The sequence below is a fragment of the Hemiscyllium ocellatum genome, chromosome 16, assembly GCF_020745735.1.
Source record: "Hemiscyllium ocellatum isolate sHemOce1 chromosome 16, sHemOce1.pat.X.cur, whole genome shotgun sequence".
NCBI lineage: Eukaryota > Metazoa > Chordata > Chondrichthyes > Orectolobiformes > Hemiscylliidae > Hemiscyllium > Hemiscyllium ocellatum.
Genome location: NC_083416.1, coordinates 51,711,760 through 51,783,848, shown reverse-complemented (window position 1 = coordinate 51,783,848; position 72,089 = coordinate 51,711,760). Strand labels below are relative to the sequence as shown.

At 41.5% G+C, this 72,089-nt stretch overlaps 1 protein-coding gene across 2 annotated transcripts; it reads left to right on the top strand.

The window, feature by feature from the left end:
* Positions 1-31,942: 31,942 nt before the first annotated feature.
* slc25a48 (solute carrier family 25 member 48) lies at positions 31,943-68,295 on the top strand. Of its 2 annotated transcripts, XM_060837256.1 has the most exons (7): positions 31,943-32,034; positions 32,708-32,751; positions 32,903-32,974; positions 33,079-33,334; positions 43,672-43,941; positions 63,998-64,131; positions 67,323-68,295. In XM_060837256.1, exons 1-7 carry the CDS (start codon positions 31,986-31,988, stop codon positions 67,425-67,427), a joined length of 930 nt encoding a protein of 309 aa, XP_060693239.1. In that variant the 5' UTR covers positions 31,943-31,985; the 3' UTR covers positions 67,428-68,295. The 2 variants fall into 2 exon arrangements, with proteins under 2 accessions (XP_060693239.1, XP_060693240.1); XM_060837257.1 differs by lacking the exon at positions 43,672-43,941.
* The last annotated feature ends 3,794 nt before the right edge of the window (positions 68,296-72,089 follow it).

Below are 72,089 nucleotides of genomic sequence, written 5' to 3'. Positions count from 1 at the left end.
ATAACCACTCACGCACCTATCCAGATTGTTATCCACTCCTTTGTCTGTCCAACTGCTCTTCTCAGTCATGTTGCAGCTGTACTGGACATTGGTTAGGCCACTTTTAGATATTGTGTGCAATTCTGATCTCCTTCCTATTGGAAGGATGTTGTGAAACTTGAAAGGGTTCAGAAATGATTTGCAAAGATGTGGCCAGGGTTGGAGGATTTGAGCTATAGGGACAGGTTGAATAGGCTGGGGCTGTTTTCCCTGGAGCATCGAGGCTGAGGGGGTGACCTTATAGAGGTTTATAAAATCATGAGGGACATGGATAGGATAAATAGACAAAGTATTTCCTCTGGGGTGGGGAAGTCCAGAAATTGAGGGCATAGGTTTAGGGTGAGAGGGGAAAAATTTAAAAGGAACCTAATAGGCAGCTTTTTCTACAGAGGTTGGTACGTGAATGGAATGAGCTGCCAGAGGAAGTAGTGGAGGCTAGTACAATTGCAACATTTAAAAAGCATCTGGATGGATATATGAATACAAAGAGTTTGGAGGGATATGGGCCGGGTGCTGGCAAGTGGGACTAGATTAGGTTGGGATATCTGGTCGGCATGGATGAATTGGACCAAAGGGTCTGTTTCTGTGCTGTACATCTCTATGACTCTGCTTGGGCTCCATCCCTACCTATCGCTTACTCTTATCTCCTCCCCCCAGTCTATTCTGTGCAAATAAACTGGCATTTTCCTAGCTACCATCAATTCTAAAGAAGGGTCACTGGACCAAAACATTTACTGTGATTTCTCCCCACAGTTGCTGCCTAACCTGCTGAGCTTTTCCAGCACTTTCTGTTCTTGTTTCTGATTTGCAGTTTCCGTAGTTCTTTGGTTTTTAGGTAGTTAGGGATATCAGGTGATTGTGAAAAGAATTGTAGTGTTAGGTTCTGAAAGGGTTAATACTGTCGAGAATATTAAGCAGTTCCCATTATGGTGATATCATGTGAACTTAGGTAGGAGAGTAGCTCCAGGTATTAAAGAGATATACTTACCAACTAGTTCTCCCTGAATCTTCACAACAATGTCTATTTTATCATTGTATGTTGTAAATGATTGCTATCATGCCAGAAACTACACCTTGTATGAAACTGGAGGCTCCTTTCAGTAAACCACCAATTGGTTTTCCTCTATCACATTAAATTGGTCAGGTCTTCTAGATGCCAACATAGCAGGAAAATGGAAGCCTCAAATGGACCAGATGTATCTATCACTTTTGTGAAAATCCAACATACAACTTGCTGTGCAATGGTGCTGATCCTTGTGAGCTTTGAAGGAATTCAGACATAGATGATTATCTATTTGTACGGACAGTCAGTGACATGGATAGCTGAACATTCAAAGAGCCTACAGAAGAGAAATTTGTGTCGTGTTTAGGCAAGACAGAATCTACAGTCATTGGCAAAATGGAAAAATATTGATCTGGTAAGTGATTAACCAGAAGCAAATGTGAACTAGAAGCTCCTTTTGAGCTGGATCGTTAATCACACCAAGGCAGCTACAGATTGCATCGGTCACCAATGAACTGTAGGAACCCTTCCAAGTTGACGTTCAGCTGGAAATTGAACAGGTGTCAGAGGCTCTGTCAGTAAAGTTTGAAATCCTTCATAGGCATAGGGAAAAAATATTTAAAATATATGATATACATATAATCAATAAAGTCTAGTTGCAGGTGGAGTACTCATAGATCAGAGCAAGCATGTCTCTATTGTGGATCAGACCCAGCTGCAATAGAGAATATCGAGGCCAACAGAAGTAATTTTAAAATTAGGTTGTTGGGAATGCACTTGGAGTGTCACAAAGCCAAAGTTAAAACTATATCGGGGCAATTTAGAAGTTGAGCATTCAAAATCTAAAGGAAGGGAATTACTAAGGGTTGCAGAAGCTGTAGGATATCCATTAACTAAATCACAGTAAAGATGGAAAGGAATCATTGAGACCGCAGACATCATGGCTCATCCAGGAAAATTCCAAGGCAACAGGCATTATCACTGGCACTACAGGAACAAGATTTATCATATAAAAATGCACATGAGAGTTGGATTCATTCAGTAAAACCATTAGAGCATTGGATGGTTAAATCTGCAAGGTCAGAAATCACACAATATCAGGTTATAGTTCAACAGGTTTATTTGAAATTACAAGCTTTCAGAACACTGCTTCTTCATCAGGTGGAGTGAGCAGAAGCACACAGGCGCATTGTTTATCAGCAGAGCAATCAAAAGATCTGTAGGCAGTGGGATCCATTTGATAAAGCTGTTCAAGAAAATGGAAAATGGCTATTAGGCGGCAAATAGCAGAAATCATTCATTGTACAGTAGCGCCTTGACTTACGAACTTAATCCGTTCCGGGACCTGGTTCATGAATCGAAAAGTTCACGAACTGAATCAATTTTCCCATTATTTGGATATTTCCGGAGTCTTTTCTCTTTTGTGTCTCTTGGAGGTTGGTGATGCCACAAGAAAGCGATCCAGAGAAACTTGTTTTTTTCTTTGTTGCAGAATTTTCCGAAAATGGGACATCACATTGTCATTTAAAATGTTCACTGCTCTGTTGGTCACAGTTTTGTTAGGGTGATGCCTCTCAACAAAAGCCTGCACTTCATTTGCTACAAATGTCTTTGATTTGAACACTTGATACATCTTCCCTCTCTTTTTCCTCCTCTCCAGAATGCTCCTGCTGCATAACCTTCACCTGCTCCTGCTGCAATTCAACAAGATCTTCTGTGCTGAGTTCTTGTCTGTGGTCCTCCACCAGCTCCACCACATCATCCTCATCGACCTCCAAGTCCACATTTTGGCCCAGGGTCACAATCACGTTCACTACATTTACTGATGTCTCCTCCTCAAAACCCTCGAAGTCTCTCTCAGGTACACAATCTGGCCAAAGTTTCCTCCAGGCCGACTGCAACGTACGGAAAGAGACCTTGTTCCATGCCTTATCAATAAGGCTTATGCAGTGGAGGATATTGAAGTGGTCCTTCCAGTACTGACCAAGGGTCAAATCTGTGTCGTTGGTGACCAGGAAACATCTGGCGAACAGAGCCTTCGTATATAATTTTTTGAAATTTGCAAGGACATTCTGGCCCATGGGTTGGATGAAAGGAGTGGTGTTGGGAGGAAGGAACTTTACTTCTATGAAGTCGTATTCAATGTCCAAGTCTTCTTCCAAATTTGGAGGATGGGCAGGAGCATTGTCCATTACTGGAAGACACTTAAGTGGCAAATTATTTGTTTCAAGATATTCCTTGGCAGCTGGTGCAAAAACGTCCGTCAACCATTCCATAAAAATTATTCGAGTGACCCAAGCCTTGCTATTCGCCCTCCACATTACCGGGAGTTTAGCCTTCAACACGTTATTGCATTTAAAAACGTGAGGATTTTCAGAGTGGTAGACTAATAGAGGCTTAATCTTGCAATCCCCACTTGCATTTGCGCACAATAAAAGCGTTAACCTGGCCTTCATTGGTTTGTGGCCCGGTAGTGCCTTCTCCTCTTGGGTTATGTAGGTCCTTTTGGGCATTTTTTTCCCAGAAAAGTCGAGTTTCATCACAGTTAAAAACTTGATGTAAGACATAACCTTCATCTTTGACAAACTTATTGAATTCCTTCACAAAGTCCTCCGCTGTCTTTTTGTCCGAACTAGCCACTTCTCCATGCCTTATTACACTATGGATTCATTGATGAAATTTATCAAACCAGCCTCTGCTGGCTTTAAATTCTTCAACGCTAGTAGTACTTGTACTCAGCAGTGTCGCCAACAAATCACAGTGTATGTGTAGAGCCTTCTCGCAGATTATAGTCTCGTTAACACTGTCTCCAGCAAGCTCTTTTTGATTTATCCAAACTAATAATAATTTTTCAACCTCGTCTAACAATTTAGATCTTTGCTTCGTTAAATAGTCACTCCTTTAGCCACTTCAGCTGCCTTTAGTGCCTCTTTGTTCTTTAGGATAGTACAGATAGTCGATTTTGCCATGTTGTACTGCATAGCGAGATCAGAAACGTGAGCATCATTCTTGTGTATAGCTATTATTTCCTTCTTTGTTTCTACAGTAATACATTTAGGCTTCTTAACACACTAACACTACCACTTTTCACTTTCTTGGGAGCCATAATGAGGGCTAATTTAATGCAAAAAATGAAAAAAAAAGCATAAGAATGCTTGGACTTTGGATGTTCACAGAATTAAGAGTATTTAAAGTAAAACAAAAAACAATCACATTAAGAAAATTTAAGTTCAGTCATAGACTGGAGAGAATGCAGAATTGTAAGTCTCAGAGAAAATAGCAAAGATCAGAATTGCTTATGGCTAGATATTAAATCAGAATCTGAGCAAGTAAATACATTTTGTGTTCAATTGCAAATATGTGATGATTTTATAGCATGACAAAGCACAAAAGAAGATTTATTATAGTCATCAGAAGGTTTGATTTTGAAGCAAGATGCTAAGTGAAACAGAAATCCAGAAATGATACAGATCCATCCTAAGAAGAAAGAATAAACCATATCACAGGAGGTCAGCAGATTTCATTGAGTTGTCAAGGTGCAAAATGGTAACTTCCAGTACAGCTGGTTACTCAGAGTCAGTGTCAATGTTTTTGAGCAAGGGAACCTCACATGTACAAACATTGGCCAGATCCAAGGAGAATTCTTCAACTATAAAGCAAAAGGTCATCTCCAGAAGATGCTTAGAAATAGAACATAGTTACAGAGTAACACACGATCAAAAGATACCCACACAAAGAAGTTAATAAGATAGAACAGCCTAAAATAGAAGATAAGTAAGAGATATTCCTCACAGAAATAAATGATACAAGTCAAGCCTTTTGGAAAGAGGGTATTCAATGGACATCTCACTAATTTTCAGCTTGTTACAGGGTTTAGGGTCACTATATTATTTACTAGCGTATCAAAACAAAACAACTTTACAGCATATAACAGTAAATTAAATATTCCATGAGGTTTGGCTCCCAACATTAAAGATATTTTACAAACAATTCTGCACCACAAGGGCAACACTGGAGGAGTTAAACAGGTTACAGTCAATAGACAGCTGGCCAAGAAGCAGCCTTATATGTCATATTTGTTTAAGGGGCAGCCTGTCATGGAGCCACATATTAAGAAAATGTCAGAAAACCAAAAAGCAACTAAACAATATTTCATTTATCTTCCTGGACTTATGCTGGAGCTGAAAAAGAAGACATAATCCTCTGATTTAATTACATTGTCTTAAGAAAATTGTTTCATATTGTCAACAGGTTGGAAATGTGACTATGTAGGGGTGGCAGAAATGTTTTCCATTCCTTGTATTGCTGAAGGAAGTTCAGGCAGCAGGACTCAGCAAAGTTTGCAAGGAGATCCAAATGTGAAAAAAGCTGAAAGACAGTCTTCTCCATTTGAGCTCACCGAGTCATCCACAAAGGTCATCGGGACAACAAGGTAGCCTGGGTGCAAATTGTTATAACAGACTTGACAATTATGTCAGATGCTGAGAAGGAGCAAGTTTATATTGAACAACAAATGTCTTCATCTTACAAGGAAGAATAATCAGTACCAGAGACCATACCATGTGAAAAACAATCCTCTAGTGGTACAACTAGGAATGGAAATACATTAGGATCACCAGTAAAACAATCACAGGGGCAAAATGGAAATGTCCAACCAAATCAATGGGTTGAAGTACCAAACGTACTTACTTGAGCACAAGTTTATATCAATCTGAGAATAAGGATTTACATTAACAAATTGAAGATAAGCTACATGCAACTCTTTGAAAACCATTACTGAGATGGAATCACAAATGTACACAGATTCAATTTGATTAGTAGAGTGATTGAAAATTATGGGGAGAAAGCAGATGAATGGGGTTACGAAACATATCAGCCGAGATCGCATGATGGAGCAGACTGGATGGACTTCAATGACGCAATTTTTGTCCTATGGCTGATGGTCTTACAGATTTAGTTCATGATCATAAAGTAGTTGCCTGGCTCAGAGATCTGGGATGCTATCAAAAAGAAATTATTTGCTTCAGAAATCCAAGATATTGTAAAAAGAAAAATGCCTATTTCTTCAAGACAGTCACCCTTCACAAAAAGAAATTCAAAAGGTGAAAATGAAGTAACTCCCCAAAGGCAGATACCCCATCAGCAAGTTACTCTTTATTTATATGTTGAAAGTTCTTGACACTTGTCTGGCTTTCAGAGTGTCGGAATGTCTGACATGTCTTTTTTTATTTGTCAATCAGCGCTCCCTGATTGGACCAGATTAACAGTCCCAATCAGGGAACTCTTATTTTATGACCTCCTCACAATCACTACAAACTAGAGGAACTATTCTATTTTATTTTACTGAAGAACAAGAACAGAATCAAGGTCAACTGTCTTCAAGCCAAAGAGCTACCAATGTTTCAAATCTATAGAGAATATATGCTGGGAAAGTAGTCAAACTGCTAGACCACCTAATTTTATTAAATTCAAGATATGTAGGAAAATGGGTAGAGTTAAATGTAATGATATATGTAAATGTATGAACGTTAATAATGGAACAAATGCTTGGGTGAAATGCTATATAAGGTGTTCGGCTATGAACAAATTAATGGTGAGATTGCTTTAAATACCATCCAACATAATGAAGATACACAGGGTGAGAGGCAGAATAGTTTTGCATTTCAAAGGCAAGAGCTGAGAATGTGCAGACACTTTACAATCAAGGATTCTCACTTTTGATATATGTCTTGGCCTCTTGGCCTCTATCTTCTTTAAGTAGTGGAGCAAGGGAAACCAGTTACACTCAGTAGACAATTGGCCAAGAAACAGTCAGCTCTGTCAGAGGTTTCCACACAGATCCTCCTTACAGTTTTTGTAACAATATCGAACATACCAATTTAACTTGTACCCGGTTGCTATTTGCAATAAACTACATCTTATTTAAGAGACTCTTTTTGTTTGCTATCAGATAGTTTTTCTGTTCCTTTGGTTCCCAACCTAAACAGAACTGTTCAGTGTTGTTGTACTATTGCTTTGAGTGCTCGATATTCAGATGGACCGAGGACAATGATGTCATCATATGACCAATCACTTTAAATTGCAGGATGCTGGATCAAGGATGTATCTAGAAGTTGCTGTGTACTGTGTGGATTTTAGCTAGAAATAGAGAGCTTTATCCAAACAGAATCCATGTATCTCATTTGTGTTACATACAGATAGCGCAAGGCATCATAACACAATGTGCAGTAGTGAGCATTTCTCTAAAAAGAACAGAATAAAAAAGGTGATACAAACTTGAAATCCAAGAAAGAGCAAACAAAATTCAGCTCCAAATCCAGAAATGTAAAGAGCTATTTAGATATGTTCAGACAGCAAGTTGAGTCAGGATTACTCTATTTAACGTTTAAAGGGCCATTTGCTGCCATCCCCATGTAGATCAAAGTAAAAATGCACAATGTTTCAAACAAATGAAAAACAGAGTGATCTGAAGTTGGGAACAGTGTAGAGTCAAAAAAACACATTTTAAAAGGAAGTAGAAAAGTCACTCCAAATTCAGTGTTGAAGCTACGCATGGAGCAGAGCCAGATGGATATAAGGCAAAAAACAAAGTGGTGCAAATACGTTGCTGAAGATATACACAATGTCCATTTAAGGGTAAACGGCTTCAAATCCCTGCAGCTCTAGAGCACTTGAAAGAGGCAAAAGAAAACTAAAAATGGATACCAAATCCCCCAAGCATAACAGGTAGGTTGCAGGTATCCCACTGGAGTTCAACCTTTTCAAACAAAGATTGCAGCTAGGAGACATAACTACAGGTACTCCCTCCACCACTGACACACAGTAGCAGCAGTATGCACTATCTACAAGACACATTTTAGAAATTCATCAAAGATCCTTATACAGCACATTCCAAACCTGTGACCATGTCTATCTCAAAGAACAAGGACAGCAGATACTTGGGAACACCATCAACTGCAAGTACTGCTCCAAATCACACACCATCCTTCACTGACTTTGGTCAACATCCTGGAATTCCCTCCCTTAGGGCATTGTGGGTCTACCTACAGCACATGAACTTGAGTGGTTCAAGGAAACAGCTCACCAACATTTTTTCAAGCCAATCCTAGTGACATACAAAGAACATTGACCAGCCAGCAGCTCCTATGTCCTAAGTCCATGAAGGAAAATAAAATAAGTGCAGTGATTGCAATTTTTCAGACATTAAACTGTTGGAACAGATAATGGAGTTGAGGACTGATTCAATAATAATTCAGAAAAAGAAAGGTCACAGCATTGTTAAGGTGCTAGAAGATCACCAAAATTATGAAGCCGTTAATGCTGGACTATAACATCTGAAAGACAAGGTGCAGCCACCAGTAATGAGGACACAGAAAGCAAGTGAGCAATGTTGCAAGTGTAGCCTGTCACATGTCCTTTGAAAATGTCCTGCATTCCAAAATCTGTGCAAAGTGTATGGTACAAAAGGACACTGGTTCCATTTATCAAAGAAATCTGGCTCCAAATGTACACCCTGAGGCTATAAAATGCTTAGCTAAACAAGAGACAGATGCAACAGTGTGCCAACAACAGTAAGGAATTCCCATAGAGATCTGCAAATACAAAGGCTATCACACAAAGATTACAGCAAAACAGAGCCAAGATAAGGCCAAGGAATGAATAACATCCAACTACATCCAACCAGATTAAGTATAGGCTCTTCACATTGTGAATGTAACACACCATGTTGACCAAGGCAGGCAACATGAAGGTTTTGCCACATTTAACATCATTTGCCCAAAGAGAACTGGCAAACCCATAATCAAAACCAAGACTGAAACAGCAGCTAATGCAACTATCCTGTGGTCCTAATTCTGAAAGATGTGTTCATGGAAATTTGAGCCCAATGTTATTAACTGACAACTGCTAAGTTAACTCTATAGGAAGGATCACTCATCCTTGCATTGGCATATTAACGATGCAGTGATTGTTTGGCATGGAAACCAAAAATATTTTAATGAATATGTGAGTAAACCAGTAGTGCCAGCATGAGAAGTGCGTACAGATTTTTAATGGTGTGATGGTCCATGAGATCACCAAGGTACCCAAGAAGATTTGTTCTCATGTTGTGAGCAACACTGGCTAGGCCAGCATTATTGCCCATCCCTAATTGTCGTAGCGAAGGTAATGGTGAACTACCTTCTTGCTTTGTGGCAGCACTTGAGGGGATACGCTCAGTGTTAATTGAAAGGGAGTTCCAAGATATTCACCCATCAAGAATGGGAATACAGTTTCAAGTCAGGATGGGGTGTATATTGAAAGGAAACCTGCAAGTGGTTGTGCTTCCTGTATCTATTGATCTTGACCTTCTAGATGGTAGTGGTTGTTTGTTTGGAAGGGAGTTACTACAGTAAATAGTAAAGATGTACATGCTGCTGCAACTGTGCATTGGTGGTTCAGGGAAATGAATTTGAAGATGATGGTTCGAGTCCCAATCAAGTGGCCTACTTTGATTAGTATAATGTCAAGTTTCCCTAGCAGTGTCTTTGATAATTAAATGCCCTTTCATTGGAGATGGTCATTGTCTGGCATGTATGGCCTGAATATCACATAAGCAGAAATGGGTACTGCAGATGCTGGAGATTAGAGATAAGATTAGAGTGGTGCTGGAAAAGCACAGCAGGTCAGGCAGTATCCAAGGAGCAGGAAAATCAATGTTTCAGGCAAAAGCCCTTCATCAGGATTGAATGTCACATGGCAGCCCAAACCTGGATATGGTCCAAATATTGTTCCATATGGATGAGATTTGTTTCAGTTTCTGAGGAGTTGTTAATGGTGCTGAACTTCACATAATCATCACTGACTTCTGACATAATGATGGAAAGAAAGTAATTGATGAAGCAGTTGAACATGGTTGGGTTCAGTACCCTATCCCAGGGATGTCATGATGTTGAGATAATTGACTCCAATTATCTTTTTCCTTTGTGCTAGGTAGGACTGCAATCAATGAAAAGTTTCCCCATGATTCTCATTGGCTTCAGTGTTAGTCACTATTCTTTCATGCTAAATTCTGCTTTCTTGTCCAGGGCAGTCACTCTCAACTCACCTCAGGAGTTTGGATGAAACCACCTTTCTGAATCCTCCAAGATGCAGGATGTGTTTCTTGACAAACCAAGGAGGTTGAAAATGGAAAATCACGATCTTGCAGGTGTGAAACTATGTGAACTACACATCTGAGAAATATGTTATACACCCTGCAATTCGGTCTGGTTCCTGGCTGAGCTCTCCAATGTGTGCTTGGTCTTCTAAAGTCAAACCATCAAATGGAGCAATGTTGAGGGAGAGCAGAAGTCAGCTGAGGCAAGTGTGCATTATGCCAATTGCACGTAACAGGTACTAAAGAATACATCCTGACAATTACAGCATGGTGGAACACCAGGACAACAACCAACACAGTGACAAACCATCAATGAATCATGAGGGTGAAATGCAGCTCCAGAAAATTTCATCACAACAAGATTTGGAAAGGTTGTCAAGCCATCAAAAGAATCTGTGGACTCCTAGATTTCCGAACTTATAAATATTACAACCTTTATCTTTGTACTTGTAACTTTTACAACTCTTATCTCGATACTTTAATTTTGCAATCTTTATCTCTGTATTACTAATTTTGCTATAAACTAATGTTGATATGCTGTCCCTTTTATTGTACAAGATTTATCTTTGGAAAAATAGGGCAAGCTGCATTGCTTTAAGAGCTAAGAATGCAGATGGGCCATGGGCCAGAATGTCATCACATGACCAAGGCAGTCATCCTTCTGCATGGCAACACCTTGGGCCAACAGACTGTTTAGAGTCTACTCTGTAGTGTTTGTGTTAATCCTAACTGTAAGCAAACACACAAAGTCTTTGAGTAAATAGAGTCCAAATACTGCACCTCATCTGTACTACAATATAGATAGCACAAAGAGGCATTGCACCTTTCACCAAAGTGACTGTGTGAGGATCCAAAATATAACAAAGCTTGCTTTATAAACACAAAGTATTTTCCTTTTTACCTTTTTGCACCAATCTCCTTACAAGCATAATTTTGACTCCACACTTTTAGGAGGAGAGCGATGGAAACAAGCAAAGTCTTCACAAATATGTGAAAAGCATGGATCTGCAAACAATTGTCATCTGCCTTCCAAAATCCCTTTCTCAGCCCCACTGGGCAGCTAACAGTGGATTTAGAGTGTTGAAGCAGAGCGTAGGTGCATTTTGATTACAAATGCAGAATTGAGGCATGAATGTGAAAATTTCCCAAGAAAAATAACAAAAAGGTAAAACGACGGCAATCTGTAATTGGAAGATGCGAGAGCCCATGATAGATTATGTAATAGCAAAGCATTTAGAAACACAATACAATCAAGCAGAGTCAGTATGACTTTGTGAAGTGGGAATCTTGCTTGCCAAATATAATTCTTTAAGGAGCTAACAAGTAGGGTAGATAAAAAGGGAGCTGCAAATGTGTTGCTGGTCAAAGCACAGCAGGTTAGGCAGCATCTCAGGAATAGAGAATTCGACGTTTCGAGCATAAGCCCTTCATCAGGAATAAGAGAGAGAGAGCCAAGCCGGCTGAGATAAAAGGTAGGGAGGAGGGATTAGGGGGAGGGGCGATGGAGGTGGGATAGGTGGAAGGAGGTCAAGGTGAGGGTGATAGGCCGGAGTGGGGTGGGGGCGGAGAGGTCAGGAAGAGGATTGCAGGTTAGGAGGGCGGTGCTGAGTTGAGGGAACCGACTGAGACAAGGTGGGGGGAGGGGAAATGAGGAAGCTGGAGAAATCTGAATTCATACCTTGTGGTTGGAGGGTTCCCAGGCGGAAGATGAGGCGCTCCTCCTCCAGCCGTCGTGTAGTTGTGTTCTGCCGGTGGAGGAGTCCAAGGACCTGCATGTCCTCGGTGGAGTGGGAGGGGGAGTTAAAGTGTTGAGCCACGGGGTGATTGGGTTGGTTGGTTCGGGCGGCCCAGAGGTGTTCTCTGAAGCGTTCCGCAAGTAAGCGGCCTGTCTCACCAATATAGAGGAGGCCACATCGGGTGCAGCGGATGCAATAGATGATGTGTGTGGAGGTACAGGTGAACTTGTGGCGGATATGGAAGGATCCCTTGGGGCCTTGGAGGGAAGTGAGTGTGGAGGTGTGGGCGCAAGTTTTACATTTCCTGCGGTTGCAGGGGAAGGTGCCGGGGGTGGAGGTTGGGTTGGTGGGGGGTGTGGATCTGACAAGGGAGTCACGAAGGGAGTGGTCCTTGCGGAACGCTGATAGGGGAGGGGAGGGAAATATATCCTTGGTGGTGGGGTCCGTTTGGAGGTGGCGGAAATGGCGGCGGATAATACGTTGTATGCGCAGGTTGGTGGGGTGGTAGGTGAGAACCAGTGGGGTTCTGTCTTGGTGGCGGTTGGAGGAGCGGGGTACCTCCAAACGGACCCCACCACCAAGGATATATTTCCCTCCCCTCCCCTATCAGCGTTCCGCAAGGACCACTCCCTTCGTGACTCCCTTGTCAGATCCACACCCCCCACCAACCCAACCTCCACCCCCGGCACCTTCCCCTGCAACCGCAGGAAATGTAAAACTTGCGCCCACACCTCCACACTCACTTCCCTCCAAGGCCCCAAGGGATCCTTCCATATCCGCCACAAGTTCACCTGTACCTCCACACACATCATCTATTGCATCCGCTGCACCCGATGTGGCCTCCTCTATATTGGTGAGACAGGCCGCTTACTTGCGGAACGCTTCAGAGAACACCTCTGGGCCGCCCGAACCAACCAACCCAATCACCCCGTGGCTCAACACTTTAACTCCCCCTCCCACTCCACCGAGGACATGCAGGTCCTTGGACTCCTCCACCGGCAGAACACAACTACACGACGGCTGGAGGAGGAGCGCCTCATCTTCCGCCTGGGAACCCTCCAACCACAAGGTATGAATTCAGATTTCTCCAGCTTCCTCATTTCCCCTCCCCCCACCTTGTCTCAGTCGGTTCCCTCAACTCAGCACCGCCCTCCTAACCTGCAATCCTCTTCCTGACCTCTCCGCCCCCACCCCACTCCGGCCTATCACCCTCACCTTGACCTCCTTCCACCTATCCCACCTCCATCGCCCCTCCCCCTAGTCCCTCCTCCCTACCTTTTATCTCAGCCGGCTTGGCTCTCTCTCTCTTATTCCTGATGAAGGGCTTATGCTCGAAACGTCGAATTCTCTATTCCTGAGATGCTGCCTAACCTGCTGTGCTTTGACCAGCAACACATTTGCAGCTGTGATCTCCAGCATCTGCAGACCTCATTTTTTACTCGTAGATAAAAAGGGACCAGTGAATGTCAGAAACTTGGATTTCTAAAAGATATTTGATGAGGTACAGCACATAAGGGTACTTACTTAGCTAATAGCCCATGGTAGTGAAGTAGTATATTAGCTTTGATAGAGCACTGGGCATTTTCATGTTGGCAATATGAGTACCATAGGGATTAGTGCTCGAGCTGTATTTACAAAATATATTCATGACTTAGATGATGAAGGTGAATGTACAATCACCAAGTTTCTGGATGACAAAAATAGGTGGGAAGGTGAATAGTAAGGATGAGACAAAGAGTTTGAAAGAGAATAGGCGAAAGTGAGGACTGCAGATGCTGGAGATCAGAGTCGAGAGTGTGGTGCTGGAAAAGCACAGCAGGTCAGGTAGCATCAGAGGAGCAGGGGAGTTGATGTTTCAGGCAAAAGCCCTTCATCAGGAATGGATGTACACATGTCAAGTGAATGAGTGAAAACTTGGCCAATAGAATATAATATGGAAAAATGTGAAGTTATCCAACTTTGGCAAGAAGAATGAAGAGCTGAATAGTTAAAATAGGAAAAGAGTACAGAAAGCTGCAGTACTGAGAGACTTAGGGGTCATCGTGTATGGATCACTGAAAGCTAGCATCCAAGTTCAGCAGCTAATAGGGAATTAAATGGAATGCTGGCCTTTATTTCAAAAGGCATGGAGTATAAAGAAAATGAAGGTCTTGCTAGAGCTTGACAAAGCACTGGTCAGATCATAGTGTGACTATTCCCTTATCTAAGGAAATATATATTGAATTTGGAGGCAGTCCAGAGAAAGTTGACAAGGTTGATCCCAGGTATGGAGGGATTTTCTTATGAGAAGTTAACGAGATTGGTCTTGTATTCACTGGAGTTTTGAAGAATGAGAGTGGGCCTTACTGAAACATATAAGTTTCTTAGGGGGCTTGACTGTCTCAATGCAGGGAGATTGTTACCCCTGTAGGACAGGACAGGACCAGAAGGCTTAATTTCAGAGTAAGGAGTTGCACATTTAACATAGAGATGATGAGGATTATTTTTTCTCTCTGAGGGCGATGGCCCTGTGGAATTCTTTACCACAGGTGGCTGTCAAGGCTAGGTCATCAAATATATTCAAGGCTGTGATAAACAGATTTCTCATCATTAAGAGATACAGGAGTTATAGCTGGAATGTGGAGTTGAGGTTTCTGACCTCATTGAATGGTGGAGTTGCCTCATTGGACCTAATGGCCTACTACTGCTCCAACATCTTATGGTCTTATAGACTATTGCAGATGGTGAGTTAAAACAAGACCTGTGTGTCCCCATAATAACTCTAAGTGAGACGAAATAGGAGGATAGGACTTAAAGATGGTATACACCCAGATATAAGGGCTTCCTGATAGCGCTGTGGTAATTCAATGCCCAGACATGTTTTCTATGAGCAGGTTACTCAACCACCAGCTAGACAGGGCTTGAAGATTGTTTGGGAGTGGATTATAGCTACATTTTAATACACATAATGGTCTGTGGGCATGGTGAGCATCCAAGATCCTGATGGGTGAGGGGCTGAGTTCTCATTATGGGAGTAGGCAGGGATGTTTAAGTGCAGTCAGGTTTTTTGATAGGGTTGGAGAAATACTGCCAATGTTCCTATTCCTTAAGCAGTGTTAAAAAGTAACTTACCTGAAAGATCTAGTCATGCTTCTCATCCTATCCATACCAACATATACATATTCACTTAATGTGAGGCATACAACCTCTTTAAAAAAAAACTCAGTAACTAACCCACCTTTGAGAACAGATTATTCACCGACAATATCAAACTGCCTCCGTTATTAAGCAGATTTAGATAATTTTGCACACATTTTGATTTATAATCCACACCAGCCCTCGTTTCCACCCTCACTTCCCACCTCCCACCCCCTCTCCACTCCCAACCTTGCAAGTGGATTGCTGAAACCTGAGGAAAATTCCACTCTAATAAGAAAAGATTTATGTCTCTCCAAGTTACTTTGTAGAGGTCAAAATCACAAATTTTTGTTCCAGCTTCTATGACCAGGACATTTTGGGGCTTGAGCCACATAGGTCATAGAAAACTCACGTAGTGTGAACAAAGTATTTGTTAAAAAAGAATTCAAAACTGTTGATGATTCAAATGATTATCAATAATTCAAAGTCAGCTTAAGCATATGAACAGTGTTATTCCTTTCTGCTAACAAACTACTACTTTTTGTTCAGGGAGGGACTGCTATAATGTTAATGGCTTAGATGGAGAGGAATTTGTTAAGTGTGTACAAGAAAAATTTCTGATTCAGTATGTGGATATGCCTATTATAGAAGGTGCACATCCTGACCTACTCTTGGGAAATAAGACAGGGCTGGTGACTGAGATGTCAGTGGGGGTGCACTTTGAGGCCAGAGGCCATAATTCTATTACTTTTACAATAGTGATGGAAGAAGGCCAACTTTGATGGTATTAGGCAAACACTTTCAAAAGTTGATTGGGGCAGATGTTTACAAGTAAAGGGGTGGCTGGAAAATGGAAAACCTTCAAAACTGAGATAATGAAGGTCCAGAGAGAGTATATTCCTGTTAGGGTGAAGGGCAAGGCTGGTAGGTGTAGGGATTGCTGGATGACTAGAGAAATTGAGGGTTTGATCAAAAGTAAGAAGGAAGCATATGTCAGCAAAAATCGAGTAATTCTGTACAATAGCATAAAGGCAGTGGGAGTATATTTAAGAGGGAAATCAGGAGGGCAGAAAGGGGACATAAGATAACTTTGGCAAATAGAATTAAGGATAATCCAAAGGGATTCTACAAATACATTAAGGACAAAAGGGTAACTAGTGAGAGAATAGGGCCCCTTAAAGATCAGCAAGGCCAACTATGTGTGGAAACGCAGGAGTTGGGGGAGACACTAAAGGTGTATTTTGCATCAGTATTTACTGTGAAGAAGGATATGGAAGATGGAGGATGTGGGGAAATAAATAGCAACATGTTGAAAAATGTCTACATCACAGAGGAGGATGTGCTGGATGTCTTAAAATGCATAAACATGGATAAATCCCCAGGACCTGATCAGGTGTACCCTAGAACTCTGTGGGAAGTTGGGGAAGTGATTGCTGGGCCCCTTGCTCCGATATTTATGTAGTCAATAGCCACATGTGAGATGTCACAAGATGGGAGTTGTCTAAAGTGGTGCCACTATTTAAGAAATATGGGAAGGAAAAAACAGAGAACTATAGACTGGTGAGTCTGAATCAATGCTGGGCAAGTTGTTAGAGGGAATCCTGAGGGACTGGAGTTGCATGTATTTGGAAAGGCAAAGACTGAATAGGGATAATCAACACGGCTTTGTGCGTGGGAGATTGTATCTCACTAACTTGATTGAGTTTTTTGAAGAAGTAACAAAGAGAATTGATGAAGGCAGAGAGGTGGACATGATCTATACGGACTTTACTCAGACATTCTACAAGGTTCCTCATGGTAGACAGGTTAGCGAGGTTAGATTACATGCAATACAGGAAGAACATTTGGATACAGAACTGGCTCGAAAGTAGAAGACAGAGGATGGTGGTGAAGGGTTGCTTTGCAGACTGGATGCCTGTGACAAGTGGTGTCCAACAAGGATCAGTGCTTGGTCCACTACTTTTTGACATTTATAAAAATGATTTGGATGTAAACATAGGAGGTATGTTAAGTAAGTTTGCAGCTGACACCAAAATTGGAGTGCAGTGGACAGCAAAGAAGGTTACTCAGAGTATAACGGGATCTTGATCAGATGAGCCAATGCGCTGAGGAGTGGCAGATGGAGTTTAATTTAGATATATGGGAAGCGCTGCATTTTGGAAAGGCAAATCAGGGCAGAACTTATATATTTAATGGTTGGGTCCTTGGAAGTGTTGTTGAACAAAGGAACCTTGAAGTGCAGGTTCATAGTTCCTTGCAAGTGGAGTCACAGGTATATAAAATAGCAAAGAAGGCATGTGGTATGCTTTTCTTTATTTGTCAGTGCATTCAGTATAGGGGTTGGCAGGTCATGATATGGCTGAACAGGACATTGGTTAGGTCACTATTGAAATACCTTGTGCAATTTTGGTCTCCCTGCTATAGGAAAGATGTTGTGAAACTTGAAAGGGTTCAGAAAAGATTTGCAAGATGTTGCCAGCGTTGGAGGGTTTGCGCTATAGGGAGAGGCTGAATAGGCTGGGACAATTGTCCCTGGATTGTCAGAGGCTGAGGGGTGACCTTATAGAGGTTTATAAAATCATGTGGGGCATGGATGGGATAAATAGGCAAGTTCTTTTCCCAGGGATGGGACAGTCCAAAACTCGAAGATGTAGGTTTAAGGTGAGAGGGGAAAAGAATAAAAGGGATCTAAGGAGCAAATTTTTCATGCAGAGCGTGGTGTGTCTATGGAATAATCTGCCAGAGGAAGTGATGGAAGCAGGTGCAATTACAATGTTTAAAAGGTATCTGGATGGCTACATGAATAGAAAGGATTTAGAGGGATATGGGCCAAATGCTGGCAAATGAGTCTAGACTTATTTAGGATATCTGGTCAGCATGGACAAATTGGACCGAAGGGTCTGTTTCCATGCCATGCATCGCTTTGACTCTATGACTTACAGGATTTAAGTTTTCAAAGCATATGACATCTGAGACCTTGCATCCAGTGTTAACCTTGCTCAAAAAGTCCAGTTCCAGAGACCCTCAATTCTACCTAAATCTCTGAGGAAGAAGTCAGTGAACCAACAGATGAAATACAGCTGGTTTTTACCTGCATGTTTCAATACTTGGCGAATTTCACTTAAATGGGTACTATTTCTAGACTTGTAAGCTTAATCTGGTGAGCACATCACTGATACTTACCTGTGCAGGTCAAGGAAGAAATGTCCCAAATCATTAAACTCAAATTCTTTTCTATTGCCTCTGGGCTATCAGAATGTTTCACTGACATTCACCTTGAGATGTACTGTTATTGCCTCAGATAAATCATTAAAAAAAGACTGGACTATTATTTTTATCTCCTTCCATAGACTTACTTTCACCAAAATCTTCATCCTCTTTCTCAGTCCCTGGTCTCTATTTCATGGTGAAACAGACTGTCTGTAAATATAGTGCCCTGTACAAAATGGAGCTCAACTTCCAATCCTTTCCTTTTTACCATTGCAAAGGCTGCCTTGGACAATACCCATAATATCAAACATTTTCACCCTACCTCTAACATTGTCCATATGCCCCAGCCCAGTATAAATGCTGCTGAAGCCTTCATTCATATCTTTGTCACCTCCATGCACAATAACAGGGTAATGGTTTTCTTGCCATGTGCTTCTGAACATCCAAAATTCTGTTCTAATATTCTATCTGGAATCAGGTTTTACTCATTCCCAATGCCAGAAGGCCTCAAACTCTAAAATCATCCTCATCACAATTGTTATAGCATGGAAGGAGACTACTCAGCATGTTGTTGCCAACTCTACAAATAAACAATTAACTTAGTTCCATTTCCCTACCTACTTGCCATGACCCTGTATGATTTTTATTTTTAGGTAACCATCAAATTCTCTTTTGAATGTTCAATCAACACACCTCATCCATACTCAGGAGCATCCCAAATCTCAATCCCTTGCTGTATGAAAAACATTTTCCTCATGTCATCATTGCAAATGACTTAATCTGTGCACTCTAGTTGTTGGTCCTTTCACAAGTGGGAACCATCTCCCCAGTCTATGCCATCCTAACACCTTTTAATTTTGAAAACTTCTATGAATTTTTTCTCGTTCTTTTCTCTAATCTACCTTTGTAACTGCATTTCATCATCACTGGAATTCTTTTTCTCTGCCCTGACCATTACCTTCACACCTGTCCTGGCACCAGTGGCCAGAACAGATCATAATATACCAGTTTAGGACAAACCAACATTTTATACAATTTCAACATACCCTCCCTACTCTTGTGCACTCCTTCCCCCATTAGTAATTGCTAAGGATACCAAAGGTTTTATTAGCTTTTTTCAACATTTACACTGATGTTCCTCTGCTCCTATACACTCTTTAGAGTTCATATTTTATACTTTCTATATTTTATATATTTTCGATACATTTTATATTTTCTCTCCATTTTCATCCTATCAAAATGAATTACTTCATATTGTACTGCATGGAACTTCACCTGCCACTTATTCATACATTTCAGAAACTTGTCTATGTCTTTATTCTGAACTATGCTATAGTTCACAGCACCTCAAAGTTTTGTATCATCTGCAAGTTTGAATATTGTGCCCCATACACCGAGATCAAGATGATTCAATATCATGGAGAGAGGGGGAGGTTGGGGGGTGGGTGAGTGGGTGGGTGAGTGGATGAGTGGGTGGGTGGGAGAGAGAGAGAGAGAGAGAGAGAGAGACCCCAGATTTGATAAACTACTCGAGTTGAAGGAAACCCCAATTCATCTCATTCGGGATTCTTGGACTAATTCTGACCCCCAGGCTCAGAATTTTTGATCAAGTCAGTGACATTAGTAATTAACTTACAGAAATGCAACGTTAATGCTTAATAATGGCAATAGATATTCCACAAGACTTGGTCCAGTGCTTCTGTCTTCTGAAATCTCTGGGGCACACACTTTCCTTCTTCTTATCTTGTGTTCTTGTTTCAATAGCCTGTCTTCTTCTAGATGTGCATGAATGATGTCCCGTACCTTGTCTCTTTTATTCCAATTAAAAGACTTTACTATGCTACATTCTGCCCTGGTTTGCCACAGCCAATACAACTGGATCAATTTAAAGTCATTGATTGTCCATCAATTCTCTACACTCTAACATTGGACACTTACAGGTGCTTTCCGTTTTCTAAGATTTACATTTCTGTTATTTGTTTCACATTTGCAGGTGGGAAGGAAGATAAACAGGTTGGACAGTTCAAGAGGGTGGTGCCAATCTTGGAGAGTTGGATCTAGGATAAGGTGGGGGGAGGGGAAGTGAGGAAACTGGTGAGATCCACATTGATGCCGAGTGGTTGGAGGGTTCCAAGGCAGAAGATGAGATGTTCTTACTCCAGGCATTAGGTGGCAAGAGTTTGGCGGCAGAGGAGGGTCTGTGTAAGTGTATGGGTCTGTAGGAGAATGTGTGTGTCTGTAGGAGTGTGTGTGTGTGTGTCTGTGTGTGTCTGGGGGAGTTTGTCTGCCTGTGAGTGTGTGTCGGTGTGTGTGACTGTGTGTGTGTAGTGCAGTGGGGTCACCTGCAGTATGACACGAACTCAAGGTCCCAGTTGAGGCCATCCCCATGGATACCAAACTTGGCTATCAGTCCCTGTTTGGCCATTTTGTGTTGTTGCCTGTCCTGAAGTCCATCTTGGAGAATGGTCACCCGAAGGTGCAAGATCAAATGTCCTGGACTGCTGAAGTGTTCTCTGACTGGGAGGGAACACTCCTGTCTGTTGATTGTTGTGCAGTGTCCATTCATCTGTTACTGTAGTCTCAGCTCAGTCTTGCCAATGTACCTTGCCTCAGGGCATTGTTGCCTGCAGCGTGTGAGATAGACAACATTGACCGAGTCACATGAGTACCTGCTATGTACATATTGGGAGGTGTCCCCACCTATAATGATGGGATCCATGTCGAAATTCTGACATGTCCTGTAGCATCTACTGTGACAAGGTTGTATGGTGTTGTCCTGAAAGCCGGAGGGTTTACTACGAACAGTGACCTGTTTGAGGTTTGGTGGTTGCTTAAAGGTGAGAAGTGGAGGTGTGGGGAAGGGGCTGGCAAGGTGCTCATCTTCATTGATAATGTGTTGCAGGCTGCAAAGAACATGGCATAGTTTTTCAGCTCCTGGGAAGTGCTGGACAATGAAGGGTACCCTCTCTCATACACAAGCTTTCTCTCATATGCTCACACACACATGCACCCTCTCACGGACTTATACCCCTTTACACTCACATTCATGCACATGCACATACACATATACAAACACACTCTCACTGACACTCATACTCTCCCACCCCCTGCGCGCGCGCGCGCACACACACACACACACACACAAACACTCTGTGCTTGTATATCTCCCCCTTTATCAGGTGTGAATGGTTTCACATACACATATTCACATACACATTATCTTTTTGTTATATTAATTACTCTAATGTTAATCTATTAGACAACCAACAGGAATCTACTAACTCCTAAACTTATAGATCAGGTAAAGCAAGGGTCCAAAAACTGATTCCTGGAGAACTCCACTCCAAACTTTCTTGCAGTCCAAAAAATATCAATTATCCACCACTCTCGTTCCTAAAACTCAGTCAGTATCACACCGATGTTAGTCCTATCTTTTTAATGCATGTGGCATTTTGTGAAATGTGTTTTTGGAAGTTTATATTCACCACATCAAGAGCATTTTCCTCATCAAACATTCAGCAAGATAGAATCAAAGAATCCCTACAGTATGGAATGAGGTTTTTTTGAACAATTGAGTCTACATTGACCCTCCAAAGAATATCCCTCACAAAATTAATGCCTCCACCATATCCCTGTAACCCCATATTTACCATGGCTAATCCAACTGGCCTGTACATCTGGAGGAAACCGGAGAACCTGTCAGAAACCCACACAGGAAAAATATTAGCGCCTAACATGGGGCATGAGCACATGACTCTGGGATTAAGAGTCCTATGCTCTACCAACTGAGCTAGCCAGGCCACAACTGAACTAGCCAGGTCATAAGTTAGTTAAATAAGATTTTCTCTTCTGAACCCTATATTTGTCCAAGTAGTTATTAGTTTTGTCCTGATTCTCGAAATATCTCCACCATGCACCTTGAATTGATTTGCCCACATTGCTGGGCTTATGTTTATGTTCTTTTTTGAACGAAAGCGACACATGGGTAATTCTTCAGTTCTCTGGCACTATCCTTGAGTTCAACACAACTGAGAAATTATTGTGATGCCTCCATAATTTCCACCCTCACCTTTCTCAACATGTTTGGATGCAAGTTTACAGATCCTGGTGCCTTAGCAATTTAAAACTTTCTCTTTATCAGTTTAAAATCCTCTTTGTTCACCAAGAGACCATTATTTTCCTTGATAAATACAAAAGCAAAGTTTTGATTTAATACCACAACTGTACCCCTTGCGTTCATGAAAAGATTCCCCTTTGGTCCCTAATCAGCCCCACACATTTTACTGTCTCTTTACCATTTATATGCATATAGAAGACTTCCAAGTCAACTGCCTGACCCTTTCCATATGTCCTCTTTCTTTCTCTTCTTTGCTTTTACATTTGTCCTCTGAGCCTTCTATGATCAGCCTAGCTCTTTGTTGTACTATTCATTTGACATCTGCCATAAGCACAGAGGCTCTGGATTCATTTGTCCCATCTTTCTCTGGCATAGGCATATTCTTTAGAATACCCAAAATATCACTCCTTTGAAAGTAGCCCATTATTTCTGCCAACCATTGATTCAATTATTTAGTCCTGATCCATTCTTACCCCACAACAAATCTGGTAAACATCCATCTTGCAAAGGAAAAAGCAAAAGCAAGTCTTTCTTCCACATTGCTTTATTTACAATAGCCTGTACAATAGAAATCTAGGCTTTTTTTCCTTTCCAAAGAGCTACTTCAACCAGGTAGACACTGGCATTAATAATATTTTAATAAGCTAACTAAGTCACACCTTCACAACAGCTGGAGTTTGAACTCTGACAAATACAAGATCCATTTCAAATACTTTAACCTATCTCCAATTAATGTTAGCTAGTCATTATCACAATTTCAAGCATGCACACATACATGCTCAGTTGGCACAGCAGTTGAAACCTTAGCATGAAGTTTGCTTTCCCCCGTAATGCCCAGGAATTGTTCTTTGTTCTTTCCCACAGCCAACCAAAGATATAATGCTCACTTAAGGAGGTCTTGTGCAGTGGCTGTATTTTTACCTCAGGACCAGAAGGATTTAAGTCCCATTTGACCCAAATATATTTTATACCATGTTTGAGCAGATTAATTACTGTTCCTTGTCAGAGTCAAAAAGTGCAGCGCTGGAAAAGCACAGACATGACACTCCTGATGAAGGGCTTATGCTCGAAATGTCGACTCTCCTGCTCCTCAGATGCTGCCTGACCAACTGTGCTTTTCTAGGGCTAAACGTTTTGACTCTGACCTCCAGCATCTGCAGTCCTCACTTTCTCCTCCTGATTACTGTTCATTAACCATTCCAGTGCTGGCTTGCGTAAGTGCATCTGGCCTCAACTTCTCTGCAATTGTAACAATCGGCAATACGATGCTCTCAAATTCTAACTTCCTCTCGTTATAACAGCTCATGCATTTCTCTGTCCTTTCATTCCACAGCAGGTGGGCCTAAAGCTGCCTGAGTCCCATGATCTAGAATTCCCTCATTAAACTCCTTCCCTTATTACAGCCCTCACTAAAAGCCACCTCTGTGATCCAGTTTGTGACCTTTGCTTCTCATAATTTTGTTTTGGCTTGGAATGCTGTCTTTTAATTAAAAGAAAATTCACAGGATGTGGGTACTGCTGACTGAACCTTTGTTGCCCATATCTAGTTCCACTGAGGACTGTGAAGAGCCCATTGATGTTGGTCTGGGGTCATATGTTGGCCAGCAAATCTCCTTCCCTAAAAGGGCATTAATGATCCAATGACTCTGAGATTACTATTAGATATTCATTGCATATTTTGTTGAATTCAACTTTACCATCTGCTATGACAGGATTTGATTCTAGAACCTATGGGTGCCTAGATTAATAGTCTAGCAATAACACAACTTGGGCATTACTCACCTATTACAGGACTATGTGTTCTGGCAGCTATGTAGGTGCAAATTATTAAGAATGTAGCAATAAGAGTTGAAGGGAAATCAAAGTAAACAAGACAGATTTAAAGGGGCCAATATGAAGAAAGGTAAAAGACAGCATCTTATTCAACTAACCACTAACCATGGGGATGGGAGGAGTGTACATTGGTGTTAAGAAAATATTATCAGTTACCGCATTTGGAAATACTCTCTATATTCATCACTTGCTAACAAGTATGATTGTCCAACTAAGTAAATTCCTGTGTTACTGGCCATGGGCTCTATGGGTCCTTGAGTAGTTGATGAGCCCTATCCCAGAGCTGCATCTCCAACCACACATTTGGCAGGTATTTCTGGGAGAAGGGATTGGTCCTTGGCCTTGAGATCATTGGCATTCCTTTCTCCAGTTCCTTTTTTGTACTTCCTCTTGCCAACAGATGATCTCAAGGAAATATGTCCTGCCCATAGGATTTTCTTCTGACTCATACATTGACATCTGTGTGGCATTTCTTGAAGGAAGCAGTCAGGGAGTCTTTGAATATGCTTTGTTTGACACACTCTGCCTGTGTAGCATGCAAAACAACACTTCTCACTGTATCTCAGTACATGAGACAACAATAAATCAATCAATCAAACAATGCCTTTGACCTCCTCTCGTTCGAGTGCCTTCCTTGAGTTGAGTGAATAAGATCTGCTTTGGTAGTCAGAACTTAGGCAACTTAAACACATGACCAGTCCAGTGGAGTTAGTTTTGGATAATCATGGCCTCAATGCTGGCATTTTTAGCTGCTTCATGGATGCTGTTTTGAGTAGATCTGTTTCCCCACCTGATGCAGAGAATCCATCTCAAACAACCCTGATGGTACTTTGTGATTGGTATCTATACATAGTTCAAGTTTTGGAACCATTCAAAGGGGTTGGAAAGATGACTGCCTTATTCACAAAGATCTTGGTATCAGTATGGATGACACAGTCATTGAAGATTCTCATCCTTAGGCTTTCAAATGCGACACTTCCAGGTTGGATGCAGTGATGAATCTCTGCATCAATATCAGCCTTAGATAGAGGTAACTTCCCAGGTAAGGGAAACGTTCCATATTTAGAAGATTTCACCATTGATCTTAATGGAGGGATGGACCAGAACATGATCTAGGATGGTAAAGGATTAGAATCTTCTTGAGATTGAGGCGGAGACCAGTTCTTAATTTGCTTCAGCAAAGGCATTAAGTGAGGCTTGAGGATTCCCTTTCAAGACAGCAGTAATGACATTGTCTCCACATACTGCAGTTCTACAAATGAGGCCAGTGTTGTTTCCTTCTTTGATTTCCACTGGTTGAAGTTGAAAAGTTTTCCAACCATCCTGTAGATAATGACCACACCACTGGGACGTTTGTTTTTGATCAGATGAAGAATGTGGTGAGGAAGACTGAGAAAATGGTGGGGGTGATGACACATTGCAGTTTGACTTTTGTTTTGATCTCAAAGGGTTCTGTCCATTACTGACATCTTCTAACAGTGGAACTTGATTACTTTCATTGGACAGCCAGCTTTTGACAGAGTCTTCCATCACACTTCCTGATTAACTGAGTCAAAAGCATTGGTCAGATTAATGAAGGCCATGTAGACTAGGTTAGTATTATTCCTGACATTTCTTGTGGAGTTGCCAAACAGTAAAAATCATGTCCATAGTTCCACAGTTTGGTTGACAGCCACACTGGCTTTCAGAACTATATCCAAAGAGAGTGGAAGAAGGTGTCTTGTGAGGACTTAAATGATGATCCTTTCTGTGATGAAAAGTAATTTCCACAGTTCACTTTGTTTTCTTTCTTGAAGTCAAAAATCACACAACATCGGGTTATATACAACAGGTTTATTTAAAACATGTTGGACTATAACTCACTGTTATGTGATTTTCGACTTTGTCCACCCAGTCTAACACCACTATCTCTACACTTTTCTTGAAGACAGTGCTAGTGACAGCATCCCTCAGATCGGCCTTTTTTCTTTGTCCCAGAATTTCAGGATGTGTTAGAGTCATAAAGATGAACAGGATGAAAAAAGACCAACCCATGGTCCAACCCATCCATGCCAACCAGATATCCCAACGCAATCTAGTCCTACCTACCAGTACCCAGCCCATATCCCTCCATATACCCATCCAGACAACTTTCAAATGTTGCAATTGTGCCAGCCTTCACCACTTCCTCTGGCAGCTCATTCCATACACATACCACCCTCTGCGTGAAAAAGTTGTCCATTAAGTCCCTTTTATATCTTTCCCTTCTCACCCTAAACTACTACTTCTGGACTCCGCGACCCCAGGGAAGAGACTTTGTCTATTTATCATATACTAAAACTAGGAACTTCCAGATCTCATAATCCTGTATTCACTCTTAGACAAACACTGCAGGGCTTGTGTTGTGGGTATGTGTATGTGTGGCGGTGTGTGTGGGGGTGTGTGTGTGTGTGTGTGTGTATGTATGTGGGGGTGGTTGTTGAATGGGAGAAGGGAGAGAATGTGGGAGGTCATGTTGAATTATTAATCGAGACACTTTGTGCAGGACATCTCAACATGGAAGTGCTGTTGCACATCAGCAGGAGGTAGATTCAGTTCAGTGACAAGGAAACTACTGCAATGAGGGGTTTCCCCACTGTTACAGCCTTCATCAGTTTTCATAGCTGGTGATACCTAATGAATATCCCCTGCCTGAATCGCTGTTCAGGACATGGTTTGGATCACTCTTTGTCTGGTTCCATCCCTTCCAAACTGATCATCATCCGCTGAGAACTCCTGATGACTTCACTCTAGGAATCAGTGGAGAATTCGAGCCTTTCCACCACAGCAAGGCATCATTGCACAGAAAGGCCTGTTCACGAATATGGGAGACTATGAGAGTCGAGAGTGTGGTGCTAGAAAAGCACAGCAGGTCATGCAGCAGCTGAGGAGCAGGAGAATCGATGTTTCGGCATAAGCCCTTCATCAGGAATGAGACTTGTGGGCCAGAGGGGCTACAGCCTTATTCCTGATGAAGGGCTTTTGATATGCACCACTTGTCAGATATGGGAGTTTAAGGAGAGCTTACGGGTTACTGCGGATTATATCTGTAATAAATGCTGTTGGTTGCAAATCCTATCAGATCAAATGGATCAGTTGGAGAGACAGTTAGAGGCAATGAGGAATTTCCAACAGCAACAGTATGTGATGGATGGCAGTTATTGGAAGGGGGAAAAGTCGCAGATTCGGTCACATAGATGGGTTAACTCCAGGAAAGGTAAGAGAGGTAGGCAGTTAATGCAGGAGTCTTCTGTGGTTATCCCATTTCAAACAAGTATGCTGTTTTGGAAAATGTAGAGCGTGATGGATTCTCAGGGGAATGTAGCACGAACAGCCAAGTTTCTGGCATTGCGACTGGCTCTAATGCAATGAGGGGTTCATCAGGTTCCAAGAGATCAGTTGTGTTATGGGACTCTCTAGTCCGAGGTACAGACAGACGTTTCTGTGGCCAGCAGCGAAAAATCAGAATGGTGTGTTGCTTCCCTGGTGCCAAGATCAAGGATGTCTCAGAGAGAGTGCAGAATGTTCTCAAGGGGGATAGGGGCCAGCAAGAGGTCATTATCCACATTGGAACCAATGACATAGGAAGGGAATGTTGAGATTATGAAGGGAGATTACAGAAAGTTAGGCAGGAATTTAAAAAGGAGGTCCTCGAGAGTAGTAATATCTGAATTACTCCCGGTGCTACAAGCTAGTGAGGGCAGGAATAGGAGATTGGATCAGATGAATGCATGGCTAAGGAGCCGGTGTATAGGAGAAGGATTCACATTTTTAGATCATTGGAATCTCTTTTGGGGTAGAAGTGACCTGTACAAGAAGGACAGTTTACATCTACATTGGAAGGGGACTAATATACTGGCAGGGAAATTGGCTAGAGCTGCTCGGGAGGATTTAAACTAGTAAGGTGGGGGGTGGTGGGACCCAGGGAAACAGGTACAGTTGAGAAAAGAAGTGAGTCAAACAGTCAGGGCAGGCAGGGACAAGGTAGGGCTAATAAATTAAACTGCATTTATTTCAATGCAAGGATCCTAATGGGGAAGGCAGATGAACGCAGGGCATGGTTAGGAACATGGGACTGGGATATCAAAGCAATTACAGAAACACGGCTCTGGGATGGGCAGGACTGGCAGCTTAATGTTCCAGGATACAAATGCTACAGGAAGGATAGAAAGGGAGGCAAGAGAGGAGGGGGAGTGGCATTTTTGATGAGCGATAGCATTACAGCTGTACTTAGGGAGGATATTTCCAGAAATACATCCAGGGAAGTTATTTGGGTGGAACTGAGAAATAAGAAAGGGATGATTACCTTATCGGGATTGTATTATAGACCCCTGAATAGCCAGCAGGAAATTGAGAAACAAATTTGTAAGGAGATCTCAGCTATCTGTAAGAATAATAGGGTAGTTATGGTACGGGGATTCTAACTTTCCAAACATAGACTGGGACTGCCATAGTGTTAAGGGTTTAGATGGAGAGGAATTTGTTAAGTGTGTACAAGAAAATTTTCTGATTCAGTATGTGAATGTACCTACGACAGAAGGTGCAAAACTTGACCTACGGTTGGGAGATAAGGCAGGGCAAGTATTTGAGGTGTCAGTGGGAGCACTTTGGGACCAGTGACCATAATTCTATTAGATTTAAAATAGTGATGGAAAAGGATAGACCAGATCTAAAAGTTGAAGTTCTAAATTGGAGAAAGGCCAATTTTGATGGTATTAGGCAAGAACTTTCAAAAGATGATTAGGGGCAAATGTTCACAGGTAAAGGAACGGCTGGAAAATGGGAAGCCTTCAGAAATGAGAAAACGAGAATCCAGAGAAAGCATATTCCTGTTGGAGAAAGGAAAGGCTGGTAGGTATAGGGAATGCTGGATGACTAAAGAAATTGAGAATTTGCTGAAGAAAAAGAAGGAAGCATATGTCAGGTATAGACAGGATAGATCAAGTGAATCCTTAGAAGAGTATAAAGGCACGAAGTGTATACTTTAGAGGGAAATCAGGAGGGCAAAACGGGGACATGAGATAGCTTTGGCAAATAGAGTTATGGAGAATCCAAAGGGTTTTCACAAATAGGACAAAAGGGTGACTAGGAAGAGTATAGGGCTCCTCAAAGATCAGCAAGACGGCCTTTGCGTGGAGCCGCAGAAAATGGGGGAGATACTAAACGAGTATTTTGCATTAGTATTTACAGTGAAAAAGGACATGGAAGATATAGAATGTAGGGAAATTGATGGTGACATCTTGAAAAATGTTCATATTACAGAGGAGGAAGTGCTGGATGTCTTGATATGGATAAAGGCGGATAAATCCCCAAGACCTGATCAGGTGTACCCTAGAACTCTGTGGGAAGCTAGAGAAGTGATTGCTGGGCTTCTTGCTGAGATATTTGTATCATCGATAGTCACAGGTGAGGTGCCAGAAGACTGGAGGTTGGCAAACGTGGTGCCAGTTTTTAAGAAGGGTGGTAAAGACAAGCCAGGGTACTATAAACTGGTGAGCCTGACGTCGATGGTGGGCAGGTTGTTGGAGCGAATCCTGAGGGATAGGGTGTACATGTATTTGGAAAGGCAATGACTGATTAGGGATAGTCAACATGGCTTTGTGCGTGGGAGGTCATGTCTCACGAACTTGATTGAGTTTTTTGAAGAAGTAATAAAGAGGATTGATGAGGGCAGAACAGTAGATATGATCTATATGGATTTCAGTAAGGCATTCAACAAGGTTCCCCATGGGAGACTGGTTAGCAAGGTTAGATCATGGAATACACAGAGAACTAGCCATTTGGATACAGAACTGGTTCAAAGGTAGAAGACAGAGGGTGGTGGTGGAGGGTTGTTTTTCAGATTGGAGGCCTGTGACCAGTGGAGTGCCACAAGGATCGGTGCTGGATCCTCTATTTTTCATCATTTATATAAATGATTTGGATGTGAACAGTTAGCAAGTTTTCAGATGACACCAAGATTGGAAGTGTAGTGATCAGCGAAGAAGGTTACCTCAGATTACAACAGGATCTTGACCAGATGGGCCAATGGGCTGAGAAGTGGCAGATGGAGTTTAATTCAGACAAATGTAAGGTGCTGCATTTTGGGAAAGCAAATCTTAGCAGGGCTTATACACTTAATGGTTAGGTCGTAGGGAGTATTGCTGAACAAAGAGACCTTGGAGTGCACGTTCATAGCTCCTTGAAAGTGGAGTCCCAGTTAGATAGGATGGTGAAGAAGGCGTTTGGTAAGCTTTCCTTTATTGGCCAGAGTATTGAGTACAGGAATTGGAAGGTCATGTTGCGGCTGTACAGGACATTGGTAAGGCCACTGTTGGAACATTGCATGCAATTCTGGTCTTCTTCCTATCGGAAAGATGTTGTGAAACTTGAAATAGTTCAGAAAAGATTTACAAGGATGTTGACAGGGTTGGAGGATTTGAGCTATAGGGAGAGGCTGATCTGGCTTGGGCTGTTTTCCCTGGAACGTCGGAGGCTGAGGGGTGACCTCATAGAGGTTTACCAAATTATGAGGGGCATGGATAGGATAAATAGGTAAAGCTTTTTCCCTGAGGTTGGGGAGTCCAGAACTACAGGGCATAGGTTTATGGTGAGAGGGAAAGATATAAAACAGACCTACGGGACAACTTTTTCACGCAGAGGGTGGGACATGTATAGAATGAGTTGCCAGAGGAAGTGATGGAGTCTGGTGCAATTGCAATATTTAAAAGACATTTGGATGAATATATGAATAGGAAGGGTTTGGAAGGATATGGGCCAGGTGCTGGCAGGTGGGACTAGATTGGGTTGGGATATCTGGTCGGCATGGACGGGTTGGACCAAAGGGTCTATTTTCGTGCTGTACATCTCTATGACTCTATAGCTTCTGCCTGAAACGTCGATTCTCCTGCTCCTCAGATGTTGTTTGTCTTGCTGTGCTTTCCCAGCACTGGACTCTGTTCACTAATACGGTCTAATGACAGCATTCCAACAATCGGTATTGTTTTCGTACACCAGTTGGAGTTGCATAAGAACACTTTCAGTGATCAAAACCCGTTAGATCATTGGAAGTTGTCACAATCATAGCCACCTTTGTGTGGAGATTTTGTTTAAGAAATGAAGATTCCTGGATCGCGCGATGAGAAACATACCAATTAGTTCCAGACTCTTTTCATAAAGGACAATAATGTCACCTCAGTGTTTTTTTTCCAGAGATTTTCTTTTTATCCCCTAAATCGACAAAACACATATCTCTTCTCGTGAAAAGGCTGTGGGCGGGGGAATTACACTCATGACTAGTAGCGGACTCCAATATCATTCATAAGCTCCGACTGAGCTAGTCGCTCGATCGGGGTATCTGTTTACAGTAAACTCTCCGCTTACTTCCAACAGTGACTGCCTGGACATTCTCCAGATAACCGGAGTAACTAGGTTTCAGAATACTATAAGTTGGGAGAGGGGGAGGTAGAATTGAAGAGTTCTGTCTCTTGCCAAACTCAGAAGAACAACTTGAGCTGTCCGTGAACAGAATGCGATTTGCATTTCTCAAATATGTGAAGCAGCCGAGGGGGTGCTGCGGATTCCAGCAGCACTTCCAATTGGTGTCCGAAGTGCGCACCCTTTCCAACGCCCCTCGCCCACCCAAGGCTGGCAATGCTGCTGTTATTCCTGAATCCTTGGAGGAGGAGTCAAGGAGACGCAGAGAGCCACTCGTTTCCGCCAACTTCCCTCATGTTGTTCAGAGGCCAGAAGGAGGTTGTTGCTGACCGAGTACAGAGCTAACTCTGCACCGTTTAAATGGGGACTAACGTTCAGCTGGACGATTTCATCGCTGGATGGATTGGAGGTAGGTTTATGGATTTATTATATAAAATGCAAATCACTATCAGTTTAATCACACTGTTTACAAGTCAATTTACTTTGAAACAGCTTCCACATTGTGATAATTTCACAATTCTGACATTTCACATTCTTCGCCAACTAATGTTGAAAGTCTAAGAATTTAATTTAAGAGAATGGATTCGTGTTGGTGCTGGGTCTTTTAAGCCCTTTAATTGACTGCGTTCCTTCTTCAGCGGTGACTGCTAGGAGCGTACAGTTACACAGCTGGGGAACTTCATTCCTCACCCTTCAAAGTCCCCGCAGGTCCCGCTCTGTCTGAAATAAAAGCCAAAAAAAAACTGTGGATGCTGGAAACCTGAAAAAAAACAGTCCAAAACTGCTGGAGAGACTCAGCAAGTCTGGCTGCATCGATGGACAGGGAAACACTCCCCCCACCCGCCAATGGTATTTCTTTGGAAACCAGGAGACCTGCTGAGTCTGTCCAGCGGGTTGCTTTTATTTTCTGTTCTGAGATGTGGCAGTCTACCAGTCGTAGGTGGAACTGGTGCCCATGGTATTTCCACAGGCAGGCAAATCGCTTTGCATTATTATTCACCATGTCCGCTGCAGGGGTAAATCTGGGAAGAACATTCCGCTGTTTTTGTAACTCAATCCAATTTTTTCCCCCCTCATGGTAGGTGCGGCGAGTGTGATCGTAGGCCACCCCCTGGACACGGTGAAGGTAAATTTCCACTTCCAATTCCTGTCACAGTCAGATTGGGAAACTCTCTTGTTTATACAAAATTCTGTAAACAGCGTCGCTCGCCGCTAAAGTCGCCGAAACGAGTTTGTGTTTTCTCTGCCTGACTTTGCAAAGTTCATTGATTTTACAGACTCGCTTGCAAGCCGGTCACGGTTATACCAACACGGTGCAATGTGTGCGAACAATCTTTAAAAACGAACACGTGAGTCTCGCTTGTTGCTGTCCACTTGCATTTATATTCCGCTCGTTCCGGGAGTAAAATGAGGTAAATAGAAGGTCGTTGATTGTGACTGAATCCACTTCCAGGTGGCTGGATTCTTCAAAGGGCTGTCCTTTCCGTTAGCCAGCATCGCCGTCTATAACTCGGTGGCACTCGGGGTGTACGGGAATGCTCAGAGGTTCATCTGTCGCTATCGCTACGGGGAGGACCTCCACCAAAGCCCCGCTCTCTCAGACGTGGCGGCTGCCAGCGCCCTGGTGGGTCTTGTCACGGTGGCCATTGGTGCCCCGGTGGATTTGGTCAAGATCAGACTCCAAATGCAGACACAGAGTGTGAGGCCAGGTAAGGCTCAGTGACAGCAATCCCCTCCCCCTCCCTCTCCATCGGCGACCCAGCTTACAATTTGGGAAGGTGAGTCGGTGGGTGGGATACACTTGTGACCTTGTCCTTTAGCCAGAGATAGATTCAAAATATTTACAGTTTAGGATGGAGGCAGTGTGGGAGATGCACAAACACCTAGTCGACCTCATTCGCAAATGTATTATTGCATTTGTAAATATACTGAGACCCGAACCTCGTCAATACTGTCAATATCGGAAATCTGGCACACAACAAAACCTGCTAGAAATACGCAGCAACTCAGGTGGCGTAAGTTGACAGAAACTGTAGATCTTTGCACTGTTTCACTCCATAGCTGCTGCCTGATCTGCTTAGTATTTTCAGCATATTTTAATATTTCCCTGATTAGGTTTAATTTGCTCAGTAATTGTCCATTTTCAAGTCACAGTCTTTATGGCAGAGGAAGAGTTATGGCAATTTGACCAGTTAACCTCTTTGTAGATCAATCCAACAATCCCATTTCTTAGCTTTATCATTCTGTCCATTCAATTTTCTTTTGAAATCATTGATCATCTTCACTTCAACATCCTTTTAGTACCAATTCCAGATCATTACCGCTCACTGATTTTCAAAAAAAAAGTTCTTCCTTGCATCTTCTCTTACCTATAATAATAAGTCATTATCCCTGGTCCTGATAGTATCAACAATTTTTGTTGGTCCACCTTATCTAAACATGTCATAAGTTCAGTTCCTGGTACTGATACAATGATTTGACTTGAGAGCTATCTGTGTTTGTCATCGTTTCAGTCTGAGTCACTTTACTCCCTGCATCCATATTTCATATGGTTTTGTTCCCCATTCGGAATATAAATTCCTGTGTCTACTATTATAATTAGATTTGTGTAAATGTGACATACTGATTTCTGAGGAGGAAATTATTGTTCCAGTGAATATTTTTAACTATTAAAATCAATTTGAGAATCAATGAATCTTGTAAGCTTTAATTTGTTTTAAATAATTTGGTTTATTGATTAAAAAATAAAATAGTTCTTCACTCACCTTTTGCATCTCACATTCCTGCTGCCAATTTTAATTACTCTTCTTTATCAGCTGAAAATTCCTTGTAGTGTAAGTGTACATTTCCTCATGCATTATTTAAGAAATAACAGCCAGACTAGAAACTTTCAGCATGATTCTTCTTCAGTAAAGCATACTGGGTTCCCAATTCTTCATTCAGATGTGATATTCTGCACTTTTTGCTAGCATTATAACTTCATTTGGAGATTTTTTTCTGCTAATATCGATTTGTTCCTGATAGTGGTAATTACTGCATGATCTCTGGGCTGTCATACTGAGGAAGAGGGAATGATTAAGTACATAAGGAAATAATTTGGTCTGTTGTGATGGCTGGCTCATTGGTTGAACCACCTAACACATCCCAGTATCCTGCTGTGCCAGTACTGTACATTCCAAGTAATTGTCCAATTTCCTTTTGGAAGTTCAGTTACTTTACTTCCAACATCCTTTACGATAGCCCATTTCCAGATCACAACTCACTGCGTATGGAACATTTCTTCATGTCAGTTTTGACACTTTTGCCATCAGCTTCCATCTGTGTACTATGGTTACTGAGTCATCTGCCACTAGAAACAGTTTATCTTTATTTTCTCTATTGTACCCATTCATACTTTTGAGCACCTCCATGGCAAAACATCTTAATATTTTCTGTGCTAAGGACACTAACCAGTTTCTCTAGTCTCATTGCATTACTTGACCTCTATCATTCCTTTAACATTCGAGAAAGACCAGAAAAGTTTAGGAGCAAAAATAGGCTATTCTACTCAGTGAATCTGCTCCACCATTCAATGAGATCATGGCTGATCTGATAATCCTCAACTACACTTTTCCCCATAACCCTTGATTCCCTTATTGAGTGAAAATCTCAATCTTGAATATACTTAATGACCCTGCCTTGACAATTCTCTGCAACAAACAATTACATAGATTCTCTACCTTTTGAGAGAAGAATTTCCTCCTCATCTCTATCTTAAATGTGTGAACTCTTGTTCTGAAATTATGTAATCTGTCCTGGACTCCGTCATAAGGGAAAATAGCCTTTTTGTATCAACCCCATCAAGTCCACTGAAGGACCTTGTATGTTTTAATAATGTCATCTCTAAATTGCAATGACTGCAGCCTAACCTACTGAACCTCTCTTCATGAGACATACCCTCTGTCTGGTATCAGCTGATTGCACTTCATTTGACCTACCTCTAATGGCAATATCTCTTTTGATAGATAAGGAGTTGAAAACTGTTCACAGTATTCCTGCAATACTCACTTTGGGGCTTTACCAATCTATATCTCAGTCCCAGACCAACTCATGGATAATATCTGAATGTTACCACACTCCTGTTTAAAGCTTTTCACTGTTATAAACTTCTAGGGCCACATTTATATTGTAAGATTCTAGAATTGGCTCCCTCTCTGGCAACTCCTAACTTTTAAAATTCTTATCTAATTTAAAATAAAAGAATTAGTAAAATCAGTGTGCTCTTGTCAAATCCCTTTGTAGCAATGCTCCATTTAATGTCTATAATCTCCCCAGACGCTACATTCCTGCAAACCTATGGCCTAATAGTTATTATCAATTTTCATTAGTCTATCTTTGATGGATATGATTTCCACTGCTGAGGCTCTCGTCTTGGGAATTCCTTCACCCAACTTTTTGGCTTCTCTACCTGCCTTTTCTCATGGAAGCTCCTCCATATAATCTTACGAACCAAGGTTAATGAGCTATACCCTTACATGGCTCACTTGATACATTTTGTTTGGTATCGGCTCTGTGAGTGTCTGTGGATTACTTAAAGATGATTCATAAATGAAGGCTCTGTTGGGACCACAACTATTCACATTATACATTAACGATCTGGAGGAAGGAACTGAGAGCATTGTTGCAAGTTTGCAGATGACACAAAAATAAATGGAGGGACAGATAGTGTTGAGGGAGGGTGGGGGGGAACTCCAGAAGGACCTGGATAGACTAGGAGAGTGGGCAAAGAAGTGGCACATGGAACACAATGTAGGAACATGTTAGGTTATGCACTTTGGTAGGAAGAATAGACATGTGTACTACTTTCTAAATGGGGAAAGGCTTTGGAAATCTTCAGCACAAAGAGACTTTTTGCTGCAGCAAGCTGTGGAGGCACAGTTAATGGTTGAGAAACATGTCAGCCAAAATCAAATGGCAGAGCAGACTTGGGCCAATTGGCGTAATTCTGCTTCTAAAGTTTATGTCTTATAAACTCGTATTGTTGCACCATCTCAGTTTTACATCTACCTTTATAATTTGAATTTGAAAGGAACTCATTCAGTCCAACCAACTCATCATTCTTGTTTTACAAATAATCGATATTTTGAAACTTAACCCTTAAATTAACAATATCAAAGTATATAAAAAACAAAGATTACATAAACTTAAACTAGGAACTGAACTATGTCTGTGTGCCTTTGTCTCATTATTACCCATATTCTTAACACCACATCATTTGAAGACTGCACTTGTCTTTCACTTCTAGTATGCAAACCTGTAGGAGTTTATTTTTTACTCTTTGCAGAGGATTTTTGGCAACTGGAAAGGCAAAAGTTGCTGCAGTCCTTGCAGCAGGTGCTACTATTACATTCTGTTTTTAATATGCCAAACACATGTAACTAGTTGGACATGGCCAATGTTTTTCCATTTTTAACTGTCCTGAAACTGTGTTGGTTGAAAGAAACTGACAAGTGAACTCAGTCAGCACTGGATTGGTCTGACGGTTCTGAATGCTGCAATCATTTCAACTGATCTCTATGGCCTTTGCATTGTGAGAAAAGCAGTAGCAATGGTGATTACACGTAAGTCCAAAAATCTAAAGAGAAGCATAATGAGCTCTATACACGCCTTGTTTAGCAAAATAAGATATGAGTTGAAAACAATTTGGATTTTGGAAGCTTATGTGGCATTCATAGCATGCAAAAAAAAACACCATATGTCATCCAATATTTTCCTTAATTTATCCATCTACCATTTGCAAATTAATAAATACAAAATGATTGCAATAACAGAAATTCAATTCTTTCTTGAATAGTTCAACAGATAAATAGATTTTTAGTTGATCTCAATCTGGTCAGTGTACTGCACTTGGGTTCAGTCTAATTTTTGGTCTGGTAAAGAAAAAAAACACAGCTACCTAGATTACACCTCCTCCCATCCTGCCCCCTGTAAAAATGCCATCCCATGTTCCCAATTCCTTCGCCTTCACCGCATCTGCCCCCAGGAGAACCAATTCCAATATCGAACAACCCAGATGGCCTCCTTCTTCAAAGACCGCAATTTCCCCTCAGACGTGGTGGACGAAGCTCTCCACCGCATCTCCTCCGCTTCCCGCTCCTCTGCCCTTGAGCCCCGCCCCTCCAATCGCTACCAGGACAGAACCCCACTGTTCCTCAACTACCACCCCACCAACCTCCAGATACATCGTATCATCCTTCGTCATTTCCACCACCTCCAACAGACCCCACCACCAAGGATATATTTCCCTCCCCACCCCTATCAGCGTTCCGGAAAGACCACTCCCTCCGCGACTCCCTCGTCAGATCCACACCCCCCACCAACCCAACCTCCACTCCCGGCACCTTCCCCTGCAACCGCAAGAAATGCAAAACTTGCCCCTACACCTCCCCCCTCACTTCCCTCCAAGGCCCCAAGGGATCCTTCCAAATCATCAGAAATTCACCTGCACCTCCACACACATCATTTACTGCATCCGCTGCTCGTGATGTGGCCTCCTATACATTGGGGAAACAGGCTGCCTACTTGCGGAACATTTCAGAGAACATCTCTGGGACACCCGCACCAACCAACCCAACCACCCTGTGACTGAACACTTTAACTTCCCCTCCCACTCCGCCAAGGTCATGCAGGTCCTTGGCCTCCTCCATCGCCAGACCATGGCAACACAAAGCCTGGAGGAAGAGCGCCTCATCTTCCGCCGAGGAACCCTCCAACCACAAGGGATGAAAGCAGATTTCTCCAGCTTTCTTATTTCAGTCCCAACCCTCGGACTCAGCACCGCCTTTTTGACCTGCAATCTTCTTCCCGACCTCTCCGCCCTCACCCCCTCTCCGGCCTATCACCCTCACCTTAACCTCCTTCCACCTATTGTATTCCCAATGCCCCTACCCCAAATCCTTCCTCCCTACCTTTTATCTTAGCCTGCTTGGCACACCCTCCTCATTCCTGAAGAAGGGCGTATGCCCGAAATGTCGATTCTCCTTCTCCTTGGATGCTACCTGACCTGCTGCGCGTTTCCAGCAACACACATTTTTAAGCTCTGATCTCCAGCATCTGCAGTTCTCACTTTCTCCTAAAGAAAAATATCATCAAGCATTCCTACCCTTGATTTTTGTCCGGTGATCTCTGCTATAAAATGCATGTATTAGATATTGATCTGGCAATTTTGTCCTCATGTAATTTCTGTGAAAAGATCTGCTGAAAATCAAGGAGTTTTTCAATATGGACATCCAACCCCTCAACATCTCTATTCTCAAAAGAAGGGCCTTAAAAGAAGTGGCTTGTGAGATAGTTGATGTCTTGATGTTTGTTTTCCAAGTTTTCTAGATTTAGGAAAGTTTGATTAGAGTTTAAAATAGGAAGCATAACTGCTTTGTTCAAAACGGGAGGGAAACAGAAAGCAGAAAACTGCAGGACAATAAGCTTACCAGTTGTGATAGGATAGATGTTCGAAACTGTTATTAAAGACTTTAACCTCACTAAGAAAAGTTCAAAGTAACCAGGCATTGTTGACATGGTTTTGTGAAAAGAAAATCATATTTAACAAATTTATTGGAGTCATTTGAAGAAGTAACCTGCTGTGGATGTAGGGGAATAGATATACACTGTACTTAGATTTTCAAATGGGATTTAATAAGATGCCATTTCAAAGGTTATCAGGGAAATAAAAACTCACAAGTCAGGAGTCACACACTGGCATGGATAGAAAATTGGCTAGCTAACAGGAAACAGAGAGGGGGCATAAATAGGTCATTTCCAAGTGCCAAGATATAACAGGTGCCATGCCAGAAGGATCAGTGTCAGGAGCTTACCTTTTTACAATTTATATACTGTATATGACTTAGAAGAAGGGACCATCGATTTAGATGCTGAATTTGTTGGTCACACAAAGATAAGTAGGAAAGTAAGTTGTGAAGATAACATAGGAGCCGACAGTGGGATGTGAATAGGACAAATGAGTACATAAGATTTGGTAAATAGAACCAATGTGGGAACATGTAAAACTGTCTAATTTGATTGAATTTTTTCTAAATGAAATTAAGCAATGAGAGAATAGAGTTTGAAATGCAAGTGCTTGAATCACAAAATATTATTTTGCAGGTCCAGCAATAATTAGGGAAACTGATAGATTGTTATTACTTAATGTGAGAATATTTGAATACAAAACTACGGAGGCCATGCTTCAATTATCCAGGAATTGTGAGACCCCATATGGTGTTAGGTGTAATGTGTCGGTCTCCTAATTCAAGGAAGGTTGTAAATGTATTGGAAACATTTTAAAAGACAGTTTATGAGACCAGTTCATGGAATGAATGTATTGTGTTATGAGGAAAGGTTGGATGGGTGAGACTTACACCCACTGGGGCTCAGAAGAGTAAACTGTAGCTTGATTAAAACACATAAAAGATTTTTCCACTGTTAGAAAATTTGGAACTGGGGGGTGACAGTTTATAATAGTATCATCCCATTTAAGACTGAGATGGAAAAATATTTTTTTTAACAGACAGTCATGAATATTTTGAACCGTCTTCTTCAAAAGGTAGTGGAAGTTGTCTTTGAATATTTATTAACTCAGAGGTAAATAGATTCTTGAAGAGATAAAGTGATATGGTATTGGAATAGGCAAAGATGTGAAGTAATTATATCAATTATGATTTTAATCAATAGCAGAGCAGGCTTAGGTACCACATATCTTACTCTTGCACTGAAACTGTATCTTCGTATGCATGTGTCACTGCTAAGAGCTTCCAGAACCACCAAATTCAAATGCAGTCTAGATAGTTCACTATCCGATGGTATCACTTTTACTCAGTGCTAAACTCACCTCCAGTTTTTGCTGTAGTGCAATAAGTGAAAATCTCATCAATTTGTACCTTCAGGTTACATGTTGAAAATATTTCTATTTAATGATCTTGGAAAGCCATTTCATTTTTTTGAAATGTGCACAGAATTTCTTTCTAAGAAGCTTGAAGTATCCTTTGCTTTACTTTTGGCCATATTTTAAACTTACCAAGAAAACACAGATTTAAAATATTAAAAGAACTGTAATTTGCTACTTGCATTATGTTCTTGCTGGAGTTTGTGCTGCTTGATGCTCCTGTCTGCTGCAGACTGTAAACTTCCCGGGAGTCCTCATTTCTATAGGCTTTTGAGCTGTGGCCTGGCCTCAGGCCCTTGCATAAGCTAACTCCATGCGTCGTAGCTGTGACAGGACTTGTGTTTGTTGATCATAAGCTAGAACTCCCAATGACGTGCAAGCTGCTGTGGGAGTGCTAACTGCTCAGCATTGACCAATAGTTTGGAATGCCTGGGCTTTGTGGCCATCTGACACACAGAGGGCCATGGGGTATATGCTGATTTTCTTTGTAAATTCAACTGCTCTCAACCCTTTCCTTTGAGACTCACAATGTGATTCAGTTTAAATGCCACCAGCCTGCAAATTGAATGGATCACCCATTTCTGTCACTTTTAGCATTGTGACAACACCAAGTATATTTTTCCATTCATTGCTCCAAAGAGACTGCACCTTCCATGACTGCTTTAGCTATTCCTGAATTACTCTCAGCACTTCCTTATAGACCCATGACAGCCCAGGAGATGCAACATGTACCCTTTCATTTTCTCCCTTTCTACCATTGAGACTTCACAGCACTCCTGCCAGGTCAACCAGTGATTTATTTATTCTTTTTTGAATTTAATTCACTATATTTTTTGTTCATACTGGGGCTTCATATACACAGAGAGGACCAAATGCAGATTGAGTAACTACCTCATAGAACACATGCATGATCCTGAGTGTCAAGTCACCTATCATTCTCAACCCCATTCACACTCTGACCTCTTTGTCTTTGGTCTCCTACACTGTTCTATTGAAGCAGGAGTAAAGTTGAGAAACAGCACTTCATCTTTCAATTAGGAACTTTTCAACCTGTCAGACATTCAGTTCAACCATTTCAGATCTTAACCTGTTCCTGTATGTCAGAAAGCAGCTCTCTGATGTTTCTGTTATTGTCATTTACACCACTAAAACAATTTTATAAAAATCTTTACCAACTATCATTACCCATTGCCTTGCCCTTTCCACTTTGTTTTTCTTTTTTCTTCAGTTTTTCAACGACTTTTCTTCCTCCCCTCCCCCATTTCTACACTTGCAGTTTAAGTGTTTAAGATAGAGGTGAAGAGTGTTATTTCTCTTTTGAGGCTTACTGGTAAGTGTAATTTTCTTCTCTGGTCAGTCATGGAGACTGGATCATTGAATTTATTTCACATTGATTTAAATTTTTGACAGAAGATGGAGTAAGCTGTGGGCGGCACGGTGGCACAGTGGTTAGCACTGCTGCCTCACAGCGCCAGAGACCCGGGTTCAATTCCCGACTCAGGTGACTGACTGTGTGGAGTTTGCATGTTCTCCCCGTGTCTGCGTGGGTTTCCTCCGGGTGCTCCGGATTCCTCCCACAGTCCAAAGATGTGCAGGTCAGGTGAATTGGCCATGCTAAATTGCCTGTAGTGTTGGGTAAATGTAGGGGAATTGGTGGGTTTCGCTTCGGCAGGTTGGTGTGGACTTGTTGGGCCGAAGGGCCTGTTTCCACACTGTGTAATCTAATGTAATCTAAGAGTTAGACAATACAGTAGAGCTGAGACCATAACCAAATCGGCAATGATCTTATTGAATGATGGAGCAGACCTGTAGGACCACTGGCCTGCTTTTGTTCCTGAGTCTTCTTGTCCTTTTTTATAAAATGTAATGATGGCTAGTTTGGGTTCAAATATGCTGCAGCTCTGAACTAAGTATCTTTTGCCTTTAAGAATCCAAATATTCATTCCAACATAGTTTCTGCAATTCTGGATTATCCAGTTATATAAGACTTAAAATATAACTTCACAAAGTGAATTACAGAGCCATCCAGGTTTTTTTTTCCATTTTCAGCCACAGCTTATACACAGCTACAGCAATGGTCAGAGACCACTGGATGGAAGGGTTCCTCTGCCACGATGCACCCTGGCAAATGTAACCAGTTTTTAACTACAGAATGCCTATAAGTTTTAAGAGGACATCTTCAATTTGAGTTGTTCTCTCTTCATCTCTTACCTGCATCAGCTGCATCCATCTGTGATGGTGGGGCATGCTCTCTGTGGTCTTCCAGCCTAAGGAGCATTCCTATTGTTCTTAACTGAATAGCAAGCAGCATGCGCATTGGCCAGTAATTCCCAATGTTTCCAAAATCATATCGAGGATCTCACATCAATGTATTGTGGCACTGGGACACAGAATGTCATCTAAAATTAGGGTCCCAACCTCAGAGCAGAAATCCAATAGGGCATTCCAGGCTGATAAGCTGTGTTCAGAATTTTTGAGTTCAGTGACCACAATCTTGGAGAAATGTAACTGCCTTTGGACTGCTTTTGGCTGAGGGGATTGGAGATGAATTGTTTAGTTGCAAATACTTTCAGTGTGAACAGATGCTGCAAAGTGCAGGATGGCAATTAGCAAATCTGCATTTCCGGCTAAGGGACATCATAATTTTCCCCCTTTTCAAGCTGGCATGAACACACTGCACACCCCATGCTAGCACCATTGCAAGCAAGACATGAATCCAATGGTCTTCCATTTGTATCACATTTTGTGACTCCTTTACCTTTGAGTTGTGATTCCTTTCTACTTAGGGTGTCCTTTCCAGCTCATCTTATTTATCCCTACACCATCAACTTGAGGCCAAGTTCCGCTACTGATTCCTACATGTGAATCTTCTAACTTTCCTCAATATGCATAGCAGTAGTTCTGAGGAGCCAGGCTATTCGTACATTAAATATTTCAATCATGTCATGATGATAAATAGAGTTCGTAGAATGTTGTCGTGGATACGAAGTTTTTACGTCGTGATTTTCTTTTGTGCTTCCTTATTCTGGAATATTATGCAGCTTTTCACTTATGGTTTAAAAAAAGCTGATTTGTTTCAGAACATTAGCTACATTCAAGATTTGCTAAATCTTTTTTACACTTCTACAGCTAAACTAAACTTGGTTGGTGCGAGTGCCTTGCACTCCCTTGCACTGAATGATCAGCCTCTATACAGGGGGCCTGTGCACCTCATTAGCAGAATACTGCGGACCGAAGGCATTGTTGGACTGTATCGAGGTGTTGGAGCCATGTACCTCAGAGATGTTCCAGGATATTGTTTATACTTTGTTCCTTACATGTTGCTGTGTGATTGGATGACACCCGAAGGGAGCAAAGCACCCAATCTGTTTTGTGTGTGGCTGGCTGGTGGTGTGGCAGGTAAGAGTTCTTCAAATTTGAGAAAATGTGTGCAATGCTTTCTTTCCTATAATTAAAATTCGTTGATGTTCTTTTGAAATGTAGGATGCTGTCTTCATTGGTGATTAATTAACGAATACATCACTTTGTGCATTATTAAGCTCAGAACAAGACTGCAGCAATGTCTTTTTGCAGTGCCAGACATTTTTGTGCTTTCTTTCAGAGAGATAGACAAATTATTTTGAAGGAACAGGATGTTTTGTGCTGTGAACTCATGCCTGCAATGAAATGGACTGAGACTACCAAAGTTAAGTTTTGTGTCAGTTGGCTCCAAGAGATCAAGAGATACACCCATACTGATAATTTCCACAGCGATTCTCCAGGTCATCTTCCGTAATTTCAATAAAAATTCCAATAATGCCCCAGAGTAAACATTGTTTACCTTGTTTTGATTGTGTTTATGTAAATCACAAACCATCTACTAATCAGGGGAAGTCCTATGGGCAGTTAAGCTTCATTCTTGTCATGCTGAGTGATATTTGGAGCAATAGGTTAACATTGAAAGGATGTTATCTTGTTTTTATTGCTCTAATTGAATTAATTTCAAATAGATGTTACACATTGATTAAAATTAACAAGATGTTTTAAAGTAGTCTTGATTTGTGAGATACAACAGGTATTGGCATCTCCTGCATATTTATTATTAGCCAGTTAGACAGCACTATCAGCAAATGTCTGTGAGCAAGTTGCCTTCTTTCAGTTAGGGAACACTAATCTGAAGAATTTTAGAGAATAATTTGAATAGGGGAAAGCCTTGGAGCTCTATAATAACGTTTGAACTTTTCTTCATAGCAGTAACTAAGTACATTTGATAATGAACAATTTTGCATCTCTAATAAAAAGCATTTTAACTGACCAGCAGTAGAGAGTTACAAAATTCATATGAACAATAAATAAATTTAATTAAATTTATCAATGCAGTTAGTGAAAACAACCATAGCTGAATATTTTCTTATGTTAAGAGGCAATAATATTTAAAGAAAAAGGAACTATTCACAAGAACCCATTTTAGTGAAATACCACAAGTCTTAAATTAAATTAGGACATAATTATCAAAGACCTGAAACATAAATAATATTTCTACAGTGCTAAAATTTGTGCAGGACTCTTAACAAGGCAATAACAAATATCAATATTTACAATTGTTCACAGTATTAAAAAATATTATTTAGGGAGGGGGTAATATGGCAATGTTGCCTTTGAAAATAGTGGCTCTAAAAATGCTTGCAAAATGTTTTAATGCTCAGGGGGAGGGAGCCAGCATTTCCTTGGTATTCTTACACATAATTAAAAAGAATAATATCACAATGAGGTTCATATGCCTTGATTAATATCTCAAATGTCTTGCAATCACTTACATTATTATGTCCACTGTCTGTACACATTTGTTGTGCTTGAAGAAAATAATCTTTTGATTCTCTTCTGAAACAGTCATTCTAAAAAAAATCTGGAGTTCCTGGATGGCCAGTTAGTGAAAATACTCTTTCATGTTACTACAGATGATTCCTCCATATCCAGTTCCTCAGACTCGCACCCAATACCCACCACTGCCTCAGAGGAGCAAAAGGGAGGATGATGATGAGGTGCCTGGTGAGGGGTGAGCAATCATAGCTCCAGACGGGATAGGAGGTCTGGGAATCCAGATCTCGCAGTGTGCTGTTGAGCTTGCATAGGACTTCACATCTGTGGCAGGATCCTCCACAGGGACATCTCTTACCAGTACAGAAATTCTGTCAAAAAAACTCAAGGAATAGTCAGCCACTACTTCCAGCATGCACTGATAGCTCACATGAGAAGGTCATGCTCCTTCTTTATAAGGTCATTGAAAACATCTGCGCTCTGCGCAGTCTGGTAACACCTGAATGCACAGTAACAACTAAAGAGCAGGACAGTGAGACCAATTGGAAAGTTATTTCAAAGAGCTGGCAAAGGCACAGTGGACCAAAGAAGCCTTCTGTGCTGTTCCATATCTGTCACACAATGTCACTTTTTTGCAGATTGGTGCTACAATTCATTTGTCAAGCACTGATAAGAAATAAATAGCCCTCGTCCTCCCAGTTCTGGATTACATGCTATAAGTGCTCCCTTCAGTCCTTTGAGGATCAGTCTGTTGTAGCTGTTCATTAATGTTCTTTTCTTCAATAGCTGAGTGTGATCCTATGGAGGTACTTTGGGTGATGAGTCCTTCCAAAGCTCAGCAGCCAATCCTTTTGAAAATATGTAAATTGAACAAATGAAATAGATTGGGCATATAAAATGCAACACTTTTTAAAAACAGTATATGTATTTTATGAACCTTTCTTATTTAATTGTGTATTTGTATTTAAAATATTATCAGTGCTCCTTAGATTTGCACACAACATATATAGTACTGTGCTTGAGTATAGCTGAAAAAAGACACAAAACCTTTCCTCGTGAACTCATCAGGACTATATGCAAATGTAACAGGAAAACAGGACTGATACTGTATGGAAGGAGATTGGTGGACATGGACTGTGAGTGATTAAAATATTGCCATGGAGAGTGCCTCAGCTAGATGATGGCTGACAATTAAGCTTTGTTTGAATATTAAGCCAGGCAGGTTAATGCTGAATGGTAAATGTATTGTCTTGAGAAATGAACCAGAGAGTGACCATTCATTGATTTGAACCAGTGCAGTATGTGTACATTTCATTCTGTCTGCAAAGAACAGGACCCTACATATTAACATGTTGCTTTGACTGCATGTAAGTGCACCACACTGTAAACCTCTATAACAATGTTAAATATGTTGTTAATATAATTCTTGATATACTGTGGATTGTTGGTCAAATACTCTCCAGTTATGGAATCAATTCTAATTTGATGTTCACAGATACATGCTGATTGAGTACAGTTGCTAACCTGTTTGTTGCATACAGTGGAAGGGATATGTTGTTTGTTACTTTCTGCTGGTCTTTTGATTATAAGGCCCAAAGTCTTAACATCACATTGGTACTGAAATTCTAATCATTCTAATCTCTGTACGGGAAAATGGATAGCTGCAAACAATGGAAACACCCTTAAATGTAGTTTAGAAAAGGAAAGAAAGTGGGCGGCATGGTGTCACAGCGGTTAGCACTGCTGCCTCACAGCGCCAGAGACCCAGGTTCAATTCCTGCCTCAAGCGACTGTCTGTGTGGAGTTTGCTCATTCTCCCCGTGTCTATGTGGGTTTCCTCCCACAGTCCAAAAATGTGCAGGTTAGGTGAATTTGCCATGATAAATTGCCTGTAGTGTCAGGTGAAGGGGGAATGGGTCTGGGTGGGTTGCACTTCAGCGGGTTGGTGTGTACTTGTTGGGCCGAAGGGCCTGTTTCCACACTGTAAGTAATCTAATATAAACTCATTTATGTGACAGGCGACTCCCTCGTCCGGTCCAGACCCCCCCACCAACCCAAACTCCACTCCCAGCAACTTCCCCTGCAACCGCAAGAAGTGCAAAACTTGCGCCCTCACCTCCCTCCAAGGCCTCAATGGATCCTTCCATATCCATCACAAATTCACCTGCACCTCTACACACATCATTTATTATATCCGCTGCACCTGATGTGGTCTCCTCTACATTGGGGAAACAGGCCGCCTACTTGCGGAACGTTTCAGGGAACACCTCTGGGACAACCGCACCAACCTGCCCCATGGCGGATTACTTTAACTCCCCCTCCCACTCCGCCAAGGACATGCATGTTCTTGGCCTCCTCCATCGCAAGACCTGAACACACGACGCCTGGAGGAAGCGTGCCTCATCTTCCGCTTGGGAACTCTCCAACCACACGGGATGAATGTAGATTTTGCCAGCTTCCTCATTTCCCCTCCCCCCACCTTACCTCAGCACCACCCTCTTCTTCCCGACCTTTCTGCCCCCACCCCCTCTCCGGCCTATCACACTCACCCTCACCTCCTTCCACCTATCGTATTCCCAGCGCCCCTCCCCCAAATTCTCCCCCCACCTTTTATCTCAGCCCGCTTGGCACACTATCCTCATTCCTGAAGAAGGGCTTATGCCCGAAACTTCGATTCTCCTGCTCCTCGGATGCTGCCTGACCTGCTGTGTTTTTCCAGCAACACATTTTCCAACTCTGGTCTCCAGCATCTACAGTCCTCACTTTCTCCTAGAACATGTTTTTGGCTTGATATCAGAACTCCATTGATGGGAAACACAATCTTTGTTGCTACTGCCTAGTTAGCATCACCTACTTCTCAAATATTTGAGATATGTTGCCTTTCAAGGATAATTTGAGATAGACTGGGCACTTTTTGGGACCAAAAGTAATTTACTAAATAATCCTTAGTTCCACAGAATTATACTGAAAACCAATTTGAGATTGTCAGTTGAGGCTCACAGTCTACTTGCACATACTAGAACTATGTAACATATGGAATGATGTGTACACACTGTGCCTGATCCGACTCAACAAAATAGGTGACACCCTTTTCTGGTTCACTTCTCAGAGCAAAACCCCTACCAAATGTAGCCCAGGTGCCAACCAATCAGCTTTGTGCTCCCATATAGTTTAAATGTTGTTTTCCCTTTACATTATTATTGTTGTGAATTGTCCTGATGATTCCAGACAATACTTTTCAACAAAATATTGTCTTTTCTTAGCAATACTCAAGTGCTGCATTACCAAATGAATGTATACTCCAATTGTTATTTCTTACATTTATATTCTGCGAAGAAATATATCAAATGTGAAATTTGATGGTTATTTGACAATATGGTTTGTTCTTTGACTTTGTCCTGTGTCATCTTCACTCAATTGTGCCAGTTCTCCTTTTCTGTTTAATGTGCAAGCCAAACTTACAACATTATAATTGCTCAATCTTAAGGTTTCTAGAAGATTATTCTTCTTTTTGACGTCTGGGTCCCACTTTATTAATATCCTCATGTGGCAGATGATTTGTTGGTTTGTTGGAAACATATAATTTCACCGCCACACCAGCAGCTCATCTGAGCTTACAGGCAAGCAAATTGTCTGATCTGATTCTTGGTCCAGACTAATTTAACTGATCACAATGGGGTTGGTAGTTCTCTGTTTGACCTCCTCCTCCTCCTTGGACCAGGCTAAAGGAGAGGTTTCCATTTATATAATACTTTCACAACTACTAGATGTCCCAAAGTATTTTACAGTCAATGAAAGTGTTCTCACCTGTTATGGGAACAATGGCAACTCATTTATGCTCCCACAAACTGCAATGTATATAAGACCCAATATCTGGGCTTTTGGTTGAGGAGTACAGTGGACTAGGGATAACTCCCATTCTCTTTCAGAATAGCATGCAGGGATCATTTACAGATATCTGAGCAGGCAGATGTGGCCTCTGTTTTACAATCACATTTTTAAAAAATCAATATCTGCATTGGTTACAAACTGCACTAGAGCATCTAGCTTAAATTTTTGTATTTATGCCCGAGAGTGCAGATTGAACCCAGAACTGTGAGTCAGAAGGAAGAATGCTACTTACTGAACCACAGTGGAGAAGACTCAAAATTCTCCAGACTGATCATTTTCAAGTAACCTGGAATACGTGGGAGACAATAGGATTGGAGACAGAAAGAGAAACTGTCAATGGTATAAATCTAATGGATAATTAGCAAGTTCTGGGAATCCAGAAAGCGAATGAGAATTTATTTGTTCATCGGACGTAGCTGTCACTGGTTAGGCCAACATTTATTGCCTGTCTCTAATTGCCCTTGAGAAGGTGACAATGAGCTGTCTTCATGGACTGTTGCAGTTTCTGGGAAGTAGCTGCACTCACGGTGCTCAAAGGAAGCCAGTTCTAGCATTTTAACCCAGAGTCAGAGGTACAGGTCCAAGACAGAATGATGATTTAAGAAACATGGTGAGGAAAAGCCAGGGAACTATAGATCGGTGAGCTGATATTGGTGGTGGGCAAGTTGTTGAGGGAATTCTGAGGGACAGCATTTACATGTATTTGGAAAGACAAGGACTGATTAGGGATAGTCAGCATGGCTTTGTGCGTGGGAGGTCATATCTCATGAACTTGGTTGCATTTTTTGAAGAAGTAGCAAAGAGGATTGATGAGGGCAAAGCAGTAGATGTGATCGACATGGACTTCAGTAAGGCATTTGACAAGGTTCCTCATGGGAGACTGGTTAGCAAGTTTAGATCTCATGCACTACAGGGAGAATTAGCCATTTGGATATAGAACTGGCTCAAAGGTAGAAGATAGAGGCTGGTGGTGGAAGGTTGCTTTTCAGACTGGACACCTATGACCAGTGGTGTACCACAAGGATCGGTGCTGCGTCCACTGTTTTTTGTAATTTGTATAAATTATTTGGATGTGAACATAGGAGGTATAGTTTATAAGTTTGCAGATGACACCAAAACTGGAGATATAGTGGAGAGAGAAGATGGTTACCTCAGAGTACAATGGGATCTTGATTAGATGGGCCAATGGGCTGAGGAGTGGCAGATAGATTTTAATTTAGGTAAATGTGAGATGCTGCAATTTGGAAAGGCAAATTTTAGCAGGACGTATACGCTTAATGGTAAGATCCTCGGGAGTGTTGCTGAGAAGAGACCATGGAGTGCAGGTTCATAGTCCCTTGAAAGTAGAGTCACAGGTAGTTGGGTTGTGAAAAAAGTGTTTGGTATGCTTTCCTTTATTGGTCAGAGCTTTGAGTACAGGGGTTGGGAAGTTATGTTGCAGCTGTGCAGGAGATTGGTTAGGCCACTTTTGGAATATTGCATGCAGTTCTAGTCTATTCCTATCAGAAGGATGTTGTGAAAGTTGAAAGGATTCAGTTAAGATTTACCAGGATGTTGGCCAGGGTTGGAGAATTTGAGCTGCAAGTAGAGGCTGAATTGGCTGGGGTTGTTTTCCCTGGAAGATCGGAGCCTGAGGGGTGACCATATAGAGGTTTATAAAATCATGAAGGGCATGGATAGGATAAACAGACAAAGTCTTTTCCCTGGGGTGGGGGAGTCCAGAACTAGAGTATAGGTTTAGGGTGAGAGGCGAAAGATATAAAAAGGACTTAAGGGGCAACGTTTTCACTCAAAGGTTGGTGCGCTTATGGAATGAGCTGCAGGAGGAAGTAATGGAGGCTGGTGCAATTATAGCATTTAAAAGTCATCTGGATGGGTATATGAATAGGAAGGTGTTAGAGGGATATGGGCCAAGTGCTGGCAAATGGGACAAGATTAGGTGAGGATACCTGGTTGGCATGGATGAGTTAGACTGATGGGTCTGTTTCCATGCTGTATGATGACTATTTTTGCTTGGAGGGGACCCTACAGTTTGTGGTGTTTCCACTTATTTGCTAGTTTGGTCCTTCTATGTAATAGAGATCAAAAGTTTGGAAGGTGTTGTTGTGGAAGTCTTGGTGAGTTACTGCATCTTATAGATGGTACACATTCTGTCATTGTGTGTTGGTGATGAAGGAAATTAATGTTGAAAGTGACGTTTGAGTTGAGCCAATTGAAATATTGCTCACTTCAAATATTTAGCTATCTAATTGACTAATTGTGCATTTCCAGTTTTTTTTTCTCTCATTTTGTACGAGGACAGAATAATTCTTGGCATAACTTCCATGACATTGAGTAGTCTGTCGACGCTATCTAGGCTCAGATTTCCAAGTTAAGCATTATATTAGAGTGCGGCTGATACCTCCAGTATTCCATCTTAGCTTGGGCCAATATTTGTGATATGTGAAAGCTGGAAAAGATTCTCTCCATTGACTTTGTTCACTTTAACATTATAGATTACAATAGAAATTGAAATCAGAAGATTATAACTGACTGCCAAACTATTGTCACTCATTTCACATTATACTACAAAGTCAAGAGCTAATTCACTTATTAGTGCAGGACTCTTAAAAAGTTTGAGTTTTGCGCTCACCTTTATTAAAAGAAGCTTAAATCATCTTAAATTATTTGGTCGTGAATTGTGCTGCTTCAACAGAACACTGTCATCCTTAAGAAGGAAAAATGTATAGAAATAGTGAAACCTAAAGAATTAGGAACAGGAATAACGATTGGATTGGCAAAATAAGGTATTTGGAGAGATAGAGAAAATTGTTTGATTTTTGTGTTTAATGGAGACTCTGATAAATGCATTAAAGAATATGGTTTATATATTAAAGGGAAATTGAAACAAACCAGTAGTAGTTGCCTACATTTGGATAAATATATTGGACAAAGGCCACAAAATCTCAAGCATAAAAGTTGTTTGCATGTCCATAGTCCATAGACAATGACCTTTAATTGAAGGAAGAATGAAAAGGGGAAAAGTTAAATTAAAATACACATGTTTCTCAAAAGAAAGATTTTGACAAGAAAGCAGTTAAAAACACAATTCAAATTGTCCCAACTGATAAATAAATCTCAACTATCTTGTGTTGTAAGAGCTTTAAGAGTTGTGGAATGCTGGTTATATTTTATCGTCATTCCTGCCTTAAAGAACAGGTGGGATCTTGTAGAAATATGATAGCTGAGATATTTTTAAAAAATTAAATTAAGTGATTATTTCAACATTTGTATTTTAGAAAATAATTTCTTTTCTAGCTGAGGGAAAGAGAGTGCACTGAGTTCATGAACAAAAAAAGGCTTAGTTATGAAATGTTTATTGATAAAGAAGGATGTTTGGAATGTAGCCAAAAATACATAAGCTCATAAATAACAGTAAGACTAAGAAACTGATTTTTCATGCTTTAAAAGCACAGGAGTCCAGAAATCAGGGATTGAAGGTGATTTGACAAGTTCCTGCACTATATCTTGAAGTTGTAAACTCTGATGCAACTATGTATTGGTGTGGTGATGGGGTAAATTTTTGAGATGGTGGATGAGATGTCTATCAAGGTGAACTTGAGCAATATGAAGGGCTTTTGCCTGAAATTTCGATTTTCCTGCTCCTCAGATGCTGCCTGACCTGCTGTGCTTTTCCAGCAACACTCTGATCTAAACCCTTGAGCTGTATTAGATCCAGGCAACTGGGTTGTGTTCAAACACTCTTGACTTGTGCCTTATCAATAGTGGATAGTCTTTTTGGATTCAGAAATTGAGTCACTCACCACATACCCAGTTTCTGCCCCCTCTTGTTGCCGCAATATGTACATAGTAGATGCTGTTATCTTATTGGTTAATGGTGACCTCCACGATATTGGTGATGCAGAATTTGATAGTGTTAATTATATTGAATAAAGAAAGGAGGTAATTAGATTTCTTTTTTTGATTCAGTCTTTGCCATCACCCACCTATATGACACAAACATTACTTATCACTTACCAGGTGAAGCCTGAATATTTTCCATGCTTGGCTACACTGGGCACAGATGGTATTATATGAGATTGTGAATGGAACTCAACACTGCAATAACCAGCAGAAGTCCCAATTCTGACAAAATATAGGGATATCCCCATCCCTAAAAGTGACAGAGAAGGTGGTCGGAAGGGAAAATAGTTAGAATGTTTGGCACCAAGAAAATACTGGACCCATTTCCAACACCTCAAGAAGGACGTCCTGAACAGGAATGTCCCTGGTTGATCTTCTTGACTCACTGCCAATGAAGGGTCTTAAATGGTCAATGAATTACCACTTAAGCACTTTATTTCAATACGGGCCTGAATAACTGTGTTCAAGCAGATTTAAAAAAAGGGGGTCACTTGACCCGAAATGTTAACTCTGCTTTCTGTCTACAGATACTACCAGACCTGCTGAGTTTTGCCAGCAATTTGTGTTTTTCTTTCTGATTTCCAGCATGTGAAGTTCTTTGCTATTTGTTTGACAAAGAGGTTATCTCAGAATAAGGGTTCACCCATTTAAGACAGAAATGAGAAGGAATTTGTTGTCCCAGAGGGTCGTGAATCTGTGGAATTCTTTACCACGCAGGGCTGCTGAGGCTGGGTCACTAAGCATATGAAAGGCTGAGGTAGATTGTTAATCAGGAATGGAGTTGAGGGTTATGGCGATAAGGGAAGAATATGGTGTTGAAAATTGTCAGATCAGTCATGCCAGGACCACCTGGTCCTCACATTCCACCCCACCAACCTCCATATACATCGCATCATCCTCCGCCATTTCTGTCACCTGCAAATGGACCCCACCACCAGAGATATATTTCCATCCCCACCCCTATTCGCTTTCCATAAAGACCATTCCCTGTGTGACTCCCTCATCAGGTCCACCCCCACCACCAACCCACCATCCCCTCCTGGCACCTTCCCCTGCTACTGCAGGAATTGCAAAACCTGCGTCCAGTCCTTCCCCCTTACCTCCGACCAAGGCTCCAAAGGAGCCTTCCACATCCAACAAAGTTTCACCTGCACTTCCACAAATGTCATTTACTGTATCTGTTGCTCCCGATGCAGTCTTCTGTACACTGAGGAGACAGGAAACCTACTCAGAGAGTGCTTCAGGGAACATCTCTGGGACACCTGCACAAACCAACCCTACTGCCTCATGGCCAAACACTTCAACTCCTCCTCCCACTCTGCCAAGGACATGCAGGTCACCACTCCCTCACAACCCGACACCTGGAGGAAGAATACCTTATCTTCCACCTCGGGACCCTCCAACCCCATGGCATCAATGTGGATTTCACCAGTTTCCTCATTTCTCCTCCCCCACCTTATCCCAGATCCAACCTTCTAACTTGGCACTGCCTTCATGACCTGTCCTACCTGTCCATCTTCCTTCCCACTATCTGCTCCACCATTGCCTCTGATCTATCACCATTACCCCCACCTCCATCCACGTATCGCACTCTCAGCTACCTTCCTTCCAGCCCCACACCTTTTCCATTTATCTCTCCACCCCCCAGGCTCCCAGCCACTTTCCTGAATGAAGGGCTTTTGGCCGAAACATCGATTCTCCTGCTCCTTGGATACCACCTGACCTACTGTGCTTTTCCAGCATCAAACTCTCGACTGTAATCTGCAGTCCTAACTTTCGCCTAGATCAGCCATGACTCCCAGTGTCATGAGCTCATGAGGGTAAGAATAGCAGGTTAGAGCAGATGAATGCGGCTGAGGAGCTGTTGCATAGGAAAAGGGTTCACATTTTTGGATCATTGGAATCTTTTCTGGGGTAGGAGTGACCTGTATAAGAATGACAGATTGCACTATAATTGGAAGGGGACCAAAATTCTGGCAGGGAGATTTGTAAGGAGATCTCAGTTATCTGTAAGAATAATAGGATGGTTATGGCAGGGGATTTTAACTTTCCAAACATAGACTGGGACTGCCATAGTGATAAGGGTTTAGATGAAGAGGAATTTGTTAAGTGTATAAAAGAAAAATTTCTGATTCAGTATGTGGGTGTACCTACTGAAAACTTGATCTATTCTTGGGAAATAAAGCAGGGCAAGTGACTGAGGTGTCAGTGCAGGAGCACTTTGGGGCCAGCGACCATAATTCTACTAGTTTTAAAATAGTGATGGAAAAGGGTAGACTGGATTTAAAAGTTGAAGTTCTAAATTGGAAGAAAGCCAGTTTTAATGGTGTCAGGCAAGAACTTTCAAAACTTGATTGTGGGCAGATGTTCACAGGTAAAGGGACAGCAGAAAAATGAGAAACCTTCACAAATAGGATAAGGAGCAAATATGTTTCTGTTAGGGTGAAAAGCAAGGCTGGTAGGTATAGGCAAGTGAGATTGATGTTTTGGTTAAGAAAAAGAAGGAAGCATATGTCAGGTATAGACAGCAGAGATCAAGTAAATCCTTATAAGAGTATACTTGAGGGAAATCGGTAGGACAAAAATGGGACATGAGATAGCTTTGGCAAATAGGGTTAAGGAGAATCTAAAGGGATTTTATAAATACATTAAGGACAAAAGGTAACTTGGGAAAGAATACAACCCCTCAAATGTTAGTATGTGGAACTGCAGGATATGGGAGACATACTAAATGAGTATTCTGCATCGGTGTTTACTCTGGATAAGGACGTTAGAAATATAGAATGAAGGGAAATAGATTATGAAATCTTGAAAAAATGTCCGTATTACACGGGGGCGGGCAGCGGGGGGGCGATGCTGGATGTCTTAAAATGCATAACTGTGGATAAATCCCCAGGACCTGATCAGGTGTACCCTAGCACTCTGTGCAAAGTTGAGGAAGTGATTGCTGGACGCTTTGCTGAGATATTTGGATTATCAATAGTCACAGATGAGGTGCTGGAAGACTGGAGGTTGGCTAATATGGTGCCACTATTTAAGAAAGGTAGTAAGGAAAAGCTAGGAAACGATTGGTCGGTGAGCGTGACATTGGTGATGGGCAAGTTGTTGGAGTGAATCCTGAGGGACAGAATTTACATGGAGTTACATTAGGCAAGGACTGATTAGCATTAGTCAAATTGGCTTTGTGTGTGGGAAATCATGTCTCACAAACTTGATTGAGTTTTTTGAAGAAGTAACAAAGAGGATTGATGAGGGCAGAGCAGTGGATGTAATCTGTATAGATTTTAGTAAGGTGTTTGAAAAGGTTCCTCATGGTAGACTGGTTTGCAAGGTTAGATCATATGGGATATAGCGAGAACTTGCAATTTGGATACAGCACTAGCTTGAAGGTAGATGACAGAGGGGGTGGTGGAAGGTTGCTTTTCAGGTTGAAGGCCTGTGACAGTGGTGTACCACAAGGATGAGTCTACTGCTTTTCATTATTTATAAATGATTTGGATGCGAACATAGATTAGATTAGATTACTTACAGTGTGGAAACAGGCCCTTCGGCCTAACAAGTCCACACCGACCCGCCGAAGCGCAACCCACCCATACCCCTACATTTACCCCTTACCTAACGCTACGGGCAATTTAGCATGGCCAATTCACCTGACCCGCACATCTTTGGACTGTGGGAGGAAACCGGAGCACCCGGAGGAAACCCACGCAGACACGGGGAGAACGTGCAAACTCCACACAGTCTGTCGCCTGAGTCGGGAATTGAACCCGGGTCTCAGGCGCTGTGAGGCAGCAGTGCTAACCACTGTGCCACCGTGGGAGTATAGTTAGTAAGTTTGCAGGTGACATCAAAATTGGAAATGTAGTGGACAGTGTACCTCAGAGTACAGTGGGATTTTGATTAGATTGGCCAATGGCTGAAGAGTGGCAGGTGGAGTTTAAATTAGATAAATGTGAGGTGCTGCATTTTGAAAAGGCAAATTATTGCAAGACTTAAACACTTAATGGGAAAGTCCTGGGGTGTGTTGCTGAACAAAGAGACCTTGGAGTGCAGGTTCAAAGCTCCTTGAAAGTGGAGTTGCAGGTAGATAAGATAGTGAAGAAGGCTTTTGGTATGCTTTCCATTATTGGAGAGAGTATTGGATATAGCAGTTTGAGAGGTCATGTTGCGGCTGTACAGAACTTTGGCTAGGCCACTGTTGGAATACTGTGTGCAATTCTGGTCTCCCTGCAATAGGAAGGATGTTGTGAAACTTAAAAGGGTTTGGAAAAGATTTACAAGAGTTTTGCTCAGGCTGGAGGGTTTGAGCTGTAGGGAGAGGCTGAAGAGGTTGGGGCTATTTTCCCTGCAGCGTCAGAGGTTGAGGGCTGAGAGGTTTGTAAAATCATGAAGGGCATGGATAGGATAAATTGACAAGGTCTTTTCCCTGGGCTGGGGAGTCATAGGTTTAGGGTGAGAGGGGAAAAATTTAAGGGGCAACGTTTTCACACAGAGGCTGGTACATGTATGGAGTGAGCTGCCAGAGGAAGTGGTTGTGGGTTTAGATGGATATGGGCAGTGCTGGCAGGTGGGACTAGATTAGGTTATGATATCTAGTTGGCATGGATGAGTTGGACCAAAGAGTCTGTTTCTGTGCTGTACATCCCAGTGACTCTATCTCACTGAATGGCAGAGCAGACTCAATGGGCTGAATGGCCTACTTTTGCATTGTGTCTGATGGTCTAAATGTATAGCCTTCTTGACTTCTAAAACAGGCTGCTCTACTTGCCAGTTTTTAGAGGCGCTTCTCAATTTCCCAAATCTGAAGGCAATTGGGATCATGGATGGTCTATCGGCCGTGCTGAGAAACATCCCCCTTCTCTACCTTCAAGACCCTAATCCCCCTTTCCTGTGACCCTATCACATGATTCCACTTGCACCAGCTGCCAAAAGGTCACTTTCTTGCTGCTTTTGGTCTTCAGTGCTGCTTTGCAGCCAACAGTCTGATGCTTCAAAGTAGCTCTGTTCCTCACAGTGACTCCAGCAGCATCAAGTTGGGTGGAACATCACTGTCCCAGGAAGTGATTGACCAAGAAGTTTAAGAGGTGACTACTTAAAGTGTTTGATTCAACATGCTTTCTCACTGGTGGTGGTGGAAGAAGTCATGTTGCTCCCCACACTTTAACCAAAATCGGGAAAATCCTGGCGTATGATAAATGGATGTCATTGATCGAACAGTTCAAGATGTTTGAACCTTGGACACTGCTTTGAGAATGTCCTGCTGCAGTATCCTGGAGATGTGATGATTAGCCTCCAACAATCACACGTATTATCCTTTTGTACTCAGCATAACTCCATCCATTTCCCCCGATTTCCATTGGTTTGACTTTCTCTCATGCATTTTATATTGCAATACGTCAATTAGCTCCTTGACACCAAAGGAACTCATCATTGCCTGATCTGGATATCAGCTCGTATTATCCGCATTCAGACCAAAGATGTTATGAATTCTGGAACACCAGGTTATAGTCTACCAGGACTATAACCTGGTGTTGTGTGATTTTTAACTTTGTACACCCCAGTCCCGACACCGGCATCTCCAAATCATGAATTCTGGAGGCAGCTTCAGTGGAATCCGAATGAAGCACTGACAGTGAGCAATTTGTTGGTGACAAAGCACATTTGCTAACAGTATTGCTAATACCTTCCATCACTTTACAAATGTTTGGAGTAAACCGGGGCAGTGGTTAACTGGATTGGATTTCCTTTTCGAGAGGATACAACCTAGCAGTTTTCCATTATGTTGATTACACGTCAATGTTGGCTCCATGAGGAATAAATTGGTTCAAGGTACAGTTAGTTCTGGAGTTACAAGATTTAAGCAGTAAAAGCCATCAACTTAAAGCATGCTTCTTTTGTCCTCATCTGTCAATAAGAAAGCTAGAGTACAGTGGTTCAGTGGTTAGTACTGCTGCCTCACAGCACCATGGACCTGGGTTTGATTCCACCCTTGGGCGACTGTGTGGGGTTTGCACATCCCGTTGTGTCTGCATGGGTTTCTTCCGGGTGCTGTGGTTATGGGGATAGGGTAAGGTCATGGGTCTGGGTGGGATACTCTTCGGAGAGTTGCTGTGGACTTGGTGGGCCGAAAGGCCTGCTTTCACACTGTTGAGATTCTATATTGGAAGATGCTAATTATCTGATTGTAGACAGGGATACTATCAGTGTAAAGCAAAGAGAGGGACACATGTTCTTATTGTGTGATCAGGAGAGTTTTCACAGCTGTATGCTTTCAGTACAATGAGAATAGAGGCATTACTAGATCTGATACTTGGAAATGAGCAGAGGCAAAGTAACTAAAGTGTCAGCAAAGGAACATTTAGGGGGTTAGTGATTATTGTATTCCAAGATTTAGGTTGGATTTGGAAAAGACAATAATCTAAAATTAATCAATAATCTGCAATTAACTGGGGACAAGGCAACTTCATCGGATAAGAATTAACTTGACCAAGATAAATTAGAATCAAAAATTGAAAGGCAAAGCAGTAACGGAACAATGGACTGCCTTTATAGAGGATATTATTTGGACGTTGTCAATGTATTTTCCACAAAATGAAAAGTTAGTCAAACAAATGCACAGCACATTGGATGTCAAAAGAGAGACTGAAGTGAAGAAAATGCCTGCTTATGGCAGCTGTCAGGTGGTCAGTACACTGAGAACCAAACTGAATACAGAAGATTTTGAAGGAAATTGAAAAATGTTAAAAAGAGAAGAAGAAAATGAGAATAAAAATAGATTTGAATTGACATAAAGTGAATTCCAAACCCTTCATTGCCAATTGAAGAGTAGAAAGCTGGTGAAGGGAGGAGTGGAACCAATTAAGAAGCAGGAAAGGAATTTACACATGGGGCCAGGGTCCATGATGCTACATAGGTCATGGTGAAAGAGGAGGCAGTTCAAAATTGATGAGGGGCAGGTATTGGATAGGCTGCCCACACTTTAATTTACTGAGGAACTAGGGCTGAATGAAATCTATTCAAAAAAAAACTGAAGGAGTGAAAGTGGAAGTTGCATTTCTTACTTTCCATTACTTATTTCATTGCTCACTTAATTATTCATTTCTAACTAGCCTTAAATTCAGGGGTATTATCAGTAGACTGAGCACTGTCTAAGGCAAAAGTGAGGACTGCAGGTACTGGAAATCAGAGTCTAGATTAGAGTGGTGCTGGAAAAACACAGCAGGTCAGGCAGTATCCGAGGAGCAGGAAAATCGAAGTTTTCGGCATAAGCCCTTCATCAGGAATCCCGTCGATTCTCCTGCTTCTCGGATGCTGCCTGACCTGCTGTGCTTTTCCAGCACCACACTCTCGCCACTGATCTCCAGCCTTGGCAATCTTCACTTTCTACTGTCTAAGATATACCCTTATTCAAAAAGGATGTAGAGAGTCTCCTGCATGTGGCAGGAGAGGTTGAGAGAATGCTAAATAGAGCATACAGTATCCTAGGCACTATAAGAATACAAAAATGGGGAGATTTAAGATAAATCTCATATAAAACATAGGTGTGGCTGTGTTTGGACTTGTTCTGGGTACAACATTTCAGGGATGATGTGAAGGCACAAGCATGTAGAAAATTATTTCCAGTAATTAGGAATTCCAGTTCTTGAAGAATGAGACTGTTGACACATGGTAAGACTTTTAATAAAAAGTGAACAGCTGTTTGAACTACCTCAAGTAGCCATCATGATACATACAGTTTAAGTTTGTCTTGGTAGCTGATACCTATGATAAGAGTAAACAGTTAGTGCCATTTGCCCAAACTAGATAGCTTTCTGAAATATAAGGGATGATGTAAGCGATAGGGCCTGTGTTTAGATCAATGATTTTTTTTCTGAATCTCATCAAACTGGCTATATCTTAAGTGAAATGACGACAAGTAAACATCAAATAGTAATCCTAATCTGCAAACTCGGCTATTTCTCATTTCCCACAAGATAACCAAGAAATAATCGCATGAACAATTTCAGCAATTTATTACAACTACCTACAAAGATATTAACAATAAGATCACTTTAACTGAAACATGGGAAAGAGATTATATTAAGTTTGAAAGTTTGCTTTGCACTCTGCTCTTCAGGTAAATGTATAGGCATATGGGATGTAAATTAGATTACTGAGCAAAAATCTTCTGCTTCCCACCTTGCTTGTTGGGTTAAAATGATCCTTTCTGGCTGCCATCTTTGATCATGTAACCTTTTTTCTGCTCTAAGTTACCACGTCAAAGCTCTGCCTGAGGTTTAGATGTCTGGGCTGCTGATGGTTGTTCCAAATCACAATGAATCTCTTGGAATAAAGGAGGAACTTCTCTTAGGTTTGGATAATCACATTAATATAAATCTCACAAATAGGTTCTTTCATTTAGTGGCATCACATTAAATTAACTGAAGATAATATAAAGCAAAGAACTGCAGATGCTGGAGATCTGAAGCAAATATAGAAATGGCTGGTGAAACTCAGCAGATCTAGCAGCATCTATGGGAAGAAAGCAAAATTAATGTTTTGAGTCCAATGACACTTCAGAACCAATAGCAGCTAGGAAAACGTGGTATTTAGGTTGAAGATGAAGCTGGAGAGTGGTGGGGGGGAAGGGGACAGGTGAATGGATAGGTGGAAATGGAGCCGAGAGGGAGATGAAAGCTGTAGGTAAACAAGGAGATTATGGATAGCAGGACATAAGAAAAGTTGAATAAGTGATAATCTTGGCTAAGAGTAGGAGAGAATGGGTGAGGTGCAATGAAAGCAAACCATATACAGAGGAACCTTGACTATCTGGCATTTGATTAACGGAATTTCGGATGATCCGAACAAGATTGCAAGGTCCTGATGCATGGCTAACTATGTTATCTGGAATTTGATTATCTGGAGTTTGATTAATCAAATGAAATACTCCCAGCCCATGTCCTTTGGATAATCGAAGTTCCTCTGATACATGTGATACATTCTACTTGTCTGTTTTAGACATCCTGATGAAGGGCTTATGCCCGAAACACAGACTTTCCTGCTCCTCGGATACTACTGACCTACTGTGCTTTTGCAGCGCCACACTTTTCAACTCTGTCATAAATGCTGTTGTGTGTGTTTTGACAATATTCACATGAACAGTAACGATATAACCTAAGAATTGTGCATCAGGAAAATTAGACTTCTGCTTTTTGCATAGGTTTAAAAGAAATAAATTCTGTATTAGTGGTGCTGGAAGAGCACAGCAGTTCAGGCAGCATCCAAGGAGCAGTGAAATTGATGTTTCGAGCAAAAGCCCTTCATCAGGAATAAAGGAAGTGAGCCTGAAGCATGGAGAGATAAGCTAGAGGAGGGTGGGGGTGGGGAGAAAGTAGCATAGAGTACAATGGGTGAGTGGGGGAGGGGATGAAGGTGATAGGTTAGGGAGGAGAGGGTAGAGTGGATAGGTGGAAAAGGAGATAGGCAGGTAGTACAAGTCCGGACAAGTCATGGGGACAGTGCTGAGCTGGAAGTTTGGACCTAGGGTGAGGTGGGGGAAGGGGAAATGAGGAAACATTTGAAGTCCACATTGATGCCCTGGGGTTGAAGTGTTCTGAGGTGGAAGATGAGGCATTTTTCCTCCAGGCGTCTGGTGAGGAGGGAGCGGCGGTGAATGAGGGCCAGGACCTCCATCTCTGGGAGGGGGATTTGAAATGTTGGGCCACGGGGCGGTGTGGTTGATTGGTGCGGGTGTCCCGGAGGTGTTCCCTAAATCGCTCTGCTAGGAGGTGCCCAGACTCCTCAATGTAGAGGAGACCACATCGGGAGCAACGGATACAATAAATGATATTAGTGGATGTGCAGGTAAAACTTTGATGGATGTGGAAGGCTCCTTTAGGGCCTTGGATAGAGGTGAGGGAGGAGGTGTGGGCGCAGGTTTTACAGTTCCACGGTGGCAGGGGAAAATGCCAGGATGGGAGGGTGGGTTGTAGGGAGGTGTGGACCTGACCAGGTAGTCACAGAGGGAACGGTCTTTGTGGAAGGCGGAAAGGGGTGGGGAGGGAAATGAAATAAAGAACATTCCATACCGGTGATATGACATTAACGGGTACAGGCAATGCCTTTCTGATATTAGACCAGTGTCTACCAACTAAAATGTTAAAATTTCATCTTGTAGTATGTTATGAAAAAGATTTCAAAATGAAGCAGGGTATTCCTGATTGCCACTTAAAACTGATCTCAGTTAAATGTCTGGCCCATAATGCAGAGGAGCACTCTCAATGTTGAAAAATGTAGGAAACACAGTGTTGTAAGTGGCAAGTAGTGATTGAACTCTGGTAAGAAAAGATCCAAGGAAGAATCATCTCATTTTCTTTTACTTCTCACCCCTTCCATTCATTGTCGTTGTATTAATGTACATGTTATTCTTTGTGTTTATGATTTGTTATGCCTTGTGTTTATGATTTTGCTTTTCAGACTTACCTTTGCTAAACATTTGGTTCTCATTCTGTGGCTTACTGACTCAAAAGCCATGCTTTGATCCACAAAATTCACTGTAGGTTATTTCTGTTGATCTCATTTTCCTAATAGCCAACGCAGCAGTGAAAGAAGGCATTCAGTTGGTGCTCAAGGTATTATATTGTAATAGCATGAGAGACGCCCTAGCCAAGAGAAAGAGTAGAAATATGATACATATGTAGTTGATTTTGTTGCCTCTCTTACAAAGCTACAATTCTTGAGACCATCCTGTTATATCATCTGTACAGGATCACCAGTTGACAATGGGACTGTGTGCAGTTATTCCATGGAATTCATTGCTACTTCTGTGATAGTTTTCAATGAACAGTTTCTTAGTTCTGAATGTTGACTTTAAATCTGTTTATAGGAACAATTTCGTGGGGTACCGCGACTCCCATGGATGTTGTCAAAAGTCGCCTTCAAGCGGATGGAGTCAGTGAGACGAAGTATAAGGGGATAGTGCACTGTATTCAACAGAGCTACCGAAAGGAAGGATTGAATGTAAGTGAATTGCCAATGGAAACACAAAAAAACAAAATAAATGAGACTGAAACAGATTTTGGATAAGTTACACTTTCACATAATCATAAGCATTAAATAAACAAGGAGTCAAAATAATTACAAGTACAGCATAAACAGCATAGACACTTTGCAATTAAGAATTTCCATATCAAGGATAGCAAGGCTTGAATACAGTGAAAATCTCCTTGTGACAAAATTAGGCTCTTTATGCTGGTGCTATGAAACCATTGCAGTAAGAAATAGTGGGGACACTCCTGATCATTTATGGTGAGATCTGTATCTGTTGCTATGTTTTGAGGATGATTGCACAGGTGTTCCATGAAAGTGCCAGAAGTATTCAGAGTTGGTCAATCATAATGCCAGTTTGCCATTGATTTGACACCTGACTTGTCATTTTGGATCTCGCCACTCTAATTAATCCCCAAACTTAAAAACATAGAGCAGAACATGTATTCAGCTACATGTCAGCCTCGTTCCATCCACTAGAAATATCTAAAGGCAGCACTATTCAATCGGCGTGTGGGGTGAATTTTGACTATGTACTGTTTCGGATTTATTGGAAGTCCTATGTTAGAAGAGCTGAGAGGTGTTGTTTTAGTTATAAGGCAGTGGATGTTTGGAAGGAATTATACCTTTTGAAATGCCTCTGAATTCACCACTTGCTCCCAATGTACAGTCACAGTTCACGTTGAGAGAAAAGAACGCAGTGAAAGTGCTCCACAGAAGTGTTTTATCCACCTGTATCTTCAGGAGCACTTTTCCAACCTGGACCACAGCAAAGATAATTGAATTTGGCAGCTGTGCTTGGCAAGTGGTCAATCAACAGTACCAGTGTCTGTCAACATCACCGTCTTCCCGAGTTTTTAATGCCTTTAACTCATTCCAGGCTAATTTAGCAGACATAACCAACCAATTAGAAATTCTTATCTGTAGCTGTGTTTGGAACAGTGTCAAGGTTCTGTATGTCAGGAGAGAGGGTTTTGTTTATTTATTCATTTATGTTAATTCATTCTATGAATCAGCTCCTTAGGGAATTCAGGAGAAACTTTTTTACCCAGAGAAAAAGTGAGAATATGAAACTTGCTGCCACTGTGATTGGGTGAGTGGCACAGATGCATTTAAGAAAAAACAAATTAAACACACGAGGGAGTGAGGAACAAGCTATGTTGATGGAATGAATTGACATGAGTAGAGGCTTGTGTGGACTATAAATGCCAGCATTGAACAATTGAGCTCATTTTTGCAGACTCTGTGTTAATCTCTATGTCACTGAATGTCTTCCCCTTAACAGAGAAGTAGGAGGAATGGAGATGTGCTTCATCACGATAGTGGGCTTTCCAATGGTGCATGGATCTTTAGCTACACATACATGGTCCTGTGGGAGATGCACCTCAAAGGGAAGATGTCTTATAACAGCAAAGAGCAACTGGGGCAGTAGATGTGTGATCCGTTATCCTGCTAGCTGTCATGGTTCTTTCATATTGCTCTTGTTTGCAGTTCCAGCTGGCTTGAGCCACGCATCCAACCAGAGGATGGTTGTTTGGTGATGGCGGTTGTGTTGTGTATGAGAGCATGGTGCTGGAAAAGCATTGGTCAGGCAGCATCAAAGGAGCAGGAGAATCAATGGTTTGGGCATAAGCCCTTCCTCAGGATTGACATCCAATTTTCTGCATCAAATATTACAAATTTACCAGTCTAGACTGCAGTTAAGAGTCCATCACATTAGTTTTGGTTCAGTTTGATTTGATTGATTGTTGTCACATGTACCTAAGTACATTGAAAAGTTTTGTGTTCAAATAGATCATAGGGTATTTAGACAGAGTCAGGCGTACAAGGTCACAGCCACATAGGAAGTGCACAAAAGCAATTTGAAATTAGAGAGGTCCATTCATTAGCCTAAACCAACAGGAAAGAAGCTGTTCTTGAACCTGTATTTAAGCTCCTATCTCGTCAACTTGACGGAAGAGGTTGGAAGAGTGTGTAGTCAGGGTGATGATGTTGACTGCCTTTCTGCGGCAATGAGAAGTATAAAAGAACTCCATGGATGATGGTCTGGGCTGTGTTCACAATTTTCTGTAGTTTCTTATGGTCCTGGGCACAGCAGTTGCCATGCCAAGGCATGATGCCCCCAGATTGAATATATCATGCATCTGTTAAAGTTAGTGAGGGTCCTTACGAACATGCTGAATTTCCTTAGCATCCTGATGAAAAAGAGGCATTGTTGTGCCTTCTCGGTTGTCACATCTACGTAGAAGGGCCTGGATAGATTGTTGGTTATCATCACTCCTAGGAACTTGAAGCTCTCGGCCCTGTCCATAGGAAGTCTGTTGTCTTATCTTCACTGATTGCAGTCTATGGGTCAGGAAGCCAGTTAAAGAGGGCGGAGCGAAGACCCTTTGTCTCGGTTATTGGAGACTAGTTTGGTTGCGATTATAGTGTTAAAGGCAGAGATGTAGTCAATAAATAGAAACTTGAAATAGGTATCCTTGTTCCAGGAATGAGTTAGGGAATAGGTTAGGGAAATGGCATCTGCTATGGACCAGTGGCATTGTTTGGGAAAATACAGGAGACCAAGGCAGGCTAGGAGGCTCGAATTATTATGTAGGCCAGACCAGGTGAGCAGAGTAGATATTCTTCCTTAAAGGGCCTTAAGGAAGTTCGTGGGTTTTGATGGTAGTGGATTCACGGTCACCACAATTTTGTTGTCAGATTTATTAATTGCCCTCATATTCTCCCAGTTGCCATGGTAGGATTTTAATATCTCCATAGCAAAGGACTGGGTGTATGGATTGCCAATCCAGTGACAGTACCATGGCACCGCTGTCTCCTCAACTTGTGTGGCTTAGAAATGTGACTGCAGCCCTGTGGGATAAGTTTCTAATTGCTAAGGAATTAGTCTGAGGCAATGCTATTTGTTTGTCACACACATGCCTCACGCAGAGAGTTTCCACAGGAAGGGCCACCTCTCATTGTCACTTTTCATGTTTCAATGTATAGCAGGCTATTTGCCAGTGCTGACAGTTGGGGATATCATACATAAGATTCTTTGATTCTGCCTTACAAGTGAGAAAGAACTGAGTGCATTATACAAAATAACTGAAGAAACAAGGATATGTGTACCTAGCAATTATTGTGTGCGAGATATTAAAAATGTTTGTTTTGTTTACTAGGTATTTTTTAAAGGAGCAACTGTGAATGCTATCCGTGGATTTCCTATGAGTGCAGCCATGTTTTTGGGATATGAGCTTGCACTGAAAGTATTGCGAGGTCAATGAGCAGAAAAATAACATTTGACTTCTGATGTTTATCAAACTTGGCCAGTTACATAGATCTATACTGAGATCAACAGTAGATCAGATTTGTAAAAAAAGTGACTAGTCTTCCTTGAGTTCTTGATTTCAAACTGCCAAAACTCATTGTCAGAAACAACATCAGGCACTACAGAGCCAACTGGGAATGATGGTGTGCTTCAACTGTGATGTGCAGTGTTTCCTGGGGAAAAGAGAATGACTGGATTAAAGAAAATCAGCAGACATTGAGAAGCAATCCTCAGGAAGGACCATTACACTTGAAACACAGACTGATGAACTGTCGGACAAAGGTTGCCAGACCTGCTGAGTACTTTTGCTTTTTACTGTTTCTGTTTTTAAATTTTGAGTTGGAGGGAGGGGAGGGAGTTAATTTGCCAAAGTATTAGGACATGATGATCATAGAGAGTCTATCAGAGTGAAGTTGCCAACTGGAGTTGCCGGTATTTTTGGAGGTTTCGCAACATGTTTCCAATTGATTGTCCTCCCCCATCCAACTGCCATTTTATAACTAATTTAAAAATTATTCAAAATGAGGAAAAAAGAATTTTAACACTTTTTTTGCAATGGTTGCTACAAGCTGTATCCTGACAATTTATCTTTAATTCCTGGAGGTTCCAGAATGATCCTGGCTATTAGGCTATCTTATGTCCAAGTGTTTTTGATAGCTTCATTATACTGAGTTCTTACAATTGCATTACTGCTCTCAGTTTGAATTATATCAGTAAATCACTGTCAGAGACGAACCCATAATGGGGAAAAAGAAAATACAACAGATTTATTCTTCAGTATTCATATACTTGAAAAGCTTTTTTGGACTTAATTTGTTGAGCATTTCTGATGATCAATTGTATAATTAAGTAAGAAGAATAGGTTAAATGCTTTAACATTATAAGATGGACATGATTGCTGCTATTTTTCGTGATGTGCGAAGTATGGACTGTTAGCTAGGATCATTTGGGAGATTGCAAGTATTTGGGCTATGCACAAACATCAGATACAAAAATAATGATGTTAATGGCAAGAAGAGTTAATGTAGGCTTCGTGTGACAACATACAACTGTATGACAGGTAGAGAGAAAGAGCAGAGGTTTGGGGAAGGATAAATTGAAATATAGCAGGGCTGAAGCTGACTAATTGAATTTTATTAGACAGAATGTGACTAATATGTTTTGTATCAAGCAGGAGGTCTCCGGTCTATAAAACTAAAAAGATATAGGATAACATAGGTTGTGAATCAGAGGTTGATGTGTTTGCACATGAAAGGGCTAATATATAAAGTGTGCATGAAAACAGCATGTGCAAGAGAGGATGAAGCAATAAAATATAAAAATATAAACAGAGTGAAGTGAAAAAGGTAAAGGGCAAAAAAGAGGATGAGAAAGGTGGGAGAAATAAAGAAACAGAGTTGAAAGGAGATTCTGGACAGAGTAGGAAAGGCACATAAACAGACACACAGGTTTTTTTCTGATCAATTTCTCCTTCAAGTCCAGATTATTTTTCATTACCCTTATGATCTAATTTTTGCAATTGCATCAATTTATGAAAGAGAGCAAGGAGGGGAAATAATAAATGGGTGAGAACTTGCAAGATGGATGAATGCACAGACGAGAAAGTCAGACCAAAGGTATTCTCGGTGTCAGGTATCAAAAGCAGTTTGCATTTATATTCTGACTTAAAAACATTACATACAGAGAGCTTGCATCATGTGTAGAGAGAATTAAGTTCATAGTTGGCATCCTGTACAAGAATAAGTGGTTAACAGAGTTAGCTCACTACTTTACCCAGAGATACAACTCGTACCAACTCCATAAGTAAAATACCCACCTACCTTCTGGTGTTAAATAGGAACATGACTCAAAGGCAAAAGCCTTTGACTCATCATTGGCATTAGGATGATGGACATAGTGAGTTGGGCTTTATGCCAATTTGCAATAAGATGTAAGTTTCAATGTTAATGAGGAATAAAGCAAAATAACCAGAGAGGATTCCCATGGAAATATAAAGCGTGGACAGAAGTCACTGAGCCCTTATTAGTTATGTCAAAGAGCTAACCAATTAGTCTCACTATTGTGTTCTTTCCCTACATTATGAAAATTATTCCTTAATGTTTTCAGGTACTGTACATACCTTGACTCTATTTGCTGATGTATGCTTATTAACTGAGAAGTTTTCATAAAGGATTAAAAAACAGATTTGTTTCCATGAGCTGGAATACTATGCCTCTCAATTGTTTTTTCAGTTGTGGGGCAGAGGAAGCGGGGGCCCATATAGCCAAAAGCTGCTTGGTCCATCACTTTCCCACAAACCCCTGAACAATCCCCCAAAATCTGCAGCCCACCCACCATATTTAAACAAATAATTAAAGGTCGATTGAACTTATTACCAAGTCAGTTGGCTGGGATGCTGTATAACAACTGAAAACCAGATGACTCACTGCACCCAAACTGTAACCATTCTTAGATGCTGCCAGACCTGCTGAGTTTTTCCAGCAATTTCTGTTTTTGTTTGTGGCTGGGATATTGTGTTGTCCAGGTCATCAAATGTTTGGTGTGTGAATAAGTATACAGGAGGGGGCAGTTGATATTTTTGAGGTCAAGATGAATAAAAGTGAAACAGAATGTAGGATGGTGGGATATATCTCTCAGGGGTGTTCTGTGCTCACGTGGGGAATTCCCAATGATGTTACCCTCCTGCTCCCCTACTTTGTTCCTCACCATCTACTTTCTAAAACCTGGGCTCCCGCCACCCTTGTCTCTCTCCTTCTTGGGCTCTTGGATCCCTCCCCATGTTAAAAGCCTGGGAATTGCCTGCCTCCAGCTTCCATTTCTCCACTTCCTTCTCTTCCTTGCAACCTTGGCAGCAGGACTTCCTTCCACTGAAGAGCAGAACTCCTGCTCTCCACCTTGTTTGATTTGCCTGAAGGTTGTCATGGTTCACGATGGGCTTCTTTCAGATGTGTCAGTCATTGGCTAACTTTCCTTCTGTGAGCTGTAGTGTGCTGTAATATTGTCATCCTGCTTTATCCATTAAAATCTTCTGTTACCTTGGAGTGCCAGTCTTTTTGTATGTATTATAATACGATTTGATTCGCTGGCAAATAAGAGTTGAAAGACTTGATCTAGGTGCTAACAGACTCTGTGCTAAGATGCTAAACATGATGAACTGTATTTTGCTAGTGTACTTTTCAATGGGTGATTCTGTGGGCACAATTCTATCCTGTAACAAAACAAGACACTTTCTGTTTCCTGTAAATACGTGCTGATGAATTATCATAATTGAATCCTGCTTTAAAAAATGGTTTGGTGCAGAGATTAAATTGGCGAAGTCAGAAGGGCGTTTTTTTTTCACCTGACCTATTGATGCTTATGATAAGCTATTTTGTCCTTATCCTCTGTGGGTTAGTGATTTCTAATGACATTATGATCACGTTTACTTGTGTGTTGTATTTCAGCTGATGATATGTTAAAGCAAGATAATATTATTTATATTCTTCACTGTGAAATACGTCTAATTATAGAGTGTGAGTCAAACAAATCTTCAAGTCTCAAGTGGAATTGTTAGTCAATGTAAAAAAAATTGATAAGAGTTTTGTAAATCTTTAATCTTTATTTGGATATGCTGTTGGCAAGCGTTTCCTTGTTACTAATTTACTGTGAGACATGTCTTCCATTATCTTTTATCAAATTATGAAATGGATCTATCTCAAAATGTATTACCTTATTTCCTGGTAAGTTAGATACCATGTATCTGTCCTTGATATCACTGATGTAAGTACTGTTTATGATAGGCCAGAAGTGGCTTTTTCTGTCTAGAAAGTAATTACTTTGCTGTTTGTACATTTTATCCTATTTGCGATTTTGGAGAAGATTGAACAACGCATTCAGAAACAACGGGTACCTGATAAGCGCAGTCCGCCGATTCCTACACACAGACCTTAACAAGAAGACACAATATGCCCAGAAACTCTGGCTACCCTGCCATACATTAAAGACATCTCTGAGATGATGACCAGACTACTCTGGCCCCTAGGCATCATGGTAATCCACAAACCTACCACAACACTGAAACAGTTCTTGATGAATTTAAAGGACCCTGTACCAACAACGAGCAGTGCACATGTCATATTCAAAAATACCCTACAAGGACTGCAACAAATAATACATTGGACAGAGGGGCAGGAAACTAGCCACGAGGATACATGAGTACCAACTAGCCACCAAACGACATGACCAACTATCACTAGTATCCATATACACAGACAAAGAGGGACACCAGTTCAACTGGATCATTGCATCCTGGGGTTGCCTAAACAAAGACACACACAGAAATTCCTGGAGTCCTGGCGTTCAAACCAGAGCGCCAGTAAGAAACATATTGATTTGGACCCCATTTACCAACCTCTCCGATAAAGATCCGGAAGTGAAATCACCCACCACAATAGAACAAGGGAGGTAAATAGCAATTAGGACAGAACACCAGTGCTTCATCGGAGGCTCACTTTTGATGTTACCTAGCGTGGTGATGAAACATGCTGGGTCCTCTACTTTTAGTCATTTACATAAATGGTTTCTATGTGAGCATAAGAGGTATAGTTAGTAAGTTTGACATGATACCAAAATTAGAGGT

Coding starts and splice junctions, on each gene's coding strand:
- slc25a48 (XM_060837256.1), top strand. CDS start 31,986: ATGGGGACTAACGTTCAGCTGGACGATTTCATCGCTGGATGGATTGGA. Junction 32,035..32,707: donor CATCGCTGGATGGATTGGAG/GTAGGTTTATGG, acceptor CCCTCATGGTAG/GTGCGGCGAGTGTGATCGTA. Junction 32,975..33,078: donor CAATCTTTAAAAACGAACAC/GTGAGTCTCGCT, acceptor ATCCACTTCCAG/GTGGCTGGATTCTTCAAAGG.